This window comes from Lissotriton vulgaris, chromosome 11 (genome assembly GCF_964263255.1).
Source record: "Lissotriton vulgaris chromosome 11, aLisVul1.2, whole genome shotgun sequence".
NCBI lineage: Eukaryota > Metazoa > Chordata > Amphibia > Caudata > Salamandridae > Lissotriton > Lissotriton vulgaris.
This window is the reverse complement of record NC_141699.1, coordinates 936,511,372-936,583,460: the sequence shown is the minus strand read 5'-3', so window position 1 is coordinate 936,583,460 and position 72,089 is coordinate 936,511,372. Positions and strand designations below refer to the sequence as shown.

Here is a 72,089-nt window from a genome sequence, read left to right as displayed (position 1 = left end):
GTCTGTTGAATTCCACAACACCATCAGCCACAGTTGTCAATGGTCTTCTCTGGGAGATGCCCACCCAGCACTCCATCCTCCAATGGGGAGGCTTCCGGAAGTGTCTTGTCGCTAGGGATCTGAGTTAGTAATGCATGGCATACTTGGAGGTAACCATAGTACTCGGTGTCTGTCAAGCTCTACTGTTCTTAGAGCTATGCAAAAGGCTTAACCGATCCCTCTCTCCAGATGTATTTGATCTGCGGGATCCCTATGAGGTCCCACTTATCAAAACCCTTGTACTTCCAGAGATTCCCCAGTTTCTCCGAACCCCACAGTGGAGTGGCTAGCGTAGGTTTGTTCTCCCACTTCAGGTGCCTATAGACTATGTGCAATATGTGGACGGCATGTGCTGTCGGTCCCGTCAGTGGGAATCTACGAGGTTTGGCATATAATGCCCTAGTGTAGTCTCACCCTGGGAGCAGCCACCTGTCCATAGCATATTCGGGCTCCCCCGAATGGCCATATATCCCATGGTTGATAGCCACTAACTGCAACGCCCAATAATATTTCTTTAAGTCAGGAAGACTAATTCTCCCGTCGTACCAGTTGAGAGTTTACTTTGAGAACACTATGCGGGGTCTGCCTTCCCAGAGAAGCTGACCCTGGATACTCTCAATCTCTCTGAAGTAGGACTCAGGAACCGGATCCATCGTATTCTGAAGTGCATTTAAAAACGAGACAGTGACATCATTTTAGGTTTAAATCTTTTTATTGAAAGACAGTGCAGTAAGGTACATTGTACATAACTATGACGTAGGTCGGGCCCACAGGCCCCCATAAGCATATCAAGGCTTGAGAAGGCCCTGACTATGTTGTCAAAGTCCGACCTGTCTGGGAAAGAGCAGCACTGTGCAGTATATAGTAACAAAACAGTAACAATTCGAAACCCCCCCACCACCCCACAGCCTCTCCCCCCCTCCTGAACCCCTCCACCCCCCCACCCCGTCCAGTGCCCGTGTCTTCCCCTGGCTGACTAACCTCGCAAGCCAGAGAATTTCCGCCAGCGGGAGCTATCTCAAAGGTCCTTGGTCGCCGTCTCAGTAAGACGCAGTAATCAAAGGTAGCGGGGACATGTTATTTCTGTGAATTCCGTAAGTAACAGGGATCAGAAGGGCTGCCAGAGTTCTTCAAATTGGTCTCCATCCCCTGCCAGTGTGAGGGACAGTTTCTCCATACCCAGTACGTACCGCATCCTGTGGAGCCAACCTGTGGTAGAGGGGAGTGTAGTGGTGCGCCAATGTGTGAGGATGTTTTGCATCGCTGATCCTAGTGCAATGGCTATTTGAAGTCCCCTGCGAGAGCGCTATGGGTATGTCAGTGCGTTGGGGAGGCCCAGGAGAACATAAGCCAGGAAACGTGGTATTTCAGTCATGAAATGTTTATCAGTTTCGTCTAGTATGTGCGTCCAATATGGCTGGAGATGAGGGCAGTCCCACAGTATATGTACCAGATTACCGACTTGCCCACACCCTCTCCAACAGAGGCTGTCCCTGGTGTGGTCCATCTAGTACAGCCGCTCAGGGGTGTAATACCAGTATGTGGAGATTTTCGTGAGTGTCACGGTGAGTCCCGTGTGATATGCAGAATGGCGCTCCCTGTAGGTAATCCCCTCCCATTCCCTGTGGCTTAGGGTCCTGCCCAACTCCCTCTCCCAATGTTCTCGACCTGGGTTGTGGATGTGTGTTGGTGGTGTCTGAATCATCTTATAGATGTCCGAGATAAGTTTAGTGTCGGAGGTGCGATGTCAGCAGACAGCGTTCGTATGGTGTGAAACGTCTCTCCACGGTCTCACGTACCTGTGGTTGGAGCGCCCAGTGCCTCACCTGGAGGTAGCGCATGCGTTCTGACTCGGGGAAGCCGTATTCCTGTTTGAAGAGCGGAAACGGGAGCACCCAGTCTGCGCCATAGATATGATATAGGAACCAGCAGCCTGCCTGTCTCCAGTGTGCAAAGGACCCTTTCTCCATGCCCGGGGTAAAGTCCGGGTTGTCCACCAGTGGTGTTAGTGGGGAGGGAAATGTGGTCAGTTACTGGGAAATGTATGTATTTGAGCTTATATAGCGCACAGCTACCCACAAAGGGTTTCCCGGCGCTTGCTTAGGGAACCCGTCCTGGTATTCCCCTGTGGGATAACCCCGGCAGGGTATCCACAAGGTGAAAGCCAGGCATCCCGCCACGAGGGGCCGTTGTGGAGATTAAGCAAGCTATTGCCCAGAGTCGCAGAGTGTGAACCCGTGAGTTGAGAAGACACCGGAGCGAGAATTATCGAGTCCGTGGAATTTTTTGAGCCCAAGACCCGCCGAAGCGGGGAATTGAACCCTGGTCCAGGGCCGATCTCAGCTTCCGGGTCTGCCGCCTCTAACCCCTGAGCCACACTTCTCCACATTGATAGCGTCCCAGACCTCCAGGGGAATTCGAGTGATGTGAGAGGCGTAAAGGTTTGCTGGTCTGTGTGGCTTCGGGAGAAAGGGGATCTCCTGTAGCGGGCGCCCCGCCACTGCCTGGTCCTGAAAGAGCCAATGCTTTCCGGATTCCCACCTGCTCCACTCTACTAAATACCGTAGTTGCGCCGCCTGGTAGTATTTGTACAAATCGGGGATTCCCAGCCCTCCGGCTTCCGGGGCCAATGTAGCGATTGTCCTCTTCAGTCTGGGCTTCCGTCCTTGCCAGATGAACTGGGTTAGGTCCGCCTATGTTTGCCGGATCCATCCGGCGGGAGGTGGAAGCGTTAGGGCTTGAAAAAGGTATAGGATTTGCGGCAGAATGGTAATTTTGGCCACCGCTATCCGTCCCAGCCAAGAGAGGGGGAGGTGTCTCCACCGATTCAGTTCCTCTCGGATCCGCTTGCGTAGGGTGGCGTAATTCGCAGTGGACATGCTGGCGAGTGTCGGGGCCAGCTGGATTCCCAAATAAGGAACCGTGTCAGACGCCCACTGAATGAGAAGGAGGCTTTGTAAGTAGGTCCTGGTGGAAGCGGAGAGTGACAAGTCTAACGCGATGGACTTATCTGAATTCATTTTAAATCCGGCTACCGCCACAAAGGCGTCGATCTCCGCCATGCACGCTGGAAGAGCGGTTCGCGGGTGATCTAGGGAGATCAGTATATCATCGGCATAGAGACTGATGGTATGTATGTCCCCGCCAAACTTTATGCTCATTGCTTCCCAATTTTGCTGAATCCTTTGGGCGAGGGGTTCCATGTAGAGGGCGAAGAGAAGGGGTGACAACGGGCATCCCTGCCTCGTCCCTCTCTCAAGTGCCATCATTTTAAACAGAACCGCCCTGCCTAGCATGGAAAGAGGAAGCAATCTCCAGTGGGGGACATCGTTCTTAAGTCTCTGCATGGGTGGGTCCAGATTATGGGCAAAGCGGAGTTTCGAATCCAGTGTTACATAGATACCAAGATATAGGAAACTCTCAGGTGCAATCTGGATCGGGCAATGTCGCAGTATTTTGGGCGGGTCACCTTGGAGGACGTACCCGACTTATTTGGACCAGTTCACCATGAATCCAGAGTATCTTCCAGATATTGCGAACACATCCAGGAGGCATATCAATGATGCTCTTGGATTAGTGAAGTAAAGAAGGATGTCATCTGCATATAGGGAGATCTTGACTTCCCAGTCCAGCGACCACCGCATTCCGCAGATGGACCAGTCCTGCCTAATCCAGGCCGCCAGCGGTTCTAATACCAATGCAAAGAGGAGCGGTGACAAGGGCAACCCTGCTGAGTGCCCCTGCTTAGCTGAAAATCTGGGGACTTGCGATTATTTACCACCACCCGGGCCATCAGGCCAGTGTACCGGAGACGAATCCAGCCCGTGAATTCCGGACCAAATCCCAATTTGCTCAAAACCGCAAAAAGGTAGGGCCATTCAACCTTGTCAAACGCCATGGTGGCGTCCAGTGATACTAGCGCTGCCGGTTCCAATATGGTAGGTGTTCTACTCCGTGTAGTCGACGCAGGTTAAGGGCTGTATTGCAATGAGGCATAAAGCCTGTCTGATCTCTGTGGACCAGGGAGGTGATAACCTTAATCAGACACGTCTCCAGCAATTTTGCAAGGATTTTGGGCTCCACATTCAGAAGCGATATTGGCATATAGGACGCGCAGCTGGTTCTGGGTTTGCCTTCTTTAAATATGACCACTATGTTGGCAACGCATTGTTCATCTGGGAACATTCCCTTCTCAGGTTCAGGTTTTAAAGTCTTTATTTCGAAAATAAAATCATAAAAGACATTTTTTTAAAAACTGGAAGTTTTGGACATACAGAATATTATAAAGAGTTGGTATTACAGCAAACACAATTATAGTTTCAATTACTGTAGACAAATTCGAATTTCATGAAATTCATACATATAGAATATAACATTATTTTAAAATTACAATTAAACAGCCTGACAATACAAAGACAAACCTGACCTAAAAATTAAAAAAGATTAAAAAGGTTGGAATTAAAAGCGTTGGAATTAAAAAAGAGACAGGATCTTAGTCATTTCTGCTTACTTCTCGTTCTGATCACCCATGCCGACCCCAAGAATTTGGCTACGCTCACAACAATCACATCAGAGGTGTTAGTTCTAAGTGCCCAAATAGCCTCAGCACACCATTTGTATTTAAATCCCTTCTCTCTACTCTCCATGAACATAGCACGGATGTAAGGGGCTAGTTTGTTAGGCCTCAGTTTATACAGTTCAATGGAAATCCCGTTGGGCCCCATAGCCGTTCCCGAATTCACACCTCTAATAGCCTGCGCCACTTCGTCATCTGTCAGTGGGGAGTCCAAGTAGTCTCTGTTTTCGTCTGAGAGCATGGGAAGTCTAATATCCCTAATCATCTCACTGTTTTCTTCCTCATTGAATCTACCGGCTGTAGTGTACACCGAGCAATAATAACCTGCAAATGTGTCTGCTATGGCCTGTGGGTCCGTTATAGAACAGGAATCTTTTCCCTGTACCTCAGGCACCAGTCTCGATGCCCACTCCTATTTGTCCTGCCACGCTATCAGCTTGCCAATCCTTGTCTCCATGTTCATAGATTCTACTCTGGACCTCTCTATTCTGCGCTCTTGCTCTATCTCTGGCAAAGCTGTTGAATTCATCATGCTGTTGAACTCATCATGCCTCAATCGCAGGAGGTGAAGGCCTTCAGGGGTTTCTGCTCGGTCTAACTCCTCTTCTGACCTCAACTAGGCCTCTTCTGCCCTTGGCAGTTCAGCCTATTTTTCCCTCTTCCTTCCTGTTATCAGGGAGAGTGCTTCCCCCCGGATAACTGTGTTATATGCCTCCCATAGGGTCTGAGCAGAGTTAACCGTACCAGCATTCTCTTGAAAGTAATTTTCAGTCGCTTTGACAAGGTTCTTCCGGGTAGCCGGATCCTTCAAATACCACGGATTAATAGGGGCTACCCTGCCAACGCTTACATGATCTCATTCCACACTAATTATTTTAAACAAACAAGGGAACCCAATGAGTATCTAAGGACCCCGGGTATCAATTATTTTAAAGAACAATGGTCCTTAGGTATAAAGTACAGGAGAAAAATAACATATAGACCTTAATGGGTACAATAAACATTCGGTGTCCAGCTGGACTGAGAATTTTTAATGTGCAATATAAACAAAAGAAATAATGTACAAGAAAAGCAACTAACACTGAAACGGGACACAATCCTGCACCCGGTTTGAAGGAAATAAGTAAACAAACATACAAACATAAAGGGTTTTCAGGCAACAATAGAGCTGTGGTAGCTTGAAACAATCATAGAATCAGGCAAGCTAACCAACACACTAACCACATTTTTCATACAGATCGCACAACAGTGGTACTGTTTCATTTGTCGACGACGTTTCGATCCCGGGCTCTAAGAATAAGGGGATCATCATCAGGACTGTAAAAATAGAATGCCTGGTACTAAACACAATGCCTGTGGGGTGAGGAAGGGGGAGAGAAAAATACAGGGGGGTCTGTCATGAATAGGTACAGTAAGGGAGGAATACTTTCCGTAGGACAGCATGACCATGCATTAAATCAGTTGTGAAGGCTGCGTAAAAAACTCATTTGCGGAGGAGAAATATCGGTGACACATGGGAAAGGAAGGTCAGGGAGTCAGTGATGAAAGATAACTGTATGCTTAACATCGTGTGGGTACTGAGCCTCGGTTGGTGAGCCCTGGCTGCCAAGTTAAAAAGTGCTTGGAAAGCTAGATAACTTTAAACTTAGCGAGTGAAGGAACGAGGCAGAAGCACGACCACAGCGCTATTCCGAACACATCCAGTTCTGGAGTAGACCAACGACTTTGCATGCCCGTTCTAAGAACGTTTTAAAATTATACGAGATACACGACAAGTGAGCAAACGCCTGACAACCTCAAAATTAAGGAACCCCATAACAAGGAGCTCCCTATGTAGGAGAGAGGCTTCAAGAACAACATTTGTGGAAGCAAAAGTGAAACTTCAAGCAGACCCCATTTTGGAACGTTCCCCACACGACTCTAAGGATACGGTGTAACCATCCGTTCCCCGAAACCCCAGAAAAAAGAAGTCCTGAGGAAGGTGCCACAAAATCAAGTGTGAAGCACCGAAACGCGTCGACGCACTGTTTGTTTTGTTTAAAAGAATCCAGTCAGGGCCGGGTAAAACTTTAGATGGGTATCTCATCTTTCCACCAAAGCTTTATAGTAACGAAACTGTTTAAGGCCATTGGATCTGGTGAAATACAGTGGCATAGATATCTAGTGGGCCACTTATACATTAGGGGTTTTTTGTGATTATGTGTAGTTTGCTGTCTCTCTACTGTGAATATACTTTGATTGTGTCCCCATTTATCGTGTACCGTAATATTGTGTTTGTGTAACATTGTTGAATAATTATTTTTATCCTTCCAAGGTACCTTCCCTTGGATTTTAAACTGTATTGCAAAAAGTACATGAATTTACTCTGTTTTTTATTGTTTAATCGATTGTAATTTTAATAAATTTAGATTGTAAACGAGACTATTTCTTTGTGGAAACCTATTTTTATGTTTGTCCAAATACCCATGGCATATTGTGACCTTTTCTCCTCTAACAGGAAAGGCCAACAGTGATCAGTCGATTAGTCGACTCCAGGGATCTCCCCTTTGACTAACTTTAAACTTAACACAGTATGTGTGCTAAGCCATGGATTAGTAAGCCCTGGCTGGCGAGTTTGAGGCGTGCTAAGGAGGCTCGGGTAAAAATATAAGCGTGTGACACATGCGGTATAACTTGAGCAGGAACGATTTATGTGGTACTATATTGTCAATTTCTGAGTGTGCCGAGCTAGTGAGTAACATGAGCCCTACCTGGCGAGTATGAAAAGTGCTATGGAGACTAAGTTCTACCGAGTGCCCCATGCGGTGCAACTTGGGCAGGAACGATCTATGTGACAATAGATTGCCAAGATCCAATTGTGCCGAGCAAAAATTGCACGTGAGATGATCAAACGTTTTAAGACAGCTGAATGGCTTTGTGGAAGCGATTGTGGATGGTAGGAAGGTGATCGGTACTAAAAACAGGAAAAGGATTCCGTCAGTGTCCTGTGTGCTCCATGGTCGCTAAAGGAGACTAAATGCGGCACTAAGTTCACCTGCTGGTATGAGGAATTCAATCTAACGTTAGATGAAGTGGTTGAGCCGGGGTCGGGTCTTGGCTTGGAATTTCCCGGCCGTTCGATCGTGTGCTGGAATCAGCACCTGGCTCTGGGTAGCTGCGGGCGGATGGAGGGAGTTAAATACGCATGCCGTCACTTTTCCCCTTTTTAGTACCGATCACCTTCCTACCATCCACAATCGCTTCCGCAGAGCCATTCAGCTGTCTTAGAAGGTTTGTTCATCTCACGTGCAATTTTTGCTCGGCAAAACCGGATCTTGGCAATCTAGCGCCACATAGATCGTTCCTGCACAAGTTGCACCGCATGGTCACTCGGTAGAACTTAGGGCCGGATGTAGGATGGCTATTACCGGTCAGTAACGGCCGAAATGAACGAATTTTGGCCGTTACCGACCGGTAATAGGCTTTTGTTATGTAGGGGGCCGATTTACAATTCGGTAAATGACATGTAGGAAGCACTTTAAAGAGTGCTTCTGTGCTTTAAGAATTCGTTATTTACCACCAACTATTAGTTGGTGGTAAATAACGCAAATGCAAATCTGTGCATTTACACCTGTGCCATGTGACAGACATACATGCCCTTAGGGCATGTATGTGTGCCACATGTGCACATAAGCACTATTCAGGGGTGCAACATGGTGTCAAAGTGCCACCCTGCCACCCTTGACTCTTTCCCTATTTTACCGAATCGGTAATTACCGATTCGGTAATTGACATTCATTCCTCTGGGCCTCCAGGCCCATAGGAATTAATGGCAATTACCGAATCCCGATTCGGTAAATACCGAATCTTAACGACTCGTAATTTTCACCGAATTATTAGCTACATAGGATTTACTGATTCTAAAATACCGAATCGGTGAAATTCGGTATTTTAGAATTGTTAAATCCGATTTACCTACATCTAGCCCTCTCCATAGCACTTTTCATACTCGCCAGGTAGAGCTCACGTTACTCACTAGCTCGGCACACTCGGAAATTGTCAATATAGTACCACATAGATAGTTCCTGCCCAAGTTATACCGCATGTGTCACCCGCTTATACTTTTATCCGAGCCTCCTTAGCACGCCTCAAACTCGCCAGCCAGGGCTTACCATCCATGGCTTAGCACACATACCGTGTTAAGTTTAAAGTTATCTAGCTTCCAAAGCACTTTTTAACTTGGCAGCCAGGGCTCACCAAACAAGGGTAGGTACCCACACGATGTTAAGCGTACAGTTATCTTTCATCACTGACTCCCTCAACTTTCTTTCCCATGTGTCACCGATATTTCTCCTCCGCAAATGACTTTTTTACGCCGCCTTCACAACTGATTTAATGCATGGCCATGCTGTCCTTCTGAAAGTATTCCTCCCTTACTGTACCTATTCATGACAGACCCCTCTGTATTTTTCTCTCACCTTCCCTCACCCCACACGTATTGTGTTTAGTACCAGGCATTCTATTTTTACAGTCCTGATGATGATCCCCTTATTCTGAGAGCCCAGGATCGAAACGTCGTCGACAAATGAAACAGTACCACTGTTGTGCGATCTGTATGAAAAAATGTGGTTACTGTATTGGTTAGCGTGCCTGATTCTATGATTGTTTCAAGCTACCACAGCTCTATTGTTGCCTGAAAACCCTTTATGTTTTATGTTCGTATGTTTGTTTACTTTTTTCCTTCAAACCGAGTGCATGATTGTGTCCCGTTTCATTATTAGTTGCTTTTCATGTACATTATTTCTTTTGATTATATTGCACATTATAAATTCTCTGTCCAGCTGGACACCGAATGTCTATAGTACCCATTAAGGTCTATATGTTATTTTGCTAGTTCCACACTAAGCCACACAGGGGAGTGGTCTGAAATGCCACGCCCCAGATGACGCATCTCTCGGATAACATGGGCCTGTGCCGCCGGGACAAGGATATAGTCTATCCGTGACAAACTGTGGTGTACACCAGATATATATGTGAATTGTGTTCTGTCTGGGTTGTGTGATTGCCAGCTATTCACCAGCCCCACCGTGTTTACAATTTCAGGCAACCACCTCTGAGCGGGTCTAATCACCCGAGGCGGATGGCGATCTAGGTCCCCGTCCATCACTGCATTGAAGTCTACCCCCAACATCAGAAATCTCAGTGGAAATGTCAAGAAAACCGAGCCCTGATCTTTGAAACCCCTATATATCTACCCCTCTTATCTGACCATGTGGCCTGTACTACGAATGGGAATGAGTTTTTAATCAATATACCCACCCCTTTTGACCCAGAAGTAAATCCTGAGTGTGTTACCAATTTATACCCTCCTCTAAGCAAGGCCATGCATTTGTTTCATATTAGGTAAGTTTCCTGTAAAAGGACCACGTCCGTGGCTGATAAACTGGCTGACCATCCCTCGCTTTATTTTGTCCCCCAGTCCATTCACATTCCAACTGAGGACTCTGACCCCCGATCCCTGTTTACCGGTCGTCATTATGTCTCTGTGGATGTCACTCTAGCGCTGCTTTTTCCTGTGATGGTGTTGAAAAATTCAAAACATTATATAATTCAAATTCAAAAATAAAAAACAATACACACCCCTCCCAACTCCCTCCCCCTCCCTGCACCCCTTTTCGCAGTATCCACCCATCACAAACTGGCAGAGTGCCTGGCGCCCTACACACCAATACTAACTGACAACTAAAAGTAGTAAAGAGGAGGAGAGCCGACACTCCACCCCTCCATCCCCGAGCCCATTTCTACCCAAACTAATTGTCCCTTGAAGATCATTGAGTGCATTGTTGCAGTACCATAGTATAGTGAAAGTTTTGTCCAACTGTGGGGACTATGGCACCTGTACCTGCCCACATTGACACAGTCTGCAATCACCATCACTGGACCTCACTCCTGTTCCTGTGCCTCCCAATCTCTGCCTCGTTCTCGTGCCCCAGAACTATTGTGGGGCCAAATGTCTAGCCAGTCAGACGCCACTTTAGGATTGTCGAAGAACCACGCTCTCCCCGAAGCCTCCACACGCAGGCACGCCGGGAACATCATAGCTTACTTGAGTCCTTTGTCTCTTAGTTTCTTCTTAACGGCGAGGAAGTTCCTGCGTTGTTTCTGCACCAACTGCGTGAAATCGTGGAAAAAGGAGAGAGTGGCATTTTCATAGCGCAAGGGGGGTGCCGCTCAGGCAGCCTGCAGGATAGCATCTGTCTCTAAAGTTTAGGACACGTGCAATCATCGGATGCGACGGCACCCTGGGTTTTGGCCGTCCTCCTGAGACCCTATGTGCACGTTCAATAGTGAAGAATTTACCCAGGCCTTGGGTTTAAGGTGTGATAAAATAATTCCCTCCATGAACAGATCCGGGGCTGACCCCTCTGATTTCTCGGGCACTCCCAGTATGCGAATATCATTGCGTCTGGATCTCCCTTCATAATCGTCCAACTTTCATTCGACTGTTGCACAAAAAAATGTAAGGACCCGTACTTCTTGTTGGAGTTCCGACACATCATCCGTGAGACTGGCCGCCTTTATGTCAAAGGATTTCACTTTTTCCTTGACCTTAGTCAGATCCACTCGGATGAGATTTACCTCTATGGAGACCGTGTCTAGCTTATGTTCCAGGGACTCCATTTTGTGCCCTAATGTTGATTTGACCCTGTCTATTGCTCCCCTAACGTCATGCAAGGTAAGTTCTGAGACGGGGCTCGCGGGTCCCCCCCCCTCCTTGAGGGCGCGGCGTTGATCCGTCGGCGAGCCTTTGGATAGGGTATAGCGATCCAGTTTGTTGGTCTGGACCTGCCGCATTCCCTTGGTCAACCTAGTCTGGTTCTTATCTGAGTCTGGTTTGTTTGCCATTGAAGGGCTGATTCACGAGGTATGCCAGTGGCCCCTGCACAAGGAATCTTGCTGCCGAATTCAAGTGTCGGTAAAAACAGGGGGGGGGGGGGGCACCGAATAAAAGCAGCCTGGCGGGAGCGATATCAGTCTAACAGTATTCGGTGGACCCAATTAGAATGCCGATCACAGTGTGGGATAGAGTGCCTCCGACCACTCCGGCCGTCTGACAGAGACTAATCAGCACCAAATCGCCAAGTATTACTGGTGCCTCAGAGGAATATAAATAGGGGGGGAGGTTGTCCAATCATGGCACTGCCCAGGCTCCCACAGGCAGGACTACCACGGTCACACCCTCTATATTTGGTCAGGTGTCGTTTTACCCTTGCACATGCAGTTTCACTTGTGCCTCTCGTGGTTATGATTTGGCCTCAGGGGGTCCCAACCACTCGCTGGCAGTATCTTGTCCCAGGTACAATGGCCTTCTGACGGCCGGTGTATCACTGCGGGCTGAAGCGATCCCCGATCTTGGCCTCGCCCTCTCCGCTTCTCACCACAGTCCGAGGGAGGAGGGGGAGAACACAAGATCTACTCACCCCCTCTCCGCTTGCGGTCCCGCAACGCTCCGCTTCCGTCACTGCGACACGGCGAGCACAGGTGCGGCGGCGTCACTCGAACCTGTCCTTACGCCCGGCCTCCAAGGTGAGTGGATTCTTGGGGAGGGGGCACTCCCCTCTCCTTTGGCAATCATGCAAGCATCACTACAGGGGCAGACGCAATGGGGCGGCGATTCTGGCCCGACCGGCGACTTCCGGTTTGGGCCGCCTAAGTCGCTCCCCTCTGCCTCAGCAGGCAAACCACTCCGGACCCCGGCTCCACGTGTTCTTATAGGCCCAAAGTGGTGGGACCTGTAGCTCCTGTTTCCCGGAATGTCAGGAAACAGGGATTGCAGCAATTGGCACAGCTTTCACTTCACTCCCGATGGCCGCACTTCAGGGGCAGGATAAGTTGCCGGATATAGGGCTCCGGGGATGGTTGCGGCGGAGCCGAGGTTTAACCCGGCCATCTTGGGCCGACGCTTGGCTCCTCCCTCTCATGGATGCAGTTTTTTATTTTTTATTTTGCTGCTTCTCAGCTCCTCTCGCAATCAGTGATATGCTGAAAACCTTCTCGCCTCACAGTTTCAGCGAGCTACAGCATGAGTGACTTCAGCGATGTTCCTACTTAGAGAGTGTGCATTGAGAATGAAACTTGTATTGTGTTCCCGAAGTATAATTTTGAAAAACGTCCACTAGAAATTCCGATATAAACCTGAAGAAGACATTATTTTGTTGTGGTATCTGCCTAGAATATTTCGTATTGTATTTTGACATCTCCGGACTGCAATTGCTGAGGAAGCGAATGGGTGATTTATCTTTAGCTTAAGTAATGGGCTAATGTTAAGGGGTTTTGATTGTGCTGCTGTTTCTTCAGATTTGTCCAAAGTGAGTTTACCATGGTCATGACATGCTGACTTTTCAGTTTTGCTACTTGTTTATGCATGAACTGTCTCGAACTATCCCTTGTTTTGAGGGATCAGGGGCGACTTCTAATTTTCTTCCAGAGACTGTCCGATTTCCTTTACCTCAGATTGCTGTTGGTACTCTTTATGAGGCAGGCTCTTCATTTCTTTACAAATATACTAAAGTAGGGATTAATATTCTGATTATGATTTATATTATGTTATCTGAGTCTTCATGACATTATTTTATTTTTTTACAATGCCTTTTAATAAAGACTTCTTGTAATAAATATTTAAAACTATCTAGCACTCAATTATTGAGTGGTCAAAGTTACTATTTAATCATGTAAATTCATATTCTGCTAATTTGATGAGTTTAAGGGAAGAGGGTGATGTCTCTAGCCGCAACATCAACAGAACTGTGGAGCAGAACTAATAAGGTAAAAACTGGGGTACCTAAGTTATTGGGGTTTATTTGATTATGGAGGTTTGGAGACCGCACCCCTACACTGTGAGAAAAACTCCGGGAGCAGACCTCAACCATAGCACAGTAGTGCAGGGCTGTCCCTGTGTTGCAGTAGTCATGTTGGTTGTCTTACCGGAGCATTTTAGTAGCCCCTCTCCTTCAGAAAAGTGCCTTCCTTTTGTAAAGTCACCTGCAATGCAACTCTTGAGCAGTCAGTCAGCACTTTCAAAGCAAGTATCAAAACAAACCTTAATACAGGTGCATGCTGCCCCTCCTGGCAGGCTTGTTTCACTTTTCCGGGTTGTTGGTGCCACACCTGGCATAGGAGTTGGTAGCCGTTGCCCCAAGAGCTGAAAGAGTTTCTTGTTCACCACTCTTGTAGAGAAAATGGATGCAGGTAAATAAATATTGTCACTCTGATTGGACATTTCTACCCCATCTTTGTATTAAGTTGCAGAAATTAGTTGTGTATTCCAACAGTCAGACCTAAGAATGGGTCTAGGCAGATCTGCTCCTTTGCTTATTCAACTCAGACAGGTCCAACCAAGGTCTGGCTGGGTGGAGATCGGAACTTCCTTTAATTATTAACTGACAAGATGGACCCAAAATTAAGAGAGACTGCCTGTTAACATGTGGGAAGTAGCTCTTCCAGAGCACAATAGGCAACAAAAGGGCAAAACAAAAATTCCTAGCTTCAATTGGGCCCTCTCTGCTTTTGTTAAAAAAACATAACTGGGGGACGTGGCCTAGGAGGCAATGGAGTAGAACATGCCTTTCCTGCTCACTGGGTCCACGAGGCCCATCGGGACACCATCAACCACCGAGAGGCAATCAAGCTGGCACCCTGTAGCCCCAACAACTTCTGCTGCTGCCCGGCTTCCAACTGAGGCGGTCGTACACTGTGGTGAGGGAGCCTAAATCAGCCGAATAGACAAGGAGGCCTGCCATCAGCACCATCTTCCGTCTGACGACTACTGAGCCACTTACGGTGCAGTTTGCTGTGAGGCACTTAGACGGATCCGCAGCACTCTGGGCCTGTTGTCCCACAGGATCTGCTGAGGAGGGGACCCCCTGAGATCAGTGAACGCAACACCCATTGGTGATGGTGAGGAGCGGCCCAGGCCTATTGGCCAGAACGCTGACTGCCTTCTTTTCTGACTTGCTGCGCAATCTCCACCTCCGAGGAGGGAATGGCATTCCTCCCAGGAGTAGCTCTTCCTACCTGGAGCAGTATACCCCACCGTATCCAGAAGAGATCCACCACGGTCTGAGCAGGCCCTCACTGCTGGTTGATGTTGGCAGCTGCAGCGTCCCTCCCAGTAGGACAAACGAGTTGCAGACTACGTGAAAAACGACATAGCACACAAGCCAAACAAGAGATGAGACCAGGGGAAGCTTGGTCCCTGGACCCTATGCTGCTGAAAGGGTGGGGGCCCACTTGAGCCTGCTGGGAAGGTGTGGCTGCCTGCTCCCTCGGGCTGGCGTGGGATATTGCCTCCTTGCTGTATGGGGATGTGTCCTGCCGCCCTGGAGAAGGGTTACGGTCTGCAACGGCAGCCTGTGAGGCATGGTTTGGCTTGCATAAAGAGATGCAGTGGGTAGACATGAAATAAGGCTAGGGACCTAGGAGCAGGGAACACGTTTGAGAGGGGTCCCCCAGAAGAGGCCAGCATTGCTGCCACACCCTTGATTGCAATCAGGAACCCTAATTAGCAACCTCTCGCAAACAATGTATGTCCAATAAGAAAGCCTCACATAGGTGGTGATCTAGACGGCTGCAACTGGGGACTGATATGGATTTCTTGAGATATGCCCCCTGAGGAAGCTGACTGAATGAGACATCCAGCCCCACGGCCAACACCCCCAAGCAGCTGCAATACAGATCAAGGCTACTACAACACGTGATAGGGTGCGGACTCTCGCAGATCCCCAGATTGACGGAGTGATCCCAGGTGTGACGGAGCGGTGCTAGAATAGGCGTGGGCGCACACCTCAAGCTGTCTGGAGTGGAAATGCTCAGCTACCCCGAAGGGGGAGCATGTGAAGCAGACCTTGCTAACTACCAGCCACTACCCCCAAACCTAGTGAGACCCAACTTCAAGACCATTGCTTGAGCTGCACAGTGCCCCTTAACGCAGAGACACTGATAGCAGCGTCCCTCTTGACGGGAGTCTTAGTAGGGGCAGAACTGACCCTGGCACCCCCATCCGCCTACAGCTGGATAGCATACCCCACCACTTTATGCCACATTCGAAAACAGCAAAGGACAATTCAGTGATGTCCCTCTAGAGCAAGGCCCCCCAAGGAGATGAGACAGTGCCGCCCCCTTCCCTTTCTCTTGCAGGGGTGGGGGGAGGTCATCCTTTTCCCCCATCTCAAAAAGGATAAATGGAGTTTCCTACAATTCGTACAGATATTACCTCACTCAAAGATTAATTTAAGTCCTGCTTGCGTGACATTCAGGCAGATGTCGCTGAAATAGGGGAAAGAGTGAACGACCTCAAGAGGATAGTCGACACCAGGTCTGAAGACCACAAGCTGTGGAGGTGGGTGACAGCCTTGGAAGAGCAGAATGTCGACCTACAAACCAAACAGGAAGAAATGGAAAATAGAAGCCACTGCTACAACATCCGCATCCAGGGGATTTCTAGGAATGCTGAAGGCAGCGGTATCATGTTCGCTTTGGATAGGGCCCACAGGGTGAATCCTGCAAACGGTAGTGAAAAGATGGTCTCCGACATCCTGACCAGGGTACACTTTTTCACAGAGAAAAAGGTGATCATGTGTGAAGCCAGGGATAAAACGGAGCTTATCTTTCGAGGCTTTGCAATATAACTCTACCAAGACCTTTCTCTCATCGCCTTATGGAAGCAGCAGGACTTTAAGCCTGTCACTGACAAGCTACATACAATGGGAATCTGCTATAAGTGGGGTCACCCCTTTGCTCTTCTGTTCCAATGGTAATGCACATACCACTCAATAAGATATTTAACTGAAGCAAAAACACTGCTAAAAATAACAGATGATGCTCAGGAGGGTGCCTCTCTGCCAGAGGTGAGATATCAAACCTAAATGGTCCACGGTCCCACCTCGTCAGCCCAACAAATGCCAAGCAGACATCTTCACAAGAAGCCAAGTAGGATATTATTCAACACCTCTGTAGCCTTAGCGGGGATGCCTCCCCGCTTGTTCAACCACAGGCTACCTTTGAACTTGAACCCAAACACCACCCAGCGCCACTCCGCATCAATGGGACCAAAGTGCCACTGCCTGCCCCTCTCCTTGCTCTGCTGCAGACACCACCTATGTAAGGCTTTCTTATTGGGCAACTCTTGACTTCACCACCACGGCGTCCTCCCTGATGGCCGCCCCCCATCAACTTTCTTTACTGGAGGGTGACACCTCAGTGGGTTTGGAGCACCTCAGTGCAGACCTCCGCAAGATGAAAAAGTTGCAGTTGGACCCTGTTGGTCTGTTACTACTTCGTTTGCTCTGTTCTTTTTCACAGGCTGTATCTTGTTAGCTAAGGGACATGAGAGATGCTATAACGGCTAATGCTGGTCCAAGGGGCGGGAGACTACCTCCACATGATTCACTATTTCCCCCACTGCCCTCCTGATGGGGAGCTGATGCGCTGGACTTCTGGGTACACTTGAGGGTGGCACAGGGGAGGGTACAGTTGAGCCCCTCCCCCCTTTGTGGTTCAGTCCTTGCCTCTGCACCCCCGTGTTCTTACTCATAGAACACTTTTATGCACTCCCCAACTACACACCTCCTAATGGCAGTTTTACGGTAATATCACTGAATGTGAAAGGATTGAATTCCCCAAACAAGCGCAAGCAAACCTGTTGATATGTCTTGCAGCACAACCCGAATGTCCTTCTGCTCCAGGAGACCCACCTGACAGGTGTACACTGCAATCGAATGGCACAACTGAAATATCTTAAGCAACACTGGGAAAACACCACTACTAAAATGCTAGGAGTAGGTATCCTCTGTAAGACTAAATTCTATACCTCAGTGATTACAGAGGTCCGGGATAAGGAGGGTCACTATTTGCTGTTACAGCTTGTCCAGAGACGGCGGAAACTAAATATACTTAACATATATGCCCCAAATGAGGTGCAGGACGATCAGGCACATATTTTAAGAGGTGTTGGAGGATGACCTCATAGTGAGTAGGGACTTTAACCTGGTGTGGGACCCTTCCATAGACCGCAGATCAATCTACCAGAACACTGACGCTTAAAGAGGGACATAGAAGACCGGGGCCTCATACAAGTATGGCGCAATAAGCATCCCAAAACAAGGAACTACTCTTTCTACTCACACGTCGACGCCTCCTACTCCTGCGTAGACTATGCCTTTATCACCCCTTCCCTACTCCGCCACTTAGTTGTGGTTGGGCTCGCTGGTATTTGTATCTCCGATCACGCCCATCTATTGCTTACATGGGTTGACATCGCATCCCATCCTGAAGACACACCGTGCTGGCGCCTGCCCCCACATCTTCTGCGCGCTCCTGTGAATGTAGAAAATGATACAGAAAAGAATCACAGAATACTTTACACTTAAGGCAATCCCCAAAACTTCCCTCCACACACTCTGGGATGCGTTCAAAGCTACTATTAGGGACACAATCACATCCATAGTCGTTGCTCAGGCGCAGCTGATAAGAGTCAAACCTATCGGCAGAGATTAAGCAACTGAAACACAGAGACAAAACTGCCCCTCCCGCTGGACCAAGCAGCAGCTGGCTATCCTACGTGGCCAGCTACGCACTCATCTAACCAGCAAGGCAGAGCGGTAACACCTAGCCCTCAAACAGCAATACTACGAGGGGGAAGCCAGGTGGGCAGACTCTTGGCCCGCAGGCTGCGTCATATACAGGCCAAAAAACATTGCAAAGATCCATGTAGGTGACACAGGGTGAGCTATAGCCAAGAGGAACACACTAGAAGCCTTCCAGGCTTATTAACAAGTTATATGCCCAGGGCAACCCCTCCCCTGAGCAGCTTCATTCATGCCTAGCTGAGTGTGAGTGGGACCCCTTTCACCCGCAATACACTGCCCTTTTAGATGAACCGATCTCTTCAGATGAATGACGCGCTGCGGTCTGGGCCCTTCCCCATGGCAAAACATTGGTTTCTATTTTATCAGCTCTTTCTATCCCCCTTGCTGAGACTCTTCAACTCCTTCACAGAGGTCATGGGCCTCCCTCCCACAATGGCAGCCACAGAGATATCTCTCACACTTAAAGCAGGCAAAGACCCGACCTTATGCTCCTCTTATCACCCCATAACACTACTCAATACTGATGCTAAACTTTTCACCAAAATATTGGTTACACGACTGGAACCACACCTACCGACCTAATACACCCAGATCAAGTGTGCTTTTTTCGCCATTTACAGGGGGGCAGCGTTCACCGCAAAGTACATCTGGTAGACAAATCGCATAGATATGACATCCCGGCGTACGTTCTCTTGTTTGATGCGGAGAAGGCCTTCCACGCGGTGAACGGGTCTTACTTATACGCAGTCCTGAATAAGACAGGGGTGGGGAATAATGGCCTCATACGTGGCACCAGTAGCCAGTGTCCGTGTTAAAGGACGACCTACGGGACCTATATCCCTTCGGCTAGGTACACAGCAGGGGTGCCCGCTATCACCTTTACTGTTCGCCTTGGCGGTTGAACCCCTTGCTACCAAAATTCACGATGCAGACACCGTGAAAGGCACGTCTTCTGGTGGCAAAACGCATAAAATAAGCTTGTTCGTGGATGATCCCCAGCTTACACTGACAGAACCAGAGACATCTCTGCCATGGGTTGTGGAGTGCCTGCATGCCTAGGGAGCTGTGTCTAACATTAAGATTAATATGGCCAAGTCGTCCGTGCCTAATCTCACTATCCCAGCCTAGATGTGATAACTGCAGACCCCATTGCCTTTCCAATGGTCCTCGGACTCCATCAAATACCTAGACCTCAATATCACTCCCACACTCACATCCAGGTCTCTGGAAAAATTGGTCCCCCCTCCGTCAAGCCATCATGGCAGGCTTTTAGAGGGGGAAGCCCCTTCTTATCTCCTGGCTAGAGCATATCAATGTCATAAAAATTAATGTACTGCCAAGGAACCTATACCTATTTCAAACATTGCCCATGTCAATCCCGCAGGATGATCTACTGCACCTGCAAAGGGACATCTACACTTTTATATAGAATGGGAAACAACCCCAAATAGCTCACTCTTTGCCGATGCTGCCCCGAGACAGGGGCCATCTCGGAATTGGTGGTACAGGACAGCGAGCACTGGTTCCACACAGAACACGCAGTCGCATGCAGGGCTCTGTGGGACCTTGTTTGGCTGCCTAAACATGCCCAGCCGAGCAACGCGTATGCTGCCATGTTCAGTACTAGAGATCTGAGACCAGGTGGCTCTAAAGTGAGGACTGACTACCTTTCCATCTCCTCATACTCTCATTGCCTGCAATCCAGCCTTCTCTCTGGGACTATCCCCCCCTTTCCTTCCACAGCTGGAGTGAAGGGGGCTGTCGTACACTTCAGGACCTCTTTATTGAAGACATCATGAAGTTGTTTGACAAATGAAGAGCAGAATTGAAACCCCCCCCCCCAATATCACCAGCTGCGGCACTGGGTATTACACCCGACAGCTACCAGCCCCCACACTTTGTTTGAAAAGATGGTGCGACCTTTTAATGGTAAACAAGGACACATACCAGGTGCTACAACACATTTGTAACTTTTTTTTAAAGTGATCGTTTTAAGGCTGTTGATATATGTATCAAAACAGATATAGAGCAATGATTTCAGGGCAATTCCGGATTTAAATTTATATGACCTAATTACATAAGAACTATTTGCTATGCACGGACTACGTCCCAACTAAGTAGCTTCACATGTTCATGGAGCCATATGGGACCTACTTGATTGCACACAACACAGAGCTAATTGCCTCAAGAACAGTCACAACTACTACCTTGGGTCCTGGAATCATTCATATTTGATGCATAATACGGGTTGGTTATTCAAGTAAATCTGGGACCATGAGACTCTGTTTTCATATGCCCTGCAGGTCTGTCTTCCAGTGCATAAAACTTTCTTCTGACAACTAGATAGTTTGCAGTTGTGGTACCTTACCGGATCGCCTGGATGAAGAATTTCTTCCACCAGAACTATTATTTGAGCAAACAAGGAGCACACACACCACAAAGGAGCAAGTAGGAACTAGATTGCCCAAACCAAATTTGTGAAAAACCAATCTGAAAATAAACAAAACTGAAAAAGAACAGCTATTTTAATCAAAACATGCTTTCTAAGAAAAGCTGGATGGGATGCCTTGAAGCAAATTAGCTTAACATGCATTGGAACATTGCAACAAGGTACCAAAGAGGGTATGAACAGGGACAATGCCAATAAAAAGGGATAGGGAGAAAGAAGACTATGGAGAAAGTGAGACATTGTACCAGAGGGTATACGGCATTGGGGCAAATGAAACGGAAGAAAGATTTAAATAAATAATAAAAAGTGGGTGTTTATAAATATAAATTTTTAGAAGAAAAAAGATAATGAAATCTTTGTGGTGGTCCTCACATATCACACCCAACAGTTCCAAAGTTGAACAATCCGTTGCAAAACTAGTTTTTTCAGTTCATCACTGCGCTTTCGAATTAGTTGAACACATTCTCCATTCCTCTAGGAAATGCTGGAAATTGGAGGTTTACGCTTGTAGGAATATGCAGATCTCTTGTTTGTAGCTTGATCAGAAACGTCTTCGAGTGACCCAGAAACTCAATACACATTACATTTCTGCATAGCACTTACTTCTCCTCTCCCTCTCAGCTACCTTCACAACTGGGTTACAAAACATTTAGCACCTCTTGCTCTCATTATCCAGCTGACTTTGTACATGTAGTCTGGATTTGCAAAGTTCTGAGGATGTCTTGGATCAAACAGCTGAAACTAAAAATTCATGGAGATTGTTATTCCTTAAGCTTCCTGGTGTGCTGAGTCCACAGAGGAAATGTAACATGGAACTTAAAACTATATCTTTGGTTACTGGTTAATAGTTGTCAAGAACTGGATAGAAAATGCTACTAAACAACACAAAGAAAATTGACAAGCATGACCATGTTAAACTGCATCACTTGAATATTCCATAAAGTTATTTTTAGTTCAAATTTCAATTCCTGTGCAGTACAATAATCATGAGGTGGCCCGCAGTTCGCCAACAACTGGGCCTTTCCCCTCCAGCCATTTGCCCACGTTTCAGTGTGTACAAAGTGTTCTTCTGCCTGCTGAGAACACACGTCTTGCATTTCCAATACCCTGCTCATCAAGCAAGATATTCCTGGATTACCAGAGACAAACAGCATCTAGAATAAAAAGATTCTTTGTACAATAACACAAGAAAGATCTATAGTTTACATTTTTTTTCTCCAACATGTATAGCCATGAATTCAACCACAAACACATGGGAAGGCTTTATTTAATAAACTGTGCTGTGCCCACTTCAGACTGCTTCATCTTGTCACTTAGGAGTCACTATACAATATACCCAATAAGTCCCTTACCACCGCCCCCAATTGCTGACTTCAAGCATGGATCCAATAACGACATTAAAAACCACAAGCACCTGAAGTGCTCAAGGGATGACAAAAATCAAACTTAAAATTCGATTTACCTTCAATTCTAACACCCCACGGCCTGCCCAACATAAAATCAATTTTTTAAGGATGACCAGCCCAGATGTTGATGGCTAAATCTCTGAAGCAGACACTTTGATGACCAAAACCGCATAACATGAACCAAATCTTGACTGTGCCGTTCTTGGTAGGCAGAAATAAATGCCCATTCACCATAAAAATGATTGATCCTTCAAGTTCTTTTTTTTTTAAATAAACAAATTCACTTTATATATTCAAACAAAAACATGGAATGCACAAAGTATGGCCTACATAAGACAGTTTTAATTTCAAAGTATCTACACTGCATACAGAATACGATATATCCACATAAAACATGAATTTACATTTCATTGAATAAGTAGCTCCACTACTGCATGTCAACCTTTATTGCATTATACAAATGGTGCTTTTCAAGGCACTGTGGCAATGAATAAAAAACTTGGAATGACCTGTGAAGACACCTGGAATGACTTGTATGAAAGAGGCAATGGTACGAGTCACAAGATCGTGGACAGAGTCAGTCTGGGACAAGCTGTAATGCAGGATTACGTGTATAAACCAGGTTGGATACCAAACATCTTGAATAACAGTTCGTCACTTTTCACAGGAGAAAGGAAACATCTTTACGATCTGCTGCTTCACATGCCCATCCGGATACTTTGAATAATCTGGAAAATTGCTGTAAGGGGAAAAAAAACAGACCAGCATTAGCCCACAAAGTAAAATATTCTATGAATAGCTGCGCCATTCCGGTTTCGACCAAAGCTCTTCTAAAAAAAAAAAAAGTTTAAATAAAGTTAGATGAACACAATCCTTACACTTCAATTATAAACCGATAATAAACAAGTTCAAAGACAAAAACATACATAAATTCTACAAATATTTTAGAACCACATATTCCATATGATTAAATACATTTGTGATACAGCTGACCCCATGCACGACTAGCGTTACAACATGCTAGATAAGTACTTTTCTGTGGCAAATGCAATGGTCTTTCAGCAAAAAGGTTCGAATAAGAAACTCCAAACTTTTGATAACATACTTGTTAGTGATGAAATCCTCAGATGTACACCACCCTGCATGATTTACCGATCATATGTATTTTTGTTCCATTACCTTGAGAATCTCTAAACCCACTGAAGATACTCAATCTTTCAATTGACAGGGCCTTGTACTGCTGAAAGAGGGATTCGTTAAACGTGTACAACCAACCGTACAGGAAAAACACTGCCCTTTCTACACAATCTGTTAGGGTGGTGGCAGCGGATTACCTGCTTTTTTTTTTTACATTGGCGAGCCAAATTAACAAAATGAGTAAGTTAGTTAACAAGTACAGTAAATTACTTCTCATACTAGTTGGTGAACCTTGGGAAATCTACATTGTTTCACATTTTCCATTAATCTCTCCCCATCTCAAAGTTCTAGTCCAATTACCATACTCTGTGTATTTATTTATTTATTTTTAACATTTGTTAAGCGCGAACAATTGCCCGCAGGCGTCTCGGCGCTGTACTTTGTATACTCTCCTGTGCGGTCTTACGAGGTTAGAGGTTGAATAGCCATGTCTTTAGTTTCTTTCTGAAGGACATAAGATTTGGGCTGGATCTTATGGATTGCGGGAGTGTGTTCCACAGTTTTGGGGCGGCAACTAGGAAACGTCTGTCTCCCCAGTTAACCAACTTAGTTCGTGGTATAACCAAATCATTCAGTTTGGCTGAACGAAGTGTCCGAGAAGGAGTATATGGGACAAGATGGTTTATCAGGAACTGAGGTGCTTGGTGATATAACGATTTATAGACAATGCACAGTGTCTTGAATTTTATTCTGTTCCTGATAGGGAGCCAGTGAAAACTTATCAGCGTCTCAGTTATAGGCATGAATTTGGGAGTATCTGAGAGCAGTCTGGCTGCTGCATTTTGGACTGTCTGCATTTTCTTGATTACCCTGACTTGGGCATTGGCAAATAGGCCGTTGCAGTAGTCTAATGCAGACAGGACAAGGGCGCTGACCAGTGTCTTGCCTACATTTTTGGGAAGGATTTTTATAACCAAGCGTAGTTTGTAAAACGCTGTGGTGGCCGTCTGGTTGGCATGAGCCATAAGGTTTAACTTGTCATCGAAGATGACTCCCAGGTTTCTCACCTTAGTGGCAGGTTTGGGCAAGGCTCCAAAGGATGATGGCCACCAAATTGGGGACCAATTAGGACTGAGGTGGCCAAAGGTTACCACCTCAGTTTTGTCGGAGTTTAGTTTTAAACAGTTTGCTGCCATCCACTGTCCGATGGCCAGCATACATGCTTTAAAACTCTCCGCTACGGTTTCCCCATCGTTTCTGACAGCCAGAATCAGCTGGGTGTCATCCGCATATGAGGTAAGGTTCATCCCATGCGCTTTGATGGTTTTAGCGAGGTCCGACACATAGATGTTGAAAAGTGTCAGACTGAGGGATGAACCTTGAGGTACCCCACATGGCAGCGACAGCTCCGCAGACTCGAATTGTCCCAGGATAACTGCCTGGGATCTATCCGTCAGGAAAGATGCCAATAGTTTTTTTGCCAAGCCTTGCACGCCCATCTTTTCGACACGGTCGACTAAGATCTTGTGGTCGACCGTGTCGAAGGCGGCCGATAAATCTAAGAGCACCAGTAGTGCAGCACCTCCTTGGTCTCGGATTAGTCGGATGTCGTCCGCCGCTTTGATGAGCGCTGTTTCAGTTCCATGAAACTTGCGGAATCCAAATTGCGTTTCGTCGAGCAGATGGTATTGCTCGATGAATTCCGCAAGTTGAGTATTCATGGCTTTCTCAACTATCTTGGCAAGAAACGGGAGATTGGCTATAGGCCTGTAGTTTTTCAATTCAGTTTTATCTAGGCCAGTTTTTTCAATAGAGGCTTTAGCAAGGTCTTTTTTAAAAGGTTAGGGAAGACGCCTGTACGGAACATTAAGGTGCATATTTGAGTTATAACAGGAATCACAGTATCCATTAATGAGCGGAGGGTGTTCAGGGGACAGGGATCTAGTGCAGATCCAGATTTGATGGTTTTAATGATGTCCTGGATTTGGTTTTCTGTGACTTCTGCAAAATGAGATAGGTTATTACTTGTAAGTGGAGTGGTTGTATTTTCAGTGTTTTGATTATCACCAGAATTGAATGCTGAGAAAATATCATTCACTTTGGTGTAGAAGAAAGATGCCAGTGAGTCACAAAAACTTTGTGAGCTAGGGGGGGGGGTCAAGTCAGTACAAGTACAGGCTAGGTCTATACATTTTCACTCCGACAAAATCTATGTTGTCTCGAATTTATGAATAACCCGTCCACCACATTTCTATGTAATCCAAATACTGATAATCTCTGTTGTAATGTAAAACTCCACGATACTGGCTGGTCCATGTGCGCTATATAAATCGGCCCAAAAAAACAAACAAACAATCTAGTCCTGGTGGTCCAGAGTGTACACCAAGAGGGACCACTGACTACCACCAGGGAACCAAGAGAAAAAAAACCACACAATAGCCCTTAAAACTTCAAATGTGTGGAGACTACTGTTCCTCTGCTGAGGGCTGCCATCTGCTATGACTTAACACTGCAAGGCTCAGACCAGTTCTAACTCTGGCACCAATAAAGATTTAGAACCAGTGGTGGAATATTTAAGCAAGGATTTTAACGGTCAAATTTGGGGGTTTGTTTGCTAGGTACACCGGCTGGGGTGTGAATGTCAGGGAATTCAAGCACCCCAGTAAAACATGAGGTGCTAAACTGTTCCTCCTCAACCAAGCAGAGGCCATCTGCCCTGCTCTGCAATTGCGTACCAAATGGAAGAACGGACTTGGGCCCATTTTTGCATCCCAATGAAAATACACTTCATGTAATTCTGATCAGGGCTAAGATTTTTACCTGCAGAAAGGATTAACATGTGCCTGCGGAAACTACAATTAATAGACCGGGCGAATTTCTTTTTTATAACCAATGTTTGAGTGCAAAATGGTGCATAATTTATTTTTTCAAACCCCAATGACCGCCAATACCTTTGCTCCCACTTTGACAGCCTGCAGAAGAATACATGCAGGGTGATCTATGTAAAGGCCCGCAGTCCAAAGTGGTCCAGCTATTACCCAATATTTATTCATGTTTACGAAGGCAGCCTCATGCAGTGTATATGGGTTCCTCTTGCGCGCCACATCAGTCTATCCCTTTTCTCAATTGAGCCATCGTCAGTGTGGTTGCCAGCCTCCAACGATGAGCAATGTCTGTTACATATGATGTTTATATGAAATGTATCGATGGACTCACATTGTTATTTTGTAACCGTTTTGATTTCACTACTGACTTATTTGACACAGGTTCTGGCAGTAGCATAAACACTAAGGGCCAAGACGCTTGTCATTTACACCGTAGTCGACCAATAAAGTTATATTAGAGAAAAAAGTAGCCACTCCTACAGCTTAGGCGCGTAACGTAAAAGCCCGACTTGAACAGACACCCGTAAATCACATCACGGAGAGGAAACACTAATGTAACCCGTGAGGTAAGAGCGACCACAATAGTAAGAAGCGCGAGCGTAACACCAACCGGCAAGCACATACGGCAGCGCGTTTAAGTGGTTTAGCCATTTAAACAAATGTTTGTTCACGTAAATGCTCACGCAGAACCAGTTTTCTAGCATGGAAATGCAACAGGAGAGCAGTTAACACGTAACCCGTTTTTCAGCGTTGAAAAGTAACAGTAGTTCAGAATAACACGTATAGTTTAGCTATAGAGTACAAGTTCATGATATACTGAAGAAGTTATTCAGGAAAGCACAGAGCACGGGCATAAATGCATTATGAATGTAATACGGTAACATTAATAGTGACTATGATTGTTTTTCAGTTTATACTGAGTATGTGTATTTGTGTGTTTTAGATATTGCCCTGATGAAGGTGCTGGATACACCGAAATGCATTGGATCAGTTAAAATTGGAATGATTCAAACATTAAGAGTAATGAAAATGTATATGGATTAAAATGATGAAATCACTACTACAAATAAAAAGTAAAGAGAACTAAGGAAACCTCGCTTATGAATTTTTGCTGAATATTAATCAGCCACTGCAGCAGTGCCAAGGGTGAGAGACCTATGACGTAATAGGTCTGCTACATTTGGATATATTCACTAACACTCCTGGAGGGGAGTGATACCTCTGAGCATGCAAAAACTATTTAAACCAAGGCGGTGCACATCCCTCAACCAAAAGCCAATGTCTGTTTTCGCCACTGTAGTAGCCATCCCGATTAAATGCCGTCCCCACCCTCCCCCACGTATTGCCAAAATCATCCAGAACTCCCAGTAGGGCCTCTTTGGGTAACAGTGTGAGTGTATATCCCAGGACCAGAGAGAGGGAGGCCATGACTCACTTCCAGTAGTGAATGATCAGGAGACATAGCTTTGTCATGTGGAAGTAGTCTGAGCCATAGCAGCATGAGCAGGTGGGGGACTATACCTTTCCTGCTCACCATAGTTTTACTGGGATGATATAGGTACAGTGAAAGCAGTTCAGCTAAACCAGTATGGTGGCTATCTTGCGGGGGCAATACAGGCTATCTGCCAGTCAGTGTCATTCAGGAGACCGATCCAGGATTCTCATTTCTTCCTCAAATGAGTGAAGACATCAGGGGGGTTGTTAACATGATACGGTAAATGCGCGATACTCCACCCTTCTCTAGTTTCCCCTATGTACCTGGGTCTCCAGTGGGTTGTGTTCAGGTCATTTGGGTACAGAGCTAGAACGTGTCTAACTTGCACATATTTGAGAAATTGAGTCTTGGAGAGGGTGCATGGTGTCTGAAGCACCTGCAAAGACCTGATATGGTTTCCTTTCCAGGTGTTGCCTAGTGTCACTATGCCCATGTTGTCCCATGCTTGAAAGCCCTGAAAACAAAACTGTAAGGAATGCCTAAGGTGACATTAGTGCCACAGTGGGGTCTGTTGGGTAAGTGCATCATGCCACCTTCTGGCCTTCAGTGCCACCAGCCAAGTCAGGACGACTATGCTGGTCACTTCAGGAAGGTGTGTAGGGATGAGAGCTCTGTAAAGTATTCTTGTTACTCTACTCAAGTTTACTAGAACCAATTTAGCCAGAAAAGCGGGGTTGTTCCACTTACCAGTCATTGATTACCAGCAGTTGTATGACTTGATAGTACCTATGGAGATCTGCCATCTCTACCCCACCATCATACATTGTTTGCCTACATTTACTCCACACGAGAAGTGGACGGCTAACCCATAAGAAGTTGCGGAGCAGAGAGGTGAAGTCTCTAAACCACAGGTCGTGGATCAGCATACAGGCGAAATTTAAATTACACCGGTGTAGCTCAGTGAATTTAGTATGACACATAGTTCCCAAAACTACACCATATCTTATAATTATGCCACCCTTCGAAGCAAAATAGCAGCTCTGGAATAACAAGATAAACCAGAATGCAAGAAACAATTGTGGGCGACAATTGGGTTTTTCAAACCTTTTCTTTTGCACAAAATGACTCCTCGCTTTAAAAGAAAAATGGGACAGGGGTGCATTCCAAGCTTAACTATAGAGTTAAGTGACAGGTTTTTATTATTTAAGCATACATTTTGCGAACATCCTTTGCATGTAATGTCAGCAAACAGTCTATATTCTGCACAGATGTAACCAAAGGTAACCAGCTAAATGTAAAGTATTCAAAAACAAGGTGGCAACCGTCCTCACCCCAGACAAAGTCTTCTTTCTTATTTAGAAAGTTTATAATCACTTTAGTGTGCTACCTTGCTGACTATGCAGATGGTTCCAACCAAAATTTATACACCAAAGATGGCTTGTTCAGCAGAATAAGAGCTGCAGAAATTCAGATGAAATATAGCAGGTTCTCCCGGTAGAATGTATAGACACTGGAAAATTCAGATTAGGATGGATTAAGGAAATTATACTAACCCAAATATGGTAGTCAAACCAAAAACGTAATGTAAGTGTTTTATCTAAAGTCAAGTGGACCACAACGAAAAATGGAACAAGATTTACATACGGAATGTGTAAAGGTGCATTTTTTTCTAAAACGAAGCGATGAAAAAAGCAACTATATAGCAGCATCATTGCCATTAGGTGACATGAGATATCACTCACTAAAAATCCTTGAACTGGGTATATATAGAAGGCTCGCACCAGCAAAAAACAAATATTGAAAGGAAATACGTTACTTACCTGTAACTGTAGTTCTCAAGTTTTGGAATCTTTTATAGATTTACATACTTGAATCATTCCCGGTTGTCGAGATGGGAGTACCCGGTACTTTAGAAAAGTAATGTTACAGTAGACATAGAAATAGAGCTTAGTCCTTTTGATTTAGTAACATATCCTAGTCATTATTTAAAAAGGACGAAACCTAAGTTTCATCGAATCAGGTCACACCACCCTGTAAAACCTGCCTAAGAGAATCTCCAGGCCCTCAGATTTTGTAAGCGCTGGTGCGCATATGTAGTACTGTACTGAGAGGAATAAAGGTGAGCTTCTCAGGAGAGGCGATGAAAGATTCTAATACTGGAGAACTACAGTTACAAGGAAGTAACTACTTTATCACTAAAGTATTGGAGCATTATTAGATTCACATGCTTTAAAACAGTGTAGAGAGCAGTAATAATCACTTTTTGTATAAATACAACACATGATCTAAAGCAAAATATAATACATGCACACATAAGCAGTAAGCAAACTCTGTGTAATTGAGCAGAGGATGGAAAGAAAAAAAAAAGAATGAAAGAAGATGCTTTAGGACTACTTGTCCCACTGCAGCAACTCTGTGGGTTTCTTTTGCAGTAAAGTCACGTGAAAGTGTGTATTCTCTTTTAGGTTGCTGCTCTGCAGATATCTGGTATCGACAACCCCACAAACAGCGCCATGGAAATGGACATGGCACTTGTGGATCGAGAACACACCTTTAAGTTCGAAGGCAGACCTGCTTATGGTGACAGAATAGAATGGCGCTAGATATCCATTTAGAGATGCTCCGTTTTGTTAGATGGAAGTCTATTCTTGGTGCGCTGAAAGATACGATGAGTTGGTTGGATTTGAGAATACTTTTAGTTCCATCCAAATAAAACTTTTTATATCCAGAGAGTGTAGTGCTCCTTCACCCGATATCTGAGGGTTTGGAAAAAACGATTTAGGAATCACAGGCTCATTGAGATGGAAGTTCAATGGGACTTTTGGAATGAATTTAGGGTTTGTGGTAAGAATAACCATATCGTTTCTGAACTGGAAGAATGGTTCCTGGATGGTGAAAGCCTGAATCTCGCTAACTCTTCTTTCCGATGTGAGGCGAGGAGCAGAGCTACCTTCCTGGAGAGAAATGTTATATCCGCTTTTTGGATAAGCTCGAAGGGATGTTTAATTAATTGTGAAAGTACTGGATTTAGCTGCCACAGCAAAGGAGGGAGACTCACCGGTGGAAATGTTCTGAATAATCTTTTGAGGAATTGCTGAATGAGCCTAACACACCATAGGGATGGTAGTTTGGGTGATCTCCTGAAGTGAGAAATGGCTGCAAGATGTACCTTAATGGACGCATGAATTAAGCCTGACAGAGTAAGGTGTAAAAGGGAAGGTGAAATCTCTTCAGGTGAAGAGGAGATGGGATGTACTTTAGCTCTAAACACCATATGCAAAACCTTTTCCACTTTAAGCGGTACGTTTTGGAAGTACTGTCTGCCCTTGCCCTGGCTAGTATGTCCCTGCAATCCGAAAGAATGTTCAGATGTCCAAATTCATGGAACTCAGGAGCCCAGCCGATAACTGAAGAGATTGGCTCATCATCAGGAGCAATGTAATCGTCTTGAGTTGAATGTGACTCTGCACTGAAAGGATGAGAAGCTATGTTAACCAAACCTGCGCGGCCAGGCTAGGGCTATGAGTATCGTCTTGCAGGGCTCTGCCTTCAACTTCCTGAGGAGTTTTGGAAGGAGATGATTTGAAGGAAAGGCGTAGGCAAATATGCTGTACCATGCAATCGAACAAACGACCCCAGATGATGATGCGAACTGGCTAAGAACTGGCATTTTGCGCTGTTGGGGAGGGGTAGTGAAGACATCCATATTTGATATGCCCCACTGGAGGAAGATTTGACCCAGCATGTGTTGGTCCAGTTCCCATTCGTGGCTGGATATGTTTTCAGTCTGCTTAAGGGGTCCACTATTGTGTTCTGGTTCCCGGGTGTGTGTGTTCTGCTGACAAATGTATTTTGCGATGGATGGACAATTTCCGGGTTAGCGGAGCTTCCTGGGACATCAGGTGAGATCTGGTGCTACTTTGTTTATGTAGCGCATAGTCATTGTATTGTCTGTCTGTCCGTCCATCCGTCAGAGCACTGAGAACTTCCGATTCCTGGGAAGGAAGGTTTAAAAAGCAAGATGTACTGACCTTAGCTCAAGTAAATTGATGTGAAGGCCCAATGGGAAGATGGCTATTTGCCACTGACCTGAAGATCCAGGAGGTTAGCTCCACACCATCCAGATAAGTGTCTGTTGTAATCACTAAAACAGAAGGCTTCAGTTAAGAATGGTAGATAGATTGCTAGGTTTACAGATTGCGTCCACCTGGTGAGAGGTTTGACCATAGGTGCAGTGACTTGTATGATGTTGAAGGTTTCTGCAGCCTGTGCCATTCGAATAGCCAGTGTTTCATGAAGCAGACACATGTGCAGATGACAGTATGGCATTAGATGACAACAGGAAGATATCATACCCAGGAGAGATTTGTAAAGGAAAACGGAAAGGGACCTTTTTTGTACTTGTTCTTACCAGAGTAATTAGCATCTCCGTTGTGGGGTATGCTCCGTTTAGTGTTGTATCCAGCATGGCTCCTAGAAATGCTATGCGTTGCGAAGGTTGAAGGACTGATTTGTCTGGATTGAGACAGAGGCCTAGCTCATTGAATAGGTGTATGTAATCCCTGGTGGACCCTTGCAGTCTGGTTGGTGGAAGCCTTGACCAACCCGTCGAGATAGGAAACTAAGACATAATTTCTTTCCCTAAGAAAGGCCACTACAGGTGCAGGGCATTTCGTAAAAATGCGGAGGGGAAAAATTGGGATTGAAGGGTAGCACCCAGAACAAATAGTGGCTACCATGAACCTGACAAACTTTGTGTTTTAGACGAGAAACATCTATTACAACGCAGGCATTACAATGCAGTGCCTTTACAATGCAGCCAGTACCACGACTGCGACGTTACCACGAGTTCCATTACCACGCAAGTCACTACAACAACTTGCTTTAGGGAATACAGTGTTGGATTTTAAGTCCAACACCTTCCCTTTGGATACACCAACTGCAGTTGGAATAGTAATTTAAACTCTTTCATAAGTCCAGCGCTTCCTAAAGCAAGTCGTTTTAATGACGTGCGTTGTGATGGAACTCATGGTAAAGACACAGTTGTGGTATTGACTGTATTGTTAAGCCACACGTTGTTTTAGCATTCGTGGTAACAGATGCTATTTGTTTTAGATGGATGGGGACATGGAAATATGAATCTTGAAGATCTAGGGACAACATGTGACCCCGCTGTTGAGAAGTTACAATACATCTTGCAATGTCACCATGTAGAATGACTGTCTTTTGAGGTATTTGAGGAGGTTTTTTAAACCCAGAATTGGTAATCACTGCTCCAACCTCCTGTGGATTAAGAAGAAACATTTTTCTCTCTGAGAAAAGGGAACTCTCTATAGCACCCTTCTTGAACATGGTTTTACAACCAACCTGAGAAGGTGTAGATGCTTTTGGTTGGATGGTTGAGGTGTTTGGATGAATTCCAAATTGTGTCTGAATTGAACTTGATCTAGAATCCATTCGTCAGTGGTTTTGATTTTCCAATGGTGCAGGTGGGTTGATTATTCTCCCTGCTACCTTGGCTGGAAAAGTGAGGGAAGTAGCCGGTGCATGGACAAAGTAATCGTTTGCGGCTAGTGTCCTTGCCGTCCAGATTTTCCACTGGCAGGAGGTCTGTTGTAGGCCGCTAACGATCGTTGAGGTAAATGGTATTGGGACCAAAATGATTGATTTGTGGAAGAATATGTGACATGGGGTATTGTTGGTACCCCCTCTATAAGATGGTTGACCTTTTCCTTGGGTGCCACGAAAGAACAGCTTTTTGCATTGCAAGTTCCCCAATGACTTGGCCATGTCTGCGTCCGTTTTCATTGCTTGAAGAGCATAGTCAATGCATTCCCCAAACAAAGGTTCTCCATCATAAGGTGAATCTAATATTTTGGTCTGGACCTCTAGCCTGAAAGTAGTAGCCTTAAGCCAGCCTTGACGGCATAATACCACTGCTCCAGCCAGCTACCTGATTCCAGAGGTAGTAATGTCCATGGCACAATCTATTGTATCCAACGATGTACGCTCACCCTCTAGCAATACTTCTTATTGCTTCCCCTTTGATGTCCTCTGGAAGCCTGTCCAGATATTGCGCAATATCAGATCACATTTGCCTATCGCATTGGCAGAGTAGAGCCAGGGAATTTTCCGTTCCTACTATGGAGCCCTCACATGGCTGAAAAGCACTTTTGATGTTATTGAGTTCTCTATCCTCTTGGAGGTGTGGATAGGGGTTTGGGGGGATTCCTGGATCTCGGCTGAGCCACCTGGGAAATGATGGAGTCTGGTTTAGGGTGACCCATCAGGCAGGCTATTGCGTCCTCTGGGGCCTTCTACTTTTATCAAGTCGTGGCAATACTGTTGGTACTGCGGCTGGGTGCGCCTAACCTTTAAGCCTTCCTCTAAGTATAATCAATGATGTCCATGGCCCTGACCTTTTTCCAAAAAGGTTACTTAAAATCATAAAGGAAACAGTAATTTTGATTTGCAGGCAAATGAAATGCAAACACATCACTGCTCTAAGAGGTTGTGAAAAACACACTCATCATAGTGGTGAAGGAGTTCACCTTCTTCAATTTACTCATCAGAGGAAGGGGGATCCTGCTGTTGCGATACTTGTGGAGAAAGTACTACTGTTGAAGGCGGAGGCAAATATTGGAGGAGTTGGTGGCTTAACAGGCACAAAAGCTGTGGTAGTTGGACTGTGCTGAACAGCAGTAGATGTTGGAGGAAGCCTTTTCCTTTAATTTGAGAGAATGAATTGTAAGCCTGATACAAGTTCTGATGGAAGGCATACCATGTTTTCTTGGTATTGTTGAGGGTATTGGTAGTGCTCCTTGGAGGGCATAATACTCTTGCACCAAAGAGGCTACCATCTTAATTGTCTTAACCATACAGTAGATGGGAAGGCAGCAAAACAGATAGCTTACTTGGAGCTGTATGAACCGGTATGATCCTTTTTTGAGCTAGTCTCTGCTTAAATACAATTTCTTCTGTAGGCGTGGAGGTAGTCGATGATGTTAGAGTCCACATGTGCGGTGGTTTCTATATAATCATCGTGGAGGAAATGGCTGTCAACAGGGTAGGTAGGCACTGTTGACTGGTTTTGTCAAGGACAGGTAGGTCGTTGACAGGATCTTGTTCCTCCAAGGGAATGTTGATGACGAGGATAATCCATATAGTCGACATTGTAAGTCTATGGCTGGTCGACAACAAAGACGCAGCTGTCAACTCTGATAGATTTGGAGGTACATGCCGTTGATGCTGCTATGACAGTTCTTGTCATTGCCGATTTTCTCAACAACAGAGATGCGGTCAACAAGTCATCCATGGAGCAGATGCAGGTTTTTTGAATGTGTGTTTCACCTGAGGGGGATGTGTTGGGGGCTCAGAAGTTGACTTTTGAGGTCACTTGGAGTAGGATTTTGGCACCTTTTTTCCCTTTCATCCTGAAGAAAAGGAACTTTTTTGAGGAGACTTGGATTGGCCGCAATGTTTATAAGAGGCCCGAGAGGACTTTTTAGACTACATTTTTGGTGGCTCGTGAGAAAAATGACCAGCAGAATTATCCATAACTTTCTTGAGAGGTATTTCGGAGGAAAACTCGCCTCATCCGAGACAGGATTTTCTCTGGAATTGAGACTTCGCAGCCATAGGAGTCGTCATTATGCAAAGGCCTTCAAAGTCTTAGAGGAAAACGTGCGACATAATTTGCAGTCTTTTGCCTGCCTTATGTGCAGGATAAAAACAATATATGCTGTCCTGAGGAGGGTCATTAATGTATAGCCTCTGCTTCCTGCAAGAGCCACAGGGCCTGAAGAGCCCCTTTTTAGGTGTGTCTGACACATTAAAAGTCCGTTTGAGACACCCAATCAACAGATACACCGAGTCTTAGAGTAAATCTGTAAATTTTGAAGAGAAAAATCTTCTGAAAAGCTCGGACAGGAAAACAGAGCAGATTTCAGCTGAGAATCCCTACCACGAAGTGCGGTAGAAAACTTGAGGGACTGGAGCTTCTCTCAGGACGGTTCTACAGGGTGGTGTGACCTGATTGGTTGACTTTTAAGTTTGGTCCTTTTTTTAAATAAGGACTACGATATGACACTTAATCAAAAGGCTTACAGGCCTAAGGCCTCTATTTCTAGGTCTATCATGACATACTTTTCTAAGGTGCTGGGAACACCCATCTCGACGGCGGGGAACGATTCAAGCATGCAAATCTATGAAGGTTCCAATACTGGAATAAACAAACTTTCAGACAGGGCAAAAACATTCCTAAACCTTGCTAAATACTTGTGGCATGAAGGCACACAATCAATTGTGCCCATAGGCGTATACATTACCATTGGTTTTGGTGTACTAATATCATTCTTTAGCTGAGGGGTGTGTAGTCTAGTAGTTTTGCTGGCAATACATGTTAAAGTTTTACTGTTTTGACAGGACTTGCGTGCATAACTGCATAAAAACCATTAGGACTTTAGAGGCCAGATTTGCTTTTTTAAAACATAGAATATTGGTATGTAAAACTTGATAACTACACTATTTATCAAATGAACTGCAACAGTAATAGCCCAGGGAAGTAAAACAAGGTACATTTTCAGAAATGCAGGCCAAGCTCTACTCCAGGAATTCCAGAAAAAAAATTAACAATTATTTTGATCTACACTGATGACCGTAGTATGGCTCATTTCAAAACAGCCTTTCTTTATTAGTTTACAAGTTTCAGTGGAAAGGTTATTGTTCCTAATCTTTCCAGATTTACGTCACATGAAAGACCTGGAAACAAATAGCGAAAGAGAATCAACTACAATAGCACAAAAATAAAGGGGGAGCAGAGTTGATCAGCAACAAACCCAAAAGTTATTCCATCCCTGTTGCAATGTTTATCCTTACCACCAGGTACATTTGAGGACATTGCTTCTTCTTCAGTTTATCTTTTGGTACACATACATTGAAATCACCAAAGCACTGCATTTTAATGTGGTAAAATCAGTGAAAGGGTTAGTTCACTGACATAAAATCATTTAAAAATATACAGACCTGTTAAGATAAAAGGACAAAATTGATTTTTCAAAAATGTAGAAAAGCTGCACCAGGAATCAGCCTCATGTCGGAATATAGTCCCCTTTCTTCGGTCTGGCGTTAGTCAAAACCTTTTGATATGATGAAAACGATGTGTATAATATATTTTCAGGGGATTTTAACCAGCACTCTTCACCTACTTGTCTGTTAATGTGTCAGTCACATATTCCTTCTGCGCACTACAGCATTCAGCATGCGGCTGTAGGTCAACCTGATGGAGCGAGGTGGTAAAGCAAAATTTTGTACACCCCTCCCGAAATCAATGTTCCATAACGTTAATATTAACTAATGGCATGTTATTATGAATTAATCAACCATAGAATAAGATGCATACATTTTTTATACACGGGAATACTAATCTTGCTTGCATGTTGCAATCAAATTAACTAATATGTGATGCGAATTAATGCATAGCTTAAATACAAACAAATGCAGCTTAAATACGCTTATTGTACACGTATTTGTGCCATAAAGTCGCCGGATATGTAAGTATGAAACGCATGTATGTAGCTTATTTGCTAGGTAACAACTATTGGGAAAACATTAGTATGGTGGGTGGTAAACAGAAGGGTTTAAGTTCCATATTTAACATGAATTTGTGTTTGTTTCTATGATAGTTCCAAAATGTGGCCTGTGAGGCCTAGTACGAAAATGACCACTCTAATTCACTGCGAGCGAGTATTGGTCTGCGCATGTGCATCCAAAGCCTGCAAGCGCGAGTGAGCTGACTGTGCTTGGATGGGAGGTTCAAGGATGCTTTGCCCCAGAACCTAGGATGGGTGCCAAGCATGGACGATGTAATGCTTTGATCATGAGAACTTTTCCCTATGTTTCAAGTGAAGGAAGCGCCTAGGCCACAGACGGTCTTAAACAAAGACCCTTTATTTTTCTGCTGATTCATTGTGAAAAACATGCTGTAATGATGAGCAAGCGCTCATCTATCCCAAATTTGTCCAATCAGAACACGAATTGGTGATACTAGTTACTTTTTAGATAGATTAAGTTAGAAAATTAGTGTATAAAAACCCCTGATTTTGCTTAGAGGATCGCTCTTTTCGATTTCCTCTGGAGATGCTGCCGGACTGAAGATCGATTTCTGGATGTAAGACTTTGTTTTTCTGACTGATTATTTTTCTTTGCAGGACTGTTAGGATAAGATGAGGGTGTGAGCTAGGGATGTTAGGAGAGAGTGAATTTGGAACTATCTGTTCTTTGCTAAACTTTACTGAACTTTTAAACAAATGCCTATTTTTGAGCTTTTAAATAAATGATCATTTTGAAATAAAGTTAAAGATTCTTACTGAATAAAGAATTAACAAATGCCTAAATGTCGGACATGCTAAAAGTTTGCTTTGAATAAAAATTAGAGAAAATGGAGAAGTAAAAGCTGGTCTTTGATTTTTCCTACGCCTAGTTTTCATTCTAGCAGACCCATTGCCATTATGGTGGTGTGTCTAAAATAAATGGGTGTTTAAATGAAACCATGGTAAATCGCTTTAAATTGCAAGTGTATATAATAAATAGTTAAATAGGTTTAGACACTCCGCCAATGTTATAGTAGGACTCCTGGTTTGTTGGCCAAATCTTTGAAGACAAGTTTAAATGAACCGAGTAAGTGTGCAGTGTAATGGGCCCCACTGTTGAATGAATGTGTGTTCGGGGAAATGGCAACGTTGATTTAGAATTTATTTTTGGAGTCCCGCTGTAGCAAACCCACTTCAGCCTTGGCTAACTTCACTGTGAGTGACTGCATTCTGCCCTTTCACGATGAGCACATCCACTCACAAAGTCGTTCCCTTGAGTGCTAGTAACTACTATGGCAATTTGTGCTTTCTGAGACCCCAAAAAATATTGTTACTTGTCAACAATTGATTGACAAGGACTAAGCAGCATCCCCAACAATCAAGTTTTGCAAAAAACTGACCAAACAAAATAAGTTCTAACCAAGCCAAAAATCCTGCCACCCAGCACCAGATGTACGGCTTTGCCAAAGCTGTTTTTTAATAGCTCCCTTAATTGCTCGCTTAATTTCTACCTGAATAATTCCACAAGTTTAATAGCATGCCATTAAGGAATTATTTGTGCTATAAGGAGGTTACTCTTTAAGTACCTACCAAAGGTTTCAAGCTACATCAACGTTGGAACTTTTTTGGTGCAGACGTCATTATCTTGTCATATTTAAGTAAAAATTATACCATGCCACATGAGAAGTGTTGTGTAATACAGAGAATATGACAATGCAAAAACTAATTCACTGCAGTTCCTTAAAAAGGTGTCTTCATAGGCTTGACTTGGTCGGTTTGGTTGATATAGTAAATTAAGAAGTCACAAATAGTATGCTCTCATGTTGTTCAGAAGAACTCTGCAATGCCTCTTCTCCTTGATACTGCAGCCAGCATTAGTTTGGGCACAAATGATGTTAAGCGGGTGCCTCTTGCAGAAACTAAGGACACAGACAGAATTATTTAGCATTGTTACTCTGTTATAAAGCTCTGCTTCTCCTCAATTTGTGTAATGTTTTCAATAATGGCCATGCCGATCTTTTACAAATCTGTAATAAAAAATTAAGTTAAAAAAAAATCAATAAAAAAAAAAAGAATAAGAAACCCTACCCATTCACGCAGCTGGACATATTTTAGTATATTAAGTGTAAGAAATGTCAAATAAAATACAGAAGGACACGCAATGAGGGTGCACATATGAACTGAGGAAATTGGGTTAGGAAATTCGCTAGTAATCCTTCCTCTACTAGCGGGGTGTGCATCCTAGTGTGCTAGGAATTACGTTGAAAAGTACTTTTACACACGTTATATGAGCAAGGCATGCAGTTTCTGTGAACAACTCAAATTATATGTAATGTGGGCCAATCCTCGACTTTATGGTCGGAACTATGAGGAACCTGGCCTTTGCATTACTTTGACAACTAAAAACATTAGGATGACAAACGCCACTCTATTTTGTGTAGGCAATTTAACTGTGTTGCTGACCCATATTGCATAGATCACCCATGATCAGATATCCTATTATAATCCCGCTGCTTCTGCAAACTTTATGGTCAGATTCTGAATTACCTAATGGTTGGAGGTGCACTATGAGAGGATGACATATATATTCATTTTACTCTCTGGTTCAGAAATCTTACACTAGACTCCATGTTAAAAAACATTAAATGCCAGGGAGGGAATTTCAGACATTCAGAATGCCCCAAGGATTCTATTCGACCATTCTTACAGTTTATTGTACGATCCAGAGGGGACTGTTTACTGCACCTCAGATCTTGGCATTAGATAAACTATCACGGTGCATAATTCAAGCCTAATACAGAGTCTATTTTGTTTTCTTCGACGTTGGACCCTTTAAACTATTAACTTGCAGGATGCATCTCTCAGGAGACAGGAATAACAACATTGTTGGTGCTAACACTCGCAAACTGGCGTTTAGGATTTTAGATTCCAAAATGGACAGGTGTGTTTATTCCGTCATCGGACGTACAACATACATTTTATGTTGGGCCCAATATGCTACATTACAATTGGGCTGCACAAATGCAACATAAGACTGGGAGACACTCTGAACTGAATAGTAGCCAAACTGTTATTTTGGAAGATAGAAATTCTGGCAGAGCCATGAAAGTATTGTCATTTTTATTACAGTATAGTACTAAGATAACGAAACAGACTCAGTCGACTGAATTGCGACAGTGGATTTCGTTAAGTGACTGCTGAAAGACAGCTCTCCTGTACGTATTATAATACCAATAGAAACTTCTTACTTTGTATGCCAGAACACATATGCAGTTAAAGGGTCATATGCCACTTTAAAATGTGTGTTCATCACTCAAGGCAACCTGTTTGATGAGTATAGCATGCTTGTCATCCATGCATTTCATTGTAGACAGGCCTACAGATACGTACAACTCATACATCACCTGCAATCTTGAATGTAGATGTTTTATACAAGCCCCTCCTAAAAACCTAATCTTAAAACTGTAATGACCACTGCAGGAGTGAGAAGGAAGGTGGCAACGTGGTATACTCAGCCAGGGAAGTCAATCCCATTATATAGAGCAAATCATGAGAAAAACGAAAAAAATAACTGATGGATTCACAGTGGAGCAGGTGCAGCAGACTAGCTAGTAGGGCGTCTCGCAGATACATAGATAAATTAATCTGGTTAAAATACTTGCAAAGGTTGTACGATGCACCACTCCGGTTGATCAAAATCCAGCACCTGCAAAGGAACACCCCAGATGACTGCAAGTAGTGGGGGCCTTTGTGTACATGGAATTTTCCTCCGGTTGTGTGGCTCTGGGGTAGGTTTAAGGAAAGATAATTGGTTCACGAACTGCACTTTTTGAGGCACTCTGGCCAACTGTGTGCAAAGACCGATTCTGAAGAGCGGCACAGGTGATACTACTCTGAAATTTGAGCAGATAGCTTTTTTCTGGCCAAGCACTCTGGACTGGGGCAAATGTTTACTAAGGCACCCTTGGTCTTTGTATGGGAAAGGGGTCTGTTATAAAGGACGTGCATTGAGCATCAGGCCAAATCAATTACTAACTTGGATTGGTGAAGAAATAATCACGATATATGGAACACTCTCCTTCAGACACGTGTATAATGAGCCTTTTACGGCCTGTGATTGAACGTCCAATTATCTCACACGTTTCTTGCATCCTAAATCTCATGGTGGCTTGGGGTGGGTGTAACTCACGTAATTGCATGTAGTGTAATCACATGGATTTACCTCAAAATTTGACTGAATTAGGTGACAAGAGTAATTTTGTATCGATCACTATTTTCTAAGCGTAAAAAAGAAGAAGATGCATTTTAAACTAATATGTAGGGCTAAACTCAATAGAAGTGCAAACAGCTGCTCACACTTGCTAGATGAGTACTTAGATTAGGATTTTCCGCAACTTACTTCTAGCCTTTAGCACTAGTTTCTAGCACAAAATGCAAACTTGAATCCAAATTGGACACGAGGATGCATTTCATGCTAAGAAAATAGAGTATAGCAGCCAAGCACTTGTTACAAGGTCTCCTGTAGTAGGATTTTTTTGCCTCCAAATTATTTGAGCCGGCATAATCATGTTATTATTGGTAACTCCACATCAAAGAATAATGCAGAATTATCAAAATTACTCAGATTACTCTGGCATAATTAAAATTTCTCTCAAGCATAATTTGGTGGGAATTTCTCTGCGTATAAGGTTATTTGTTGTTTATTTAAAACGCTAATAAACTGGATTTAAAAAACGAAAATCTAACTTCAAGTAGGAAGGACCTAAACATCATGGAAGGTTTCTAAAAAGAGGCAAATTAAAAGCTGTGAAATACTACAGTTAAGTTCCTGAACAACTTCAAACGCTTTACTGATGAAACTTAGACATACTTCAGGAAATTGCCTTCTTGTTGGACGCTCTAATAATAAGGTAAAATACAGCTAGACCATTAAAACTGCTGCCCAGTGGATGAATATGAATGATATACATTGTGTCTAGTGACTAATTTAGCAAGTGGGACACAAATCATTCTGGAGTTTTTTATTGGGGGGGGGGGGGGGGGGGGCATTACGCTGAGTGCATTAAAGTCCTTATCAGATCAGCCACTAATTTGTACAGCATGGGTACAAATTAGTGCCAAAGGCGGCAATGTTCAAGCTGTACAGCATGAACGAAAAGACAATGGCAGAGCCAAAAGTCTGAAATTGCAAGACCTTTTTGCTTGGCAAGTCTCTTGACAACACCCATGTGATTCTAAGCAAATCAGTCACCACACATGTAAAACTGAGAACAAAATGACATATGGCAACAACAACAAAAATCCTGTGACAAAGAAAGCAATTGTGCCTAGGTCTTAGCAAAAATATATTAGGAAGCTGATAACATCTGTAGTCACAATAAACAAACATTCATTTCAAAGAAGAAAAAGGTTTCTTTGAGGTGTATATGTGTGGCATAGTAGAACAGATTCAAGTGGCACGAAGTTCAACAAAGACGACAGAGCAGAAGAAATAATAATAGTGATGGAGCAAGGATTCGCACGTAAAGCGACTTGCTCTCATTCATGAACCTCGCCTAACTCGTAATAATATTAATTCAACCTGTCTGTCATTTATCTCGCCTTTCCCCAACACGCGGGTGTCCCTAGGAGGCTTGCCTATGTGTCTTTTTCATCATAACCATGCTTGCATATTACAAAATGGCCGCTTCGCAGAAATCCAGTCTGCGCATGCGTCGGTCATACCCACGTGATGTGACGCACTCGCAATTTGGAGGGATGTTTTTGCTCATACGCATTACTGCTAAATATGGCCGCTTGACTTTAACCATGCTCTCTGCTAGCTCACGCTGCTTCTGCATATCTGTCTTTCCCGCATTAACCCTCAATGCTATAGATATTATAAAGTAAGGGGAGCAGTAAAGCTCTTTCATGGTATACAGTGTATTCATTTTTTTCGTGTGATTCTAATTTGTTTTCGCTTACTTTTCATGTACTGCGTATCTGGGGGCCTGGGAGTTGGGGAGCCGCGCCATTTTAGAAGCCCCTGTGGACCTGGTCACCTGACCTGAGGACCGGGCCTTGCATCCGTGGAACTCAGCCAGCTGGCTACCAAAGCTGAGACGCTCCTGGGAACCTGCCTCATGACCCAGAGAGGAGAAGCTGAATTTCACCTGAAATGCAACATTTGTTTCTTTCTACTGTATGCTCTATTGTTCTCTTCCACACATATGCCTGGGAACAGGAACGTAAGGGGTGGGTAATGTCATTTAAATATTGAATATGGGAACACAGAATTATAGGAGGTGACAATGACCTAACCACCTCTCCTGACCAATCATAAGTTGGGACCTTGTCACTTGCAACATTTGTGGGTGGTCTGGGGGTCCCAGAACAGTATAACTAGTCTAGTTTAGCTTAGAGAAATTGTCCGACTTGTCCGAGTAGCAGACCAGTCCCTGACCCTACGAACTCTATAGGTGATTGATACAGAGCGCTGCGGAGCACTCTGTCCGTACTTTCCACAAACTCCAAGGGGTGGAAATTAGTCCCAAGTGCTGGCGGAGCACTTTTTGCTGGGAGATTCGAAAACCCAATCGGGGTTATTGGCGGATTCCGTGCAGAGAGGGGGTAACGCAGGTGTTGCATCCGAAGCTGCAGGGGTTGGTCGTGCCCTTTGGTGAGCCCAGTCCAGACCCAAATCCTGAGGGGTATCCTGTCCTGACTGTCCATGAGCTGTACCTGCTCGCCTACTGGCATTCTGAATCCTTGAGGGTCCTTGTCCTCGCCTTTTCCCCAGCTGACCCGTGGCCAGGGTTGGTCCTCATTTCCCGTCCTAGGTAAATATACCGTGTGGGTGTCTGTCTAACTTTGCTCTTCCCTTTCCTCTTCTTAATAAAGCACTCTTGCCTGTGGTATTTCTCTATCACCTTTTGAAAGTGACTTTTATGCAATTGTTTATTAGTAATGTTCCATTTTTCCCCCCTACCTTTAGGATATTATTAAACTGACTGCTAATGTTAGCTTGTTCCATTATCCCTTCCCTTTAGTATGGTTGCTGTGAACTTAGTAAGAATAGCATAAGGTTTAGGAATTAGTTTAAATATTAGTGCACATAGAAGGTCCTTCTCATGTCCCCTGTCTTAGTTCAAAATTCGTACTGAATAGCATGTTCCCTAATGCTCATACCCTGTAGTGTTCCTTAGTACTCTATGGTGCTTGCCCTAATCCATAGTTACATTTTGGCTTTAATCTTGATTATTGATGTTCTGATTTGTATCTGCCTTATAATCATGGCATATTCATTCTAAACTTACTCTACATAAAACTTTGAAAACCCATCAGGTGTCTGTGGTCATTATATATCATAAAGTGTTAATAAATGTACTAAGTGTGTAAGGTATTCTACTCCTTTTAGGAATCTTGTTACCTGTCCACTGCTAGCTCCTGATCCATCAGGAGAAATGTGCCTGTGGTAAGTCAGGTACATGAATAGTAAGTGGTGTGAGAGTCACCCCCTGAATTACTCATAGTTGCATGGTTAGACTCACCCGGTTCATGCAAAACAGTTGTCATATGCACGCCAGGGCCCAGTGCGTGGAAATTGGTAATCTAGTGACCCGGGTGACCTGCGCGCTCTATCAATAGTATGCCAGCAGAAGGACAACAATCAAGCAGAATAATATGTATATATATATATATATATATATATTTTTTTTTTTTTTTTTCAGCAGAAAAGTGCAGCGTGGAACGTCTAGCCTGTCCACTTAGTATGCTACTCATGTAAATCATTTCTGTATTCCATTTTTTTTATTCTCCGAATTTCTCAGGGTTACCATTACTAGCCACACCTACTGAAAGGCTTGCTTTGCATATTCAGCAATAGGTGAGGGTGGCTTGAAATAGAATCCACATCTAACGTTTAACCTGGGAAATGTTATCTAGCACTTGAAAAAGCACAAAATGCAGTTTTTAGACCATGAAGCCACTCTGAACTACTGTTCACTCAAAAATGCAACTAAACGGGGAAAAACTTCTTAAGACAAGCCTTTTCCGAATTACACCCTTTACAATTGCTGTGGGTGGAAGGGTTTGAGCGTCACAAGCAAACGCACAAACAGAAGCACAACCAGATGAGTATTCACAATTGTGTGGTAGTTTTAAATATAATGGAACTCCACACAGAAGACATTACAAGAGCAGAGAAGATCTTGAGTGATTTCATACCAAGCACAGGGGGGGGAGGGGTACAGCATGGTAGAATTTGGTAACATCAGCAACAAACAATCACGAAATGGAGACTAAGCACAATCAAAGCAATTGCACCTGCATCAGCACTGAAGGATCAATGACAAGACAAAATCAGTTGACAACATTCACCTCTAGCCAGAGAACAAGTAGTCACTACAATCAAATGAAGAAAAGGTGCGCAGAAAAATAAAATTCCTTCTGGAGATGACGGGAGGAGGGGTTGGTGAAAAAATAAATATAAAAGTCATTAAAAAAAAAACACGAGACATAACTTTTATGTTGCAAACCAACGGAAACAGTGACAGAGTGTATGTCCACTGTAATAAACAAAACCTTAGCGCATCCAAAAAACCGAAATCAAAATGGCGAAGGATTTATTGGGGAAAGCCAGTTACGCCACAACAAAAAAGAAAACAAAAAATAATAATTTCAATGAAAATCAGTCTGTTTTAAAGTATGTCATTTCCATTTTTCTCAAAACCTACTTTCAAGGCTTCACAGAAAAACCTTGAAATATTTCAATGCATGCTACGTTTACAATCGAACATCATATCTTTATTTCCAATATGAAAAAAATCCTTAAGTATGAACACATTAACCCTGTAGGTTACACATCACTGCTCAAATTAACTCGAGTCGATAATGGATACTACGTCACAAAAAATCGGAAATCGTGCATTTTATTCTTGGCGTTATATTCTAAAGTATGCAGTTTAGGGCGTATGTGTCGTTCATAAATACTAACATCTACCACGAGATTTATACACGGAAAAAAAAAAACACTTTCCAGATGAAGTTGTTTTATGGAAGTAGAAGCCATACCTCTGCATATGCCACCTCTCAAGCCAACATATGGTATGTTCCCACTCTAAAATAATATTTAAAATCACAAAAGTGACTCGCAGAGCACACATTTCCTTCGTATCGATTCTGTTACAAGTTTTTAAGAGAGAAAATCTAATTTCAGGTCACCGTTTCTATATGTAAATAAACTAGTTCCATGGTTCATTATCTTCAAACAAAAACCACCAAGGACATTAACAGCAATAGAATTACGACTTCCTAGTTTGTTGCTTTTGCTGCCAAATCCTTGGAGGTGATCGAGGTGAAAGATGACCACATCTGAAACGTGATGCTTTTGGCCACACAATCTACAAGTCAGCCACAGTTCGGCTTCATCCTCATTAATACTGCGACAGCAACTAAATTGGCATACTGATTTTAATTAAATATAGTAGGTGTCTCTAAGCAGTACCTTGGGATTAAAATGCCTCCCAGAGGAAAACGTGTTCAACACCTGCGCCGTACGGAATATCAGAACATGTGGAGAGTCGGGCACCAAGAAAATACCTGCCAGGTGCGCACATCTCTCATAAAGACATACCATAACTTTATCGAGTTTTGTGAGTACTTGCTAAAAATGCATTTGTAACATTAAAAGGCGAATAAACCAAGTTCGGGGACCAGTCAAGAAATGCATATTTATAGAGCAGGTGAATCCGCCAGGTTTAGGGAATAACTGTATTCCGTGGAACAACATATGTTACATTGACTTCAATGAGGGTGTGGCCAGACAGGTATATTCACGACACTGAACAAAACAAACTATCAACTCCATAAAATAACAACAGGTTTGGGCATTCGTTCGCCCAGCTGAACAACATATGTCAAGGTTCATAATCTGGGAAATGAGCGTGGCAACAGAAAACGTACGCCGATATAACCTGGATAGAATGAAACTACTGAACTGAATGCATTTATTCAATACAGCATCGAAGTAAGCAACCTCTCGGCGCTGACATGCAGAGTACAATGACGGTCACGTCCCTACAGGCAGAGCAATGCGTTTAAGAAAATCTTTGTTTTGTATTCCTTTAATGCTGTGCACATCAATCAACACCACAGAACTCACCTGAGCCGCAAACCACGAAAATGAAGAGCGCCAGCAGCCAGGGTCCCACCGAGGACTTCTCCTCCTGTGCATTCCTCTGCAAGAGGAGAAAGAGTGGTCAGTACATGGACTACACCGGACCAAGAAAGACACAAAGTACCAGCATAGGGAGGCACACTTTTACTAGAGGCGGGTAATAGCACGGGGTACATTTAGGCTCAAGGTGGGAAGTGGAGTGTCTAGTAGTGTATCCATAAGGAGGGAGTTCCCTGCCTCTGGAAAAGACATCTGACAGTACACAGAACTGCACTTGGGCTTACTGACAAGAATACGTCAGCAAAATGGGTTTCGCTTGACCCACAGGATCAGAAAGTGACATTTAATGAAAAGGGATACAGCCCATGCCCTATTAAGATGGGTTCAGTACAATAAAGTGACACACCTGAGAGATAGGCATCAGAGTAGAGGCTGCTCCTAGATGGGTGGATTACCCCAGTCCCTTACCCCTGCAGATCATAGGGGGAATTTAACAGATTTACGAGCTACGTCACCTAAGGGGCAAGTAAGGAGCGTCAGACAGGTGAGCGCTCACCGTGGTCTTAGCAACATTGCCGCGTTGGGTGATGTTCTTGCTGTGCTTCTCGTTAGCCATCCGTATCCTCTGCTTAGCCACCATCGTGTCACGTCACCAGTAGAAGGAGACGATGCTGATTGTGCTGCGGGGTTAGTGGGCGCTGCTGGCAGGACGTGAGCTGCTGCCGCCGCAGGGAGCACCGGTTAGAAAATAAGGAACGGAGCCGAGAGGCAGTTGCCAGCGTCAGCAACTGGGCAAAGCAGCCCCGCCTCTCGATCCGGAAGTATACAATGCTCGTCTGATCTACCATAAGCAGAATAGACCTGTCATTGATACAGAAGACGGACAAGCTCGGCTAGGCTCTTCAGTCCCCTTGGCAAAACAATGTGCACCACTTCAAAGGCTAAGGAAAGCGACCAAAGACACGTATTTTTGTACAGTGGAGCAAGCAGACAGTACGGCTTTGTTTTAACCTCTAAAAAGCAAGAAAACCAGCTTATATATATATATTTTTATATGGAAAAAAGGGTACATCAGTTTGTATGTCCAGCATTGAGGGGCGTTTACTATTGCCGTTTTGAAATAATAGCTACTTGAAAAAATGTACATTTAAAACGGGAGATTTTGAATTTTGCTTTGGTTATTTGATAATTTTGATTGTAATTCCTGGTGTCTTGTACTGCTTCAAGATGGCAGAAACATTCATGCATATCACTGGGAAGACAAGAGTTTCAAATGACAACTGGACACGTCACAAGCAGAGGATGAACCTTGGGGATAGCGCACCGCACGCTCCCTGCAGAATATAGAATACTGCCACGGCTACACACCACCTGTTGCGACTGACAATTCTGATTAGCAACCTGGTTATTACTGTCGCCTTTCTTGCTTCTATTTTGAGACACACATGTTCATTTTTCTCATTTTCTTTGTTTTGTAATTTTGTAATTTTAGAATGAAATTCACCCTCCTGAGAAATATGGCGCTTAAAAGTAATGTTTTCTAATTTTGCCATTAATGTTTTTTGTTCAACATTCTTTATTGTGTTTTTGGAGAAAAAAAATCTTACCGAAATAAGCACGTTTCAGGGCAATACTGTGGGTGCTCTCTATATGGGAAGAGTAGGTGCTGCATAGTCTCTTTTAAGAGTCAAATTATTTCCGTTTTCAGATTAAGGATTTAAGACTGTCGCCTCCTACCCAGGCCGGATACATGCAAATAATCGTGCCACACATGGAGGTGGTATTACATGTCTTTATCCATCAGTGTGTCACCGTTAACTGAACATTCTGTGTCATGAATTCTATCACCCACGCACTTACGTCATAGTTTTATGGAGTTCGTCAGGAACCAAAAGGGTCTTGTCATCTCTAACTCACAAGACACTACTTCTCCCCCTCTGTTGAAAACAAAGTACAATTAATACATATATACATCACAACTCTTCAACAAGTCTTTTTGGTGCTCAAATCAATCACCCAGATCTAGTCAAGTGAGGTTGCGGAGATACAGACAGAAGTGTCCATGGCTGACGCTGGTGACAGAGGCACTGATACAGTCATTCGCTTCTCCGGATTCTCAGTTGTCTCACTTCGGACATTTGGAGCTGGTGAAGGCAGAGACAGGTGATTGAAATGCAAATCATTTAGTGTGATGAACTTTAAAGGACAGTGAGCAGTCACCCTGTGTTCCTTACTAGTCACAACCCTCAGTTGGTCAGCATCAAAAGGAGCATCAGACTTGCGCTACCATTTCTGCCTGCCGATAATCTGGTGTCTTTTTAATACAGTACTCCGAGCATAGCGGTGTCTATTTTCATAGGTTTTTATTTGGCATTTGTGAGACAAGTCAATAGTGTGAAGTCTATCAATGTCAATTGACTCATTAGTCCATTGTGGCAACTTGTGCCTATCACTCTCTCAAACTTTAAGGTGGCAGGGCTTTCGCCTGTGGCAGAATGGGAGTTGACCTGTATGCAAGAAGCGTAGACTACAGAACTGATTTGATTTAAAGGTTTTCCAGCGCAGCACACTGAATGATTTTGAGGGTGCTCATAAATCTCTCGACCACACCATGTGCTTGTGACCAGAGAGGGGTGCTTTTCTGATGCTTGACATTTAGATGAGTAGGAAAATCTTTACATTCTTGACTATTGAGATGCGGGCTATTGTCAGATTTCAAAATCGAAGGATCACCTCATGTAGAAAAACTTTCTAATCTTTCAGTGACTCTGCCATGAGTAGCTGATGACAGATCTTCCACAAGGGGAAAAGATGAACATTCATCAATAATTACTAGTAGATGTGTAGTGTAGTTCCTATATTTCTAATAGGCTCTGCGCATTGGAGTATTATACACTATAGATTTGACATAGGACTGAGGTCAGTATGTCTCTATTGAGTATACTAAACTTAATTGTGAGTGCCACCTAGCTCAGAGGACACTAGAAACGTTTCTTGAATACACAAGAAGGGATTAGTTTCTGACAACCGTATAAACATGACAACTTTGTTTCCCAAGAATAAAACGTATCTTCAGACTTGTGGAAACAATAGAGGACTATTTTACTCAGTCAATCGTGCAGGCTTCGTTTCTACAGTGTTGTATAGAAATAGAGAGACGGGTGTTTCAATAAAAAGGGGTTTATTGAACAGTCTTCTTTCTCAATGCTCTCCCCAATGCTATTTCTTCACTTCCGCAGGATAGGACGTGCTTCTCCCTCTTGACAGCACTTAGAGACCTGACAGTGATAATGCGCTCTACAAATGCGAAATACAAATACAAAATACAAATGCTAGAGAGGTGAATTGCTACAATTGTTAGACAGAATGCAAAGTATAATGCGTACAGCATAAACAGTAGTATACAATAATACTGTAATAGCATTGTCTGGTGCTATGACATATAGAAATACATACATGAATAACACAGGCAAAAATACTCAACTGGTGCTTCTAAAATACGCCTACCCCAATGAACCTAACCTAGGTCTAGTACGAGAGAAGAAGTAAGTGTGGTCTTTAGCATTGGTTTAGTTTTTGACAAGATATCCTAAAGGTTTCTCTAGGTTCTAATCAGCTCCATACCTTCGAATGAGAGAGGTTGGTATCTCTTTCGCGGACTTGATTTCCCAACATCCCGCAAGGGGAGTCAGAAACACTGCAGCTGGATTCACGGCAGAGGAGGACAGCTTTTGATCAGTGCGTCAGCTGGAGAGTTGGCTTCCTTCGGCACTTGTTGTAGCGAGCTGCAACGTGCACGTAGGTAGTCGAACTGCACCGAACCAGACAGTGCTTTGCCATAGCAAGTGAAGGTATATTTATACATTGAAGGTGTTTAGGAATGCCAGCTTTGACGTAAAGTTGGGCATATGAACATCATGAATGAACCCCTAAGGAATAGATGTTCATGTAAAATAACTGAGTTCTTGGAGAAATCAATATTCAAGCAAGGGGAAGTCCCTAACGGCTTAAGAGTCTGGTTTTTCAAGAAATCGTTATGACGTAGATGAACGGATGGAAGTAGCCATGCCTTAATTTGGGCTGCATGGGCTATGCCTAAATAAGGACTGGATTTCTATGCCTATATTAGGGCAACGCAAATTGTACCTATATAAGGGCATGAATCTGGAAATTCAATCAGAATCTAAAATCGTACACAACAGATGATGTCTGTTGCAAAGGGGTCCAAATCAATTGCAATCTCCTTCCATGTATGCTTTGGAAGATCAGGCATGTTTAACAGATGCAGGGTTGTCTTGGTTGACAAGCAGTTGCACAAATGACATGCCTTTAACTCCTTTTCAACTCTTTATCAAGACAAGGGAACCTCACTTGGTCCCATAGAGTTTGTTTAGTAGCAACAACTCCATGATGTCCCAGATAAACCAGTTCAATAACTTGTTGTTTTAGACTCTGAGGTATCAAAATTCTCAATCCTCATAAGATGATGCCTTCTAAGGTAAGTGAAAGTTCTTCCTGCACATTTTTGAGTTTCTGGTATTCAAGGCCATCATGAAGAGATTGAGTATGTTTTAGCCACAATTGATGTGCAATCATGTCTTTGAGTATCATCAAATCTCTTGAATGCTCTTGGCAGCAATGATTTGTTCCACCGATAAGGCAGCTCGGGTGCTGGACTTCACAATGAAGTTAACATAAGCAACAGACTCTCTAGAAGAAGTGCCATGGCACTATTGGCACATGTGTGAAGTAGTTAGCAGGGTTTTGATATTTTCCTGGATGATGCACAATCGTATGATCATACTCCTGCAATTGCAATCCCCACCTCTCAGTGATCAATTTAAGCAGAGAGCGATTTGTACCAGAAGGCAAGCGGTGCTTGTCTGTCTGAATCCATCAAATACGCAACTAAACTGCAGATTTGTGAAATTCTTGAGAGTGGCCGAACAGAGAAGGCCAAATTTGGAGGAGTAAACTACAAAAGTAGTCCGATCAGCAGACGGACAATAAACAACATCTTACTGTCTGGCACTTGTGCAACACCGTCGAGCAAGCAGAGCCGATGGGTCAATCACAGTAATTGGCTGAAGAGGATGAGAGCTTCCTAACACAGAGACCAGGACTGAACTGCAGATAGTGAAAAGAAAAAAAAAAGAAGTGCGCTATCCAGCTTTGCTGAGTTTCCGCATAACCCAAAGGAATTTTCAATTTTATGACTATTGTAAGTGTTTTATAATGATGTTTTAAGAATTTTTGATACCTGTGTTGCAATAGTTTTAATTAACTACGCAATAAACAATTTTGAACCTCTCAGTGCGAGGGGACATCTTGGCTTTAGGATTGCAGAAAATGGTGAGCAATACTTAGTGATCAATGGCAACTGTGAAATGCTTTCCATGCAGGAACACGTAAAAATGCTTACAAGCCCACACCACAGTAAGGCTCTCTCTTTCAGGTCATGCATATGTATGTTCCATTGATGACAAACTACAGCTAGCATAAGCCACAATGTGCCTTAGGTCATTGGGATGTCCAGTGTGCTGAGCAAGGATGGCACCCAACCCCAATGGGCTTGCATTAACTACAACTTCTGCTCTGCCTGTAATTTCAGAATAAAAATGCAATTTCAGTGGCATTCTCAATTGATTGCTTGATTTTCTAGAAGCTTTGCTCACATTCTCTTGACCATCGAAATGGGACATTTTGTTTTGTAAAGTCTCTCAATTGAGCACTTATAGTAGCAAAGTCACATATATATTTATACTTTTAATAGTAACTGGCCATACCAAGGAAGTATCGCAGCATAGTTGCATCTTCTGTTGGAGAAGTGGATGACAAGGCTTGTATTTTATTTGGATCCGGAGTCATGCCCCCATCAGAAAAGATATGGCCAAAGAACTTGAGTTTGGTTTTATGAAACTCACACATTGCCGCATTTAAAGTGAGACCTGCATCGGCATGTATGCAACACACTTGTGTAAGAGCTTTATCATTTTCCTTTAGTGTGGCCCCAAAAGCTAGTATGCCATCACGGCAATTAAAAGCATTTGTGACTGGCTATATTATACAACAAATGACATCCTGAAAGAGTTCTGCAGCCGATGACACTCCGAAATGTAGCCTTTTATATCTAAACTAGCAGCCCGTCCCGACGTTGTCCGGGTATGAATTGCTGCCGGCCAGTAGTATATTGTTTTGTAGGATTTCATTTTGATAGCATTTCTTATCTGTGACAGGCCTGTGAAACGCTCCAATTCACAGTGCACTGCTGATGCACTTAAGAGTGCGCGTTCAGTAGTGTGTTAACTCGAGTTTCCCTACTTTATTTTTCCTTGCAATATTATATAGCGCATACTCGACAACATGGCATGAGCACAATTTATATTACAGAAGAACACATTCATTTGTGGTAGGCACGGGGAGACAAAGAGATTTGCCTGGAATCACCGGATGCTGAGATTCGAACGTAGCTCCCCAGCTCTAAAGTTGGCAATTCTAGAACTTGTGGCGGGAGGTGTGTCTAAAAGTGTATGTCGGTGCTGGCCATCAATGAGAGAGACCTGTGCATTTTTCAAATGGGTGGTGAAAAAATATGAGTATGTTGCTGGAGCTGTGGGCCGCCGTGCCACCAATGTACTTACCGGGGAAGGGTAAACACCCATTATTCCGCAACTTTCTTTCCGCATACCATGACTCCGCATACTTTCATTACGAAAGTACCATGACTCCGCAATGCCATTATAACGCATGGCATTACATTTTATATGCTTTTACCACGCATACATTTACAACGAAATTCGTTGTAAATGCATGAATGGTAAAAGCATGTTTTTTTAAATGTTTGGATAAGGTAAGTATGGGTATATGGGTATATGTTTTGTGGTACTGAAGTATATGTTTTGGGGTGTTTGGGTATTTTAAGGGTTCAGATATAGTTTTGGGTTATGGGGTACAGGAGTAGTTTTAGGGTTTAGGGATAGGTATGGGTTTTGGGGTACAGGGGTATTTTTAGGGTTCAGGGCTAGGTTTGGGGTTTGGGGTATAGGGGTATTTTTAGGGTTCAGGGGTAGGTTTGGGGTAGAGGGGTATTTTAAGGGTTCAGGGCTAGGTTTGGGTTTTGGGGTACAGGGGTATTTTTAGGGTTCAGGGCTAGGCTTGGTTTTTTGGGTACAGGGGTATTTTAGGGTTCAGGGGTAGGTTTGGGTTTTGGGGTACAGTGGTATTTTTAGGGTTCAGGGCTAGGCTTGGGTTTTGGGGTGGGTTATGATTATGGGTGCAGGGGTATTTAAAGGGAGCAGGGTGAGATTAGCACACGATATGAGACATGGCATGAAGGGCGGAATGTACCACACGCCCCCAGCGTTTGTCACGCCTCAGCACACGCCCACAGCACAACGCAGACACGCCCACAAGGGACTACTTTGCTGGCACGGTTTCTTTACCTTTTAAATGTATATGGTGGGCGTCTGCATAGCCAACATCCTTCTGCTGCAACTGCCCTTTCCAACGCTGTATTGGGTGTTGTGATTGATGCTGTGGTTTCTGAGATTACCCGCCTCAAAGGTTTGGGCTCTCTCTTTATTATATTTGTATGGATAAACTAATATGAGTCAAAAAAGTGGTAATGGACCTGCAATTGTCTTCCATTTCGAGTTGAATATATACTATATTCACATCAAGACAGGATAAAGACGTTAGCTCCATTTAGCTGCATAATCATGTCAGCAATGTGTGGACCTGGATGTCGCTCTCTTTCAGTCGCCTTGTTTAGCTAGGCACATATCAATGCGGATATGCACGGCCCCTCCACTATGCTTTTTCGGCACTATCCCTATGGCAATGCCATGGCGTCGGACCATGGATCGCTCATTGATATTCTTTAAGAGTGTCTCAAGTTCTTTCTAAACAGTCTCTTGTAAATGAAATGCAATTCAACGAGATCGCTGAGCAACAAGACAAATGTCCTCATTTATGTGAAGTTGCACTTTTTTGGTCTTAAGTCTTCCTAGCCCATGAACACACGCATGGTAACAATTTCAATATCTCATGATAGGCATTGACATTGTAGTTTACAGAAATAAGCCCCATGTAAGCAGCAGTACTGAAAATGAGGAACATGCTCTCGATGAATTGCCTGCAAGACATGAATTAGTGCTTTCACTTTTGTCTTTTTTTGCTTCATAGTCGCTATGATTGAACCTTGAGTTGCGATGATGCAGCCCATGTATACACTCTGGTTTTCAACGGGGTTAAATGGGGCATTGGAGACAGTTCATTGTTCTTTTCTGCTGGCATAATGTTTATTGACACACCACTGTCTATGATAAAAGGTATGGAGTACCCATTTACTTTCAGTGTGATCTTGGGACAGTGTCCTAATTAATTTTGCAAGTTCACTGCTCAACATAGTTTTGACCGACATTCTTCCTTGCATGAAGCTAATTCTATATGTGCACGTCATCCAACAGTCAACATTGAGATTGCACACCCATCTTCCACACTGTCGCTTGACAATAACAGTGACAAATTTGTAGACAAGGAGTGGAATTTGATGACAGACAAAGTCGTTCAGTTTCTACTTGCTTCAACTGGTGTGGTCGCTGTGCCTTGTGGGCGAGCATAGAACATCATGTCTGGAACGTTCTAGCATCCATTTTGTTTTTTCAATGTGATGCACTTGATCTTTCCTCCATTTTGTTTTCTTGAGGTGATGCACTTGATCTTTCCCTGGCATTGTAAACTGTTATAAAATGGTTCTCTTCCCGCAACCTTTGCATATCTATCCAATAACAGGACATTTACCATCATGTGGAAAGGAAAATCCACCTCTAACTCGACTTGCTCAGTGCTGATTCATTTTGGGGCCATTCCGGTCTCCATGTTATTTTGTCAGATCTTTCTTCTGCTCTGGCAGCAATGAGTACTCGCTCCACGCTGAGGGTCTCTTTCAGCATTTATCGTCTTTTACTCTTTCACTTGCCAAATTCTTCAGCTATTTAATGATCTTTTTGGCATTTACTTTTTCTGTTCATCAATGAAATCGTCGAAGGTTTTGATCCAGGCAGTCCATCTGTCGCCAACGTTTTGCTTTTTGGAGCTATTGAAGGGAGGCAATGGTTTCAAGAAGGCGCAGGCGCCATATTTTTCGCACTTTTCAGCAGCCATTGAAAATGCCAATATTCCCACTGCTGCTTCATGGCCTTTCAGCTGGTCTGACATGATTCATCAGCCTTCTAAGCACAGCTCAGTTCCTCTGCTTGGGTTGTGGTGCCAGGTGCTGAAGTTAGATTGCTCTCTTTACTCAGGTTCTGGTATACATGATCTTATTTTCTATATACATGTACATCTGATTATCACTGCATTTAATGTTTCTATGCATTTATCTGCTTCTACTCACATCGTTCTCTTGCACCTGGCTGTTGCAGCTCATTGCAGTTTCCGTACCTGGTTGTTACTGCCTTTACTGTTTCTTTGCATCTGAAGTGTTTCCGCTTTTAGCTCTTCCTTGCACTCAGCTATCACTGTCTTTAGCGCTTCTCTTTACCTGGTTGTCGCTACCTTTAGCATTGTCGTACTGTATGAATGAAGGCTCTGTATTAGACTTTGCCGTATTATCTCTTGTCTCAATTTTACCAGCAACATTTGGCTAATGACAAACACATTTTCTGTAAGGCCTTCACTTTCATCACAGGTCTTTCACTGGCTGGAGTCATGCTTTGATTCCACATATTTCAACTGTCGATTTTCACTTTGAATGAGGCACACATGGTACACACAAACAGTTTGATGGACCACAGCACATAATTCGGGAGAGCACTCTTGGTTCTTTGGGTTGTAGCGTCCTCCCCAGCCTGGACACATTCAAATGATAACGCCACAAATGGAGCTTGGTATTATACGTCTTTATTCCTGTGTGTAACCATTTACTGAACATTCTATAGCATTCATTTTATGACCCACACATTTACATCACTGTTCTACGGTGTCCATTAGGAACTAAAAGTATCCAGTCATCTGTAACTCACAAGACACCACAGAGACTATACAGATAGGATAAAAAAACAAAACTGCTAAAAGCTAAGATGGGAAGACAAAGACAAGACATAACAGTATGCCATATTAATGGCATATAATACACAGAGAGGCTATGGATTTGTTAAAAGGACGGACGGTCCAGAGATCCCGAATCCGGATATGAATTCCCAGGTTTCCGGAGGAGCTTTGATCAAGGCTCTGGACCTTTTCAGCCTCGAGGGAGCAAAGTGAGAAAGGGGTTGTGAGCAAAAGTTCCTCCTTTTGCAGAGGGTATATCATCCAGTCTAGTCAGTTCATTCCAAGCATAGCGGATTAAACCGAGGATCAGATGTAGGATATCGACAAACACTACTCAAAAAATTTGATGCTGTACACAATATCATTTATCAGGACCTTGGAAATGTAAACAATCAATTTTGTTGGGAATGAACTAACTAGCCTTGAGAAAGCCCTGGTTTCACTTGCCAACCGGGCGAAACACGTGTCGGCTGTTCTTTTTCTACTTACTGTACAATTTCTATGGAAATTTAATAAAAAGTGAATTGGATTGAAACAAACGGTTAATAAAAAGAATCACCCTCACATGAATCTACCTGCATTTTATTGCGTTCAAATGAGGAATGATCCTGTGACTGGATGACATACCCTCTGCAAAAAGAGGAACTTTTGCTCACAACCCCTTTCTCAGGATGTGGATTTGTATGGTGGCCCAAGTACAAGCAAACCTAAGTTCTGGATGGTTGTGTTAATGTTTAGGGAAATGTAAAATTATAGAGGGTCAGCTCCTCGTAGTTTGGGGAGCAAGGCCCACCATTTGTGAATTGATATGTGTTGATGATTTTCACAAGGGAAGGGTTATCTTCTTGGCTATGGTGAGCAGAAGATAAAGCCTGATGTCTGGTTTCAGAAGCAGAGGTCATAAGTGGTCCGTGAAAATACAAAGAGTTGCTGTAACAAAACCAAGATCTAGGGATACAAAGAATATTAAATTTATATGCATGAAGATTCCATGCCATTATTCAACATTTCAAGAACATGTGTTCGAAATTACCCAAATTTCCCCCCAGTCCTAACAATTGTTATTTGCCTTAAGAAAATCTAACCAGTGTCCTTGTAGGCTCTGTGAAAGGAATACAGTGTACATTGGGCTGCGACAGGAAAAAATGTGTTTGCAGGCTTTGACAGATATTAATGCCAATGTCTCCACTGAGAATGGGGATCTATTTATATATTGCAAATGAATATTTCATTTGATCTACAGAGGCGAGTGAAATTTGGTGATTTGAGTCTCAAAGTAGTTTATAGATTTTTGGCATCCAATGTCCTGTGCTAGTTAGCTTCAGGGATCCAGTTTAGAGATTTGTGTTTTCTGTTGCAAGAATTGGTAGAATTCACTGTTTGGGAGTGCTTGATTGTATTTCTGTGAAGGAAAGGCATTTTGTCACAGTTTCTGGATCCAGGACTATGGATATGTCAGTCAGTCAAACAAAAAACGTTGTTTCGGCCACTAGGGCCATAAAAGCACATATAGTAAAAACAATACATTATATACAGATTATAGCAGCATCCTTTGAGATATCTATAATTGGATAGCACTTTTAGGTAAATGTACATTCCTATCTGAAATCCTACATTAGCAAAGACAACTCTTCTAGACATCCTCGGACAAAAGGTTGTACAATATACATGCAATATATGGCCTCCACATTAGCCGGAAGGTAAAGGACAATAAAGTACATGTGCATAAACAAGAGGCTAATTTTGAGCGAAAGATCATTTTAATTCAGATATGATATCTTAGGGAGACGCGCAGATAATACATTGTATAGCAAAATGTTCAAAGATAAAAGAGTAGCAATTTCATTTAGTAAGACAATAACAATATCAAGTTAAAATGTAGGGATCAAAAGACATTTTACATTTTAAAAGCTCCTTTAAAGACTAATTATTTACAAAGTAGTAGTATACCGGAGGGACAATGGATAAATACAATCAATTTAAAGGAGAGAGTACATATCCAAAAAGGCATAATGGATAATGTTGGACTAGAGTTGGCCTATGAGCTCTTCTTTAAAATGGCTCTATGAGTATACCACATAGAATACAAAAAGCGTGAAATGCAGAACACAATGGGCATATCAGTGTCATACTTGAGTAGCCTAAAGACCTCGGAACAGTGTCTGGACCCCAGGTTCCTGCTCAACTGTAACACCCAGCGAGACCTTGACCTCCTGTAAGCAGGGCAGAAAAAAGACATGCATTCCAGTGTCCTCTACATTCTCGCACGCAGGACAATCCAGACTGCGGGCACCTGGCCAGTTGTTGGTGGAAGATCGGAGTGGTAGCACCCCGTGTCTGAATTGGAGAAATAGCTTCTGCTCAAGAAGTGGCTGGATGTCATCTAACGCCGATTCTAGCCTATACTGCAATTTTACTTCCATAAAACTAAGGGTTAAATGCCCAGGCAAATTCCCACTCCATAGCTGGGCCAATTTATATTCTCTATAGGTCTCAAGGAGTACCTTTCTGGGGGTCACAAGGCAAGTTTCTTCAGCTGAACTCCACAAATTTGTCCTCCCAAGGGCCTGGCAGGTGTTCCTAATATGTGCCAACCATGGGAGTTTTCCCGCGCCTTGAAGGCTCATAACTTCTTTCAACTCATCCCTGTATGGGGCTAGCTCAGGTATACTTCAAAGGCTTCGCCAGAATAGAAGGGGTCTTAACGATATTTCGTCTGCGATGGGACTGATCCTGAGGTTTATTCTAAGGGGTATTAGAGGAGAACTAGGGGGGAGACCCTAAAGTTGCTTAGTAGTTTTCTATAAGCAATAAGGGGTAGTTGGGCAATTACCCCATAATTCTGCTCCATATAAGGTGGTGTCTCTTGCCTATACCATGTAGAGATCAGCAGTAGGGGGGCCTATAACTTTGTGTGTGCAGTTCTTGTATGCCTTTGTGATACTCCTGAGGACTGGGCCAGCTTTAGGCTAGCTTTCTTTACTTGAGCCCCCCCATTCCATTTTCTCAGTTAATGTGATCCCCAAGTACTCAAAAATAGACACCCTCTCTAGGGCCCTTCCATCTAGACAGGTATTTGGACAAGTGTTGTTATTCACATTAAAGACCATATACAGTTTTCTGAAGGTTGAGCTCCAGACCCCTGTTTCTACAAAAGGCACTAAATGCACCAAGAACGCTTTGCATGCCCATAGGAGATTTCAAAAGCAAGAGGGTGTCATCTGTGAACATCAAGGCAGGTATTTTGCGGTTCGCTAGCCTAGGGGCATTAATGTCCTTTCCAGCCCACAATGACTCTATTAAGCCATTAATAAAATGGGAAAATAGAGTTGGGGCCAAGACGCAGCCTTGGCGTACACCTTTCTCTACTAAGGGAGCTGAGAGTTCTCCATTTTTGCCATACCTTATTTGTGCAAAATTACCTTGACGGAGGCGTTTCATCTCATGTCAAGGGTACTCTGGAGCGCCCATATTCAATAATATTCAGAACAATTTATCCCTCGGGGCTAGATCAAATGCGGATTTAAGGTCCAGGAATATAAGATAGAGGCTGCCACCCTCTATCATCACAGTTTTCCAATATTGGAACTGTAATCTAAAAATTTGATCAGCAGCGGAGATCTTAGCCCTAAACCCAGTGCTTCTGGGATCTCCTTTAGGGAGAACAGGGGCGTGTCTCGAAGGGTTGGCTCTAGGTTGGGGGGGTCATTACCACCAGCCCGACTTCCTCCTCTATTCAGAAAAGGGGGTGGTGATGAACAGAGTGTCTGAATTAAGCAGACCACTCTTACCCAGTCCAAAGATCAGGGCTTGATCCATCACCGTTATTTAGCTCACTGCACCATCCCAGCTCAGAACCTGGCTACATGCAAATTAGTCTGTCCCTGGCCCAGTGCATCATGGGAACAGGGCAAACCAGACTACCAAGCCAATTCTTCACTGGAAAGGAGACAAGCTACCGGGGACCGGTTTCTGGCATTTCAGCCGTCGTCGGCCCGGCTTGCTTGAATCCTGATGGTGCAGTGAGCAAGGGACTCATGTCTGAGTATACCCTGCCACACCTATAGTGGCCAAAAAAGATTCAGAAAAAGGGGTGGTGATGAACAGAGTGTCTGAATTAAGCAGACCACTCTTACCCAGTCCAAAGATCAGGGCTTGATCCATCACTGTTATTTAGCTCACTGCACCATCCCAGCTCAGAACCTGGCTACATGCAAATTAGACTGTCCCTGGCCCAGTGCATCATGGGAACAGGGCAGACCAGACTACCAAGCCAATTCTTCACTGGAAAGGAGACAAGCTACCGGGGACCGGTTTCTGGCATTTCAGCCGCCGTCGGCCCGGCCTGCTTGAATCCTGATGGTGCAATGAGCAAGGGACTTCCTCCTCTGCCATTGCATATAAGGATTTAAAATGGGGTCTCCAGACTTCCTCCTCTATATTTGATGATATGGCCGATTTGCCTTCAGGGGATCCTGTATTAATCAGGTTCTAGAATGCCCTCTTATAATGGTTATCCAACACAGTTCTTAGTGCATCCCATTTTTCACATTCCCATCTACTTTTTGCCTCAGCTATGGCAATTTTGTAGGTTGCCCTAGTTTCCCTAATTTGTGGCCTGTCATTTGTTTTAATGGCGACTAAAAGGGCTGACTTGGCAGCCCTACAGTGTTCATTGTACCATGGATGTCGTGGTTTTCTGGTCAGCCTAGTCCTTTAGCTAGTGTAGAAAAAAGATGCCATGATGGAAAGCAAGTCTTGGTGGTTGTTAGACTATTCATTTTGGGAAGTTGTTGTACCATTAGTCGCATAAAGTTGATACGTAACAGCAAGAAAAGGAATAATTTGTTGGCATAAAGAGGCCAGCTTGTCCTGTGATTAGGAAAATTCCCCCAGCGTACTCTCCTCCCTCCGTTGACCAATATTAGACTAGAGTCAGGTTGTGGTGGTGTATTAGGAGTACCTCCGACATGCGGTGGGGTTACATCTAACACAAGATCATTATGGTCACTTTCGTGGCGAGGGATGATCTTAGAGTCAAGGAGCCTATGCCACGATTTAGTGTAAACTGAGATGTAATCTATAATCGATACCTGCCCTGGTCTAATAAAGGTGGGCTTACCGGGGTATCCGATGCCAAATGGCCATTACATGCCCTTAATGAGAAACTCAATGTGAGTGCACGCATCTGTAGGGCCAGGGAAGTCAAAGCCCAAATGGGTGGAATTTTGGACTCTGGAATAGCCCAGAGTGAATTCTCCTCACTTGAGATGCTTGTGGCTAGACCGTTCAGAGGTTCGAACTGGCAATTAAAATCCCCACCTATAATTACCCAATAGTTATCAGGGATTGTTAAAAGAAAGGTGGTCAATTGGTCAAGGATGGGGGAAACTTGGCCATTACAGACCGACCATGAGTGGACATTAATCAGAGCAATTCTAACTTTTCTAGTAAAAGATAATAAAGATACAGAGAATGTCTTGTGATAAAGTCTCTATCTGTTTAACCTCACAGCCAAGGTGCACGCCAACCCAAATGCATAGTCCTGTACCTCCCTAGGTGGCTAGAATACTATATGACGCATAGCCAATCTATGTGTGTCGCCCTTGCCCAGGTTTCCTGGAACATGCATAACTCGTGTTTTTCTATAATAGCCCCCAATCTGGAATATCATGTTTGGAGGTGAGTCCTGCTTTGTTCCAGGATAATAGCCACAGGCTTGGTGGGCCCACATCATTCGCTATAGTGTTTGAAAGAGGGGCACAAGCCCTTGGATAGACCTGTTGTGGGTCGTTGGTTCCCATCTGCCACATCAGACTTTGATCATTACCCAAGTTACGATTGCTAACTGAAGCAGGAGGGGACTTTGCCATGGATGGTAAGATGGCCTTAATTACCTGTGAATTCTGTTGGGATAAATTGGGCAATAGGTAACCAGTGGGGGACTTCTCCTGATTTTTACTAATTTGTCTCTCGCTCTTCCCACAAAAACCATCTCCTGATCTCCTTTCTGCTTCCTATAGCCTCACTTCTGTACAAGCTCATCCTGGTGCAATTATCCCACTCTGGTCTCCAAATGGTGACTGGGGCTTAGATATAAGGGCCCGGTACGCGTTAGTCAATCAATTGAATCTAGTGGACTGTACCTATTTGAAACTGGGAGGGTATAGAAAGTGGTCTAGGGAGGTCCTGATGCATTCTGACAGATGGCCTTTTCTGATTCCTCATCCCCCAATCATTACCTGCTCTTCTTGTGTTATGAGGCATAATCCCTGGGGGGTGGGGCATATCCCAAGTGGAGGGAAGCTATACCCCCATTCTCCCTCTGGTAGCCACAATCTAAAAGGGGTTGCACAACCTGTGTATCTCTAAAGTTTATCACTGTACAATCCCCGGGGACATCTTATGATCTCCATCCCACCCAGCCTACCCTGTGCATGAACATGATTTAATTTGCGTCTTTGTAGGAGAATTGCCTATGGTTGGCCAACCAAAAGATAAATTTGTTTTAAGCTCAGAATGGGATTCCCTACACCCCCTATTCAACTCTGGTACTCCTGTTAACACAATAACATAAAGAGTTGAGGCTGGGCGGAGAATAATACATGGCAGGGCAGTCCCTGTTTCAGGGGGCTCTTCACCAGGTACTGTCCTTGAGTTATCCCCATAGGTTGAACCTTACTGCTGGATAGCTGGTGTTTGCGATCTTACCAGTGGTAGCCATAGGGTAATTGTTGTTACTGGCTGTTAGAAATGGGGGTCTCTAGTTGGAAAGGGCTTGCACCTTTGCCCAAGTAAGGACCCTTCTTCCTAGTCAGGATAAGTGAGTTACCCTCCTAAAAAAACCTGCTTACCCCCTTGGTAGCTTGGCATGAGCAGTCAGGCTTGTCTTAGAGGCAGTATGTAATGCATTTGCACATAACCAACAGTAATACAGTGTAAGCACTATAAAAGGACACCACACCAGTGTAAAAAAATATTCAATATTGTTATATATTTAAAACAAGACCAAATGCGATAAAAATCCACAATACAGTACTTTACCAATAGTTAATTCTCAAGATGTCTTTAAATTGCAAAACTACGTTGAAAACACAGTTTGTACGAGACAGTAGCTCGGTTCGAGCCTACTGCGATGCTGAAAACAACAGAGTCTCGCAGTTCCAACTGACCGCATCGGTACAGGCCAGCAACAGTGTGAACAGACTCGTTAACAGTACCTTTCTTAGTAAGGCTCACACGGAGGTGCGAGTCGGTCTTGGCATCTGTCGCGGCTGCGTTGCAAATTGGAAGCAGTGCAAGGTGCGATCTCTCGATGCGGTGCTATCAGTGGCTCGGTGACGATTGTCCAGGCGGCGTCGGTGAGACCAAGGCTTGCGGTGCAGGGCGAGATGGTGCTCAATGCGATGCTGGCAGGTTGTGGTGCAGGTGACAGAGCCGGTCGTGGCGACCGTTGCGGTTACGGTGCAAAGTGGAAGCGGTGCAAGGCACGGTGTCCTCTCGATATGGTGCGGGCAGCGGCTCGGTGACGATCGTACAGATGGCACTGGTGAGACCAAGGCTTGCAGTGCAGGGTGAGACGGTGCTCGATGCGGTGCTGGCCAGTTGCGATGCAAGTGACAGAGCCGGTTTGCGGGAATTGGCGCTGGCGGAGCCGGACAGCTGTGCGTGACGAGGCGATCACAGGCGTCGAACCAACGGCGATCATGTCGGTGAGACCAGGCCAGCAAAGTAAATCGAGGCGGTGCGGGCTGCGGTGTCCTCTGGATGCGGTGCAGACAGCGGCTCAGTGACGATTGTGCAGACGGCATCGGAGAGACCAAGGCTTGCGGTGCAGGGCAAAACGATGCAGCCTGCAGTGCATTTATGACACAAGGCCAACAACGGAGTCATAACAGAGTCGGTCGCGGTTCCCTCTTCTCTATGGCAACTGAAACAGCGGTTCACGAGCGGTACCCAGAGGTTGGTGAAATCCTTGCAGTCTCTGAGACTTCTTAACAGGAGGCCAGCTTGGTTTCAGGCCCTTGGAGATGCTCAGCACAAGTAGAGAAAGTTCAGTCCAGTCTTTTCACTGCCCAAGGCAGAAGCAGCAGATGCAGGCCAACCCAACAAAGCAACAACACAGCACAGGCGCAGTTCTCCTCCTGGCAGCTCTTCCAGCTCTATTTCTTAGCATGGTCCTTGATTCCAGTGAGTTCTAAAGTCTTGGGGTCTGGGCCCCAATATTTATACCAGCAATTCCTTTGTCCTCTGAAGGCATAGGGTCCTGTCCTAGTCCAAACCAGTTCTGGTCCGGCTTGGAGCACTTTGTTTACAGTGTAGGCCAGGGACATCAGATGCACCACAGGAGGTGGAGCCAGCATTGTGGGAGGCAGGCAGAACCCTATTCAGACCCAGGTGCTACTCTTCCCACCCATCTATGTGCAGATATGTCTATTCAGCCCAGTGCTGACTCACCCTGTCTCCTGGAGTCTCCCCCAGCCCCTGTCACTCACAAACCAGACAGACAATACACAACCTCGCAGAAGCAGGCTAGATGGTTAGGCAAGAAAATACCTTCTTTCTAAAAGTGGTATTTTCAAACACAGAATGCTAAAACCAACTTTACTAAAAGATGTATTTTATCATTCTGAGTTCACTCATACTAAACTCGAATTTCTACCATGTTCCCTGAGTCAGTTCGGATTATAGGATGTTATAATCAAACTTCCCACTCTGGCCTATGGGGGAACAGGTAGCCTTGCAATAGTGAAAAACAAAGTAGGCTGTAATTCACTATCAGGACATGCTACATACACCAGGCCATGTCCTACCTTTTACATACAATGCACCCTGCCCATGGGGGTACCTTGGGCCTACCTTAGGGGCGAAACACATGTAGAAAAGGGAAGGTTTAGGGACTGGCAAGTGTGTGCACTTGCCAATTTGACATGGCAGCCCCAGGCTGCACAGAGGCTCTGTAGTGGGAGGCCAGATTTACACTTTATGGGCTGCTTGCGTGGGCGGCACAATCCAGCGCTGCAGCCCACCAACAGCATTTGCTTCTTAGGATCTGGCACTCGCAGTGCACTTTACAAGGGACTGACACATAAATCAAAGAAGCCAATCATGGAAATACCAATCTATAACACATTTTACAACAGGAGCACTTGCACTTCACCACTGATCAGCAGTGAGGAAAGTGCGCAGAATCATTACACCAGCAAAAACAGAGTCAAAACCGGGAGGTCAAAAAGCAAAAACTCTGGGGAAACACACCAAAAGATGCCAAGTCTAACACTGTCCCTTGGTAAAGTCCCTAGTGGTAGGTGCTTGGGTCTGATCTCTGATGCAGTGGGATTCTCGAGCATGGGTCCTCAGCCTCCTGATCGATTAAATTAGGCCTAGTGGAAATAGTCAGGGTATTAAGTACTATGGATACTGGCTGAGTAGAAAGAGAGGTTGATTGTAGAACTAACATTTTTGTTGATTGGTGATTTGAGTCTCAAAGTAGTTTATAGATTTTTGGCATCCAATGACCTGTACTACTTAGCTTCATAAGAATGTTTGCTAAGTTGGGGTACAAAGGGGATCCAGTTTAGAGATGTATGTTTTCTGTTGCAAGAATTGGTAGAATTCACTGTTTACAAGTGCTTGTAGTGTAGGAAAAACATTTTGACACAGTTTTGGATCCAGGCCTATGGATATGCCTTAACTAGCCTATAGCAATCAGTGGATGGTAATATTGATAGTCATCATTTTTTTGTTAAGCCACAAAGCTAAACAATTGGAATTGGCAATATTATTGCTTAGTGTTTTTATGTAGTAGAGTAGCACTTGGGTGGTATCTTGTAAAATTACTTTAGAATTACTTCCCATAATCAAATTCATGGTAAAGGCAACAAGCATATGAAATGGGTGAACTAAGCCCCCTCCATGCTGGGTAAAAGGGGCAAGGGCCCTTGAAGGCCTCCTGCATGATTCCCTATGCATAGTCTCTTTGGCGAAACACTTATTTTGTTGATCCACAAATTATTTATATGAGTTTGTCTATGGAGAACTTTGGGCAAAACCAAATTGGCCCCATGTTGACAGAAAGTTTACAATTGGTGTGATCATCGCATCAAACAATTCCAACCTACCTCATCAAGAAATGTGTAGGAGACCAGGGCCATTGTGAGGTTTGTCGGGTCTAGCAAGTCACTGGAGAACAATATACCTAGGTGTAGGAAATCCACTTTTTCTGTGTGATCACCCTGTATTTTTCACATTTTGCTGGACCCTATATTTTGTCTGCCTTTAAAACTCTGGGAAACAGGGTGCGAAAACAATTTTTGTGTACCCACTGTCTGGTTGCTGGAAACGCCTACTTTTTTTCTGCAAGACTTCTTTCTCTGGGTTCTTACATATTGGCACACTTGAAAAGACGTGAAATATGATTCCGAAACAAATCTTGTGTGTCTACTGTCTAGTTGCTGGAAAGCCATACTTTTGTTCTACCAGGCTTCTGTCTCTGGATATATTTTGCATACAGATACTGCCCCAAACTGGATCTTGGTGTTAGATGTGGGAGGATATGAGGATTACCGTAGTGCACTCCCCTACACACCCCCTGCCCTCAGAACCCACGTTTAGTGTGGCTGAAGACTTCCATCATCCAGAAAATGCTAAAAGTGGGTAGGGTTGGCCTTGGGTACTTCTACCACCTTTTACTTTGGGTGTGTTCAGGAGTCATTTGCACCCATTAGCTTGCACCAGGCATAAGTGTGGCATCTTCAGTCACCCACTTCAGAACACTCCTGAACCGGAGGAAGCTCAAAAGAGGACTGAACCTACTGTCTCTGACCTTGAAAGAGCCCTTAAGGACTGGGCCTGCTCTCTCTTGTACCCCGGACAAAGAAGTGGACTTCAATTGTCATAAGGCTGACCTCCCGTTCATGCTACAACGATACCACAAGCTACCAAGGCCTTTCCAGCAACTCCACAGCAGATCAGTGCCAACTGGACCTGTACTGGCCTGTGCCTGACACCTTGTGAATGTGTCTCTAAGTGCTTCCACTGAAGTCCTATGGGACTTTAGAAGTGTACTCCTGTGGTGGATTGCGACTTAAAGGACTAAAGACAGAAGGTAAAATCTTTGACCAGGGTGAACCTAGTTGGTGTATGTTAGACCTGACATCATTGGCTTGAGTCTCTCCTCCATTTTTTTCTGTTGCCTCCACTGTTTTACGATGTTTTGCTGGATAATGCTTTGGGCGCCGTGCCACTGCTGATCAGTGCCACAGCGCAAGTGCTCCCTATGTTAAATTGATGTATCCATTATATTCCATGTTTGGCTTATTTGGTTTACTGTCAGTCCCTAGTCTAGTGCACCAGGAGTGCCGGGGCTTGTAAATACAAATGCCGCTCGTGGGCTTGCAGCACGTGTTGTGCCACCCACAAGAGCAGCCTCGTAAAAGAATGTCTACGGGTCGGTCATTGTGAGACCCACGTGCAGTCTGGTACTGTCACGCGGGCTGCGCAAGTATACCTACTTGCCAGTCCCTCAAACCTTCCCTTGACTTCATGTTAGTCACCCCTATGGTAGGCCCACGGGCAGGGTGCGTTGTAAGTATAAGGTAGGACACGCCTGACCAAGTTGGCATGTCCTGATAGTGAACAACAGCCATCTTTGTTCTTCACTATTGCGAGGTAGCCTGCTCTCCATTAGTTAGACTGGGCCGCCGGGATTATTAATGCTATGATCCTAGCTGGCTCGGGGAGCATGGTGCAATGTCGAGTTTGGTATCCCTGAACTCGGGGTTTAATTACGCATCCGTTGGTATGGATGGTTTTTGGACTCTGGGTTTGAAAATAGCACTTTTAGAAAGTGTCTATTTTCTTGTCTAACCATTTCTGGTTTCTGCTGGTCTTGCGTGTGTGTGACAGGAGCTGGGTGGCTCCAGAGGTCTGGATGAGTCAGTGTGGGATGAGTGGGACATTTGCGTTGAGAGTAGGGGGAGAGTAGTTGCTGATAGCCTGCCCTGCCAGATACAATGCTGGCTCCACCTCCTGCCAAGCGGCTGATGGCTCTGTGCCTGCCATGGACGATCCTAGCCCCACCTCCTGCCAGGAGGCCGATAGCTCTGCTCCTGCCAGTGACAATGCTGGCTCCCCCTCCTGCTGGGCGTCTGAGGACCCAGCCCTGCTCAGTGAATAAGCCAGGTGCTTCCACCTGGCTCCACCCACAACAGACCCAGGATGTTGGGAAATTCCCCTGCATGGACAAAGGGATCAAAGCCGAAAAGGGGTATAAGAGCAGGACCCCTGAACCAAGAGATCAGATCACTTCTGACAAGGAACCCTGTAACCAAGGACAAGAGGCCTGCTGATCTAAGGACTTGCCTACCCCTTCTGCCAGTGTGCTGTTTGCTGGGGGGAATCCTGCAGTGCTTCTTTATTTTTGCCAAGGAACCAGGAGAGAGGAACTGTGTGTGTACGCTCACGCTTGCTAAGAAAATCTCCAAGTACTGGAAGAGTGCCAGTCTCCTGCTGAAGTCACAGGGCTAAAGGACTTCATCTGCTTTAAGTGCTATTTGCTGGAACCTGTGAATCCAGCACCTCTGAAAGAACCAGCAATCTCGACACCGACGGACGTCGCCGAATCCAGCTCGACACCGTGAGTGACGGCTCAAGTGTCCCGCTTCCTCGACGCCGGACGCCGGGCCCGATCGACGCCAGCAGCAACGCCAGTGAGTAGTGAGTTCGGCTCCAGCTCCAAGGGACCTCGTGTCTGCACCGCTGCTGATCGCATCGCCCTCGTGCCCTCTCGACGCCGTGAGCGCTGTTCACTCTTTGCAATATCATCATCGACATCGACGACTACTGAGGCCTGAGCGACACCGAAGACGCGACGCCGGATTGCTCGACGCCGCTGATCATCGCGTGCTTCCTTTTCCAAGGTACTGTGATGTTGGGGGTCCGTGTGACTCCAGGCTCGACGTAGCGCTCCTCGCGGTCGACGCCGAACCTTTGGATTAACTTTGCCTCGACGTCGTGTAGCTCCCGTGTGGGTTACCTTGTTGCTAAGAACTGTGTTTCCAGGAGAAGAGTTGCTTTGATACGAAAAGACTTTGTGCTGAAGAAGAAACTACCTTTGAACCATTATTTTCCCTTCCAAAAGTATTTATTAAGATCGTGTACATTTTTGTCGTTATTTGGTCTTGTGCTAAGCCTTATATAAAAATCCTTATTTTTATAATACTACTGTGTCGTGTCCATTTGTAGTGTATCCACTTGGTTACTGTATGTGGTCATAAATGCTTAACACACAGCCTCTGAGATAAGCCTGTTCTGCTCTGCCAACCTACCAAGGGGGTGAGCAGGGGTTATCAAAGGGTGATCCCCTTGCCCTGACTAGAAAAGGTGTGTCCCTATTTGTCAGAAGTGTATACCTCTGCCAACTAGAGACAGCCGGTTCTAACATTGGACGCAGCGGTGAGGATTTGAACCTTTTATTTATGACCCATGTGCAGTGATTAGTGTGCACTACATAGTGAAAGCAGACCATAGCGCAGCCACAATCTAATTTGGAAGGATTCCATTTTTGGTTCTCCGCTTTTCTGAAGCTTGATTTTTTGTACACTGCCAGTTTTGACCATGAGTGACACCGGAGTCACTACCCCTGTTGTTGTCGTGTAGGAGTTCGACAGAGCGAAGATAAACGACTACGGCTTGAGGGAGCTGAAATTCTTTTGCAAGCAGCTGAAAGTGCCTACCAAAGGCATCTCAAGAAAAGAGGAATATCTCAAAGCATTGCAGGCCTGGTTGGAGGCCAGAGATCCCACTGATCCGGTGGTGGTGCCGCCAGTGGAAGGGGAAGAGGAGGCGCCAGCGAATGGGCCTGAGTCCTCTCCTGGAAGCAGTGTTTCCTCCAAAGGTCTTTCCCCTGAAGAAAGAGAAGAAAGGACGAAGGAGCGGGCATACAACATGGAAATGGCAAGGCGAAAGATAAATGGGCAGTTGGAATTAGAAAATGCAAGAGGTAGAAGAGAAGCCGATTTGGAGACCAAAAGGTTGGAGTTTGAACGAGAGAAGTTAGCTTTGGAGCGTGATACCAAGTTGAGGGAATTGGAGATCCAAGCTAAGAAGTTAGAATTGAATCCCTCTGGTGGCAGCATCCCATCTGTGCCTGCAGAAAGTAGGTTTTATTTCCCGAAAGATGTGATAAAAAATTATCATAGGAATGAAGATATTGGTCAGTGGTTTAAAGCATATGAGTTAGCATTGTTGGACCACCGGGTCCCTGAGAAGGATTGGGGAGCGGGGTTGTGGGGTCGCTTTGTGAATGAGGGGAGAGATACCCTGTTAGACATGCCTGTTGAGGATAGGATGTCGTATGCTCATATGAAGAATGCTTTAATGTTGCGGTATAGCCTAACCCCCGAGAAGTACAGACAAGCTTTTAGAGAATGTAAGAAGTTGCCTGGTACGACGTGGGTTGAATATGTGTCTTATTTTTGCAGAGCTATGGATGGTTGGGTGAAGGGCAGCAAAGTGGAAAGTTACGAAGCTCTTTATGATTTGTTTGCTTGGGAGCATTTGTCTAATAACTGTTTTCCAGAGCTGCGCCAGCACCTGATTGATAGCAAGATATCTAACCCTAGAAAACGTGCTGAGGAGGCGGACCGCTGGGTCAGTACCAGGGTCCACAAGGGTCCAGTGGGAGACTTAGCCAAAGGTGGGCAGGGTCCCCAGCGGAAGAGTGGGGGGGACAAGGG

General features: G+C 44.4%; 1 protein-coding gene across 2 annotated transcripts; it reads right to left on the bottom strand.

Annotated features, from left to right (window-relative positions):
• Positions 1 to 22,350: 22,350 nt before the first annotated feature.
• Positions 22,351 to 48,161, bottom strand: SERP1 (stress associated endoplasmic reticulum protein 1). 2 transcript variants are annotated; one of them, XR_015300962.1, is made up of 4 exons: positions 47,855 to 48,118; positions 47,284 to 47,359; positions 36,577 to 36,689; positions 22,351 to 22,834 (listed from the first exon to the last, which is right to left on the bottom strand). XR_015300962.1 is itself a non-coding variant. In XM_086944080.1 (3 exons), exons 1-3 carry the CDS (start codon positions 47,936 to 47,938, stop codon positions 22,794 to 22,796), a joined length of 201 nt encoding a protein of 66 aa, XP_086800206.1. In that variant the 5' UTR covers positions 47,939 to 48,161; the 3' UTR covers positions 22,351 to 22,793. The 2 variants fall into 2 exon arrangements, 1 of the variants encoding a protein (XP_086800206.1); XM_086944080.1 differs by lacking the exon at positions 36,577 to 36,689 and having other exon boundaries at positions 47,855 to 48,161.
• Between the last annotated feature and the right edge of the window lie 23,928 nt (positions 48,162 to 72,089).

Excerpts from the sequence above, each read along its gene's own strand:
- SERP1 (XM_086944080.1), bottom strand. The coding sequence starts at position 47,938 with ATGGTGGCTAAGCAGAGGATACGGATGGCTAACGAGAAGCACAGCAAG. Across the intron at positions 47,360-47,854 it reads GCAATGTTGCTAAGACCACG|AGGAATGCACAGGAGGAGAA; the intron begins GTGAGCGCTCAC and ends CTCCTCTTGCAG. Across the intron at positions 22,835-47,283 it reads TTTCGTGGTTTGCGGCTCAG|CAATTTTCCAGATTATTCAA; the intron begins GTGAGTTCTGTG and ends TTCCCCTTACAG.